Source organism: Phalangium opilio, unplaced genomic scaffold (genome assembly GCF_054372755.1).
Source record: "Phalangium opilio isolate 3A_F unplaced genomic scaffold, DU_Popi_V2 ptg000037l_1, whole genome shotgun sequence".
NCBI classification, from domain to species: Eukaryota; Metazoa; Arthropoda; class Arachnida; order Opiliones; family Phalangiidae; genus Phalangium; species Phalangium opilio.
In genome coordinates, this window is record NW_028324160.1 from 2,622,457 (window position 1) to 2,692,606 (window position 70,150).

The 70,150-nt window shown below is 41.0% G+C and overlaps 44 pseudogenes; all 44 read left to right on the top strand.

Annotated features, from left to right (window-relative positions):
- The first annotated feature begins 23,080 nt into the window (after positions 1-23,080).
- On the top strand, positions 23,081-23,199 carry LOC149682936 (5S ribosomal RNA; annotated as a pseudogene).
- Positions 23,200-23,560: 361 nt separating this feature from the next.
- Positions 23,561-23,679, top strand: LOC149682937 (5S ribosomal RNA; annotated as a pseudogene).
- A 361-nt stretch (positions 23,680-24,040) lies between these two features.
- Positions 24,041-24,159, top strand: LOC149682938 (5S ribosomal RNA; annotated as a pseudogene).
- Positions 24,160-24,520: 361 nt separating this feature from the next.
- On the top strand, positions 24,521-24,639 carry LOC149682939 (5S ribosomal RNA; annotated as a pseudogene).
- A 361-nt stretch (positions 24,640-25,000) lies between these two features.
- On the top strand, positions 25,001-25,119 carry LOC149682940 (5S ribosomal RNA; annotated as a pseudogene).
- Positions 25,120-25,480: 361 nt separating this feature from the next.
- Positions 25,481-25,599, top strand: LOC149682941 (5S ribosomal RNA; annotated as a pseudogene).
- A 363-nt stretch (positions 25,600-25,962) lies between these two features.
- Positions 25,963-26,065, top strand: LOC149682942 (5S ribosomal RNA; annotated as a pseudogene).
- Positions 26,066-26,187: 122 nt separating this feature from the next.
- LOC149682943 (5S ribosomal RNA) lies at positions 26,188-26,306 on the top strand (annotated as a pseudogene).
- Positions 26,307-26,908: 602 nt separating this feature from the next.
- Positions 26,909-27,027, top strand: LOC149682944 (5S ribosomal RNA; annotated as a pseudogene).
- A 137-nt stretch (positions 27,028-27,164) lies between these two features.
- On the top strand, positions 27,165-27,267 carry LOC149682945 (5S ribosomal RNA; annotated as a pseudogene).
- A 122-nt stretch (positions 27,268-27,389) lies between these two features.
- On the top strand, positions 27,390-27,508 carry LOC149682946 (5S ribosomal RNA; annotated as a pseudogene).
- A 361-nt stretch (positions 27,509-27,869) lies between these two features.
- On the top strand, positions 27,870-27,988 carry LOC149682947 (5S ribosomal RNA; annotated as a pseudogene).
- A 361-nt stretch (positions 27,989-28,349) lies between these two features.
- On the top strand, positions 28,350-28,468 carry LOC149682948 (5S ribosomal RNA; annotated as a pseudogene).
- Positions 28,469-28,828: 360 nt separating this feature from the next.
- On the top strand, positions 28,829-28,947 carry LOC149682949 (5S ribosomal RNA; annotated as a pseudogene).
- A 361-nt stretch (positions 28,948-29,308) lies between these two features.
- LOC149682950 (5S ribosomal RNA) lies at positions 29,309-29,427 on the top strand (annotated as a pseudogene).
- Positions 29,428-29,564: 137 nt separating this feature from the next.
- Positions 29,565-29,667, top strand: LOC149682951 (5S ribosomal RNA; annotated as a pseudogene).
- Positions 29,668-29,790: 123 nt separating this feature from the next.
- Positions 29,791-29,893, top strand: LOC149682952 (5S ribosomal RNA; annotated as a pseudogene).
- Positions 29,894-30,015: 122 nt separating this feature from the next.
- Positions 30,016-30,134, top strand: LOC149682953 (5S ribosomal RNA; annotated as a pseudogene).
- Positions 30,135-30,736: 602 nt separating this feature from the next.
- Positions 30,737-30,855, top strand: LOC149682954 (5S ribosomal RNA; annotated as a pseudogene).
- Positions 30,856-30,992: 137 nt separating this feature from the next.
- On the top strand, positions 30,993-31,095 carry LOC149682955 (5S ribosomal RNA; annotated as a pseudogene).
- A 122-nt stretch (positions 31,096-31,217) lies between these two features.
- LOC149682956 (5S ribosomal RNA) lies at positions 31,218-31,336 on the top strand (annotated as a pseudogene).
- A 361-nt stretch (positions 31,337-31,697) lies between these two features.
- LOC149682957 (5S ribosomal RNA) lies at positions 31,698-31,816 on the top strand (annotated as a pseudogene).
- A 362-nt stretch (positions 31,817-32,178) lies between these two features.
- On the top strand, positions 32,179-32,297 carry LOC149682958 (5S ribosomal RNA; annotated as a pseudogene).
- Positions 32,298-32,658: 361 nt separating this feature from the next.
- On the top strand, positions 32,659-32,777 carry LOC149682959 (5S ribosomal RNA; annotated as a pseudogene).
- A 361-nt stretch (positions 32,778-33,138) lies between these two features.
- Positions 33,139-33,257, top strand: LOC149682960 (5S ribosomal RNA; annotated as a pseudogene).
- Positions 33,258-33,619: 362 nt separating this feature from the next.
- On the top strand, positions 33,620-33,738 carry LOC149682961 (5S ribosomal RNA; annotated as a pseudogene).
- A 137-nt stretch (positions 33,739-33,875) lies between these two features.
- LOC149682962 (5S ribosomal RNA) lies at positions 33,876-33,994 on the top strand (annotated as a pseudogene).
- A 360-nt stretch (positions 33,995-34,354) lies between these two features.
- LOC149682963 (5S ribosomal RNA) lies at positions 34,355-34,473 on the top strand (annotated as a pseudogene).
- A 135-nt stretch (positions 34,474-34,608) lies between these two features.
- LOC149682964 (5S ribosomal RNA) lies at positions 34,609-34,711 on the top strand (annotated as a pseudogene).
- A 122-nt stretch (positions 34,712-34,833) lies between these two features.
- Positions 34,834-34,952, top strand: LOC149682965 (5S ribosomal RNA; annotated as a pseudogene).
- A 362-nt stretch (positions 34,953-35,314) lies between these two features.
- LOC149682966 (5S ribosomal RNA) lies at positions 35,315-35,433 on the top strand (annotated as a pseudogene).
- A 137-nt stretch (positions 35,434-35,570) lies between these two features.
- Positions 35,571-35,689, top strand: LOC149682967 (5S ribosomal RNA; annotated as a pseudogene).
- Positions 35,690-36,051: 362 nt separating this feature from the next.
- LOC149682968 (5S ribosomal RNA) lies at positions 36,052-36,170 on the top strand (annotated as a pseudogene).
- A 137-nt stretch (positions 36,171-36,307) lies between these two features.
- Positions 36,308-36,426, top strand: LOC149682969 (5S ribosomal RNA; annotated as a pseudogene).
- A 359-nt stretch (positions 36,427-36,785) lies between these two features.
- Positions 36,786-36,904, top strand: LOC149682970 (5S ribosomal RNA; annotated as a pseudogene).
- Positions 36,905-37,265: 361 nt separating this feature from the next.
- On the top strand, positions 37,266-37,384 carry LOC149682971 (5S ribosomal RNA; annotated as a pseudogene).
- Positions 37,385-37,522: 138 nt separating this feature from the next.
- On the top strand, positions 37,523-37,641 carry LOC149682972 (5S ribosomal RNA; annotated as a pseudogene).
- A 138-nt stretch (positions 37,642-37,779) lies between these two features.
- Positions 37,780-37,898, top strand: LOC149682973 (5S ribosomal RNA; annotated as a pseudogene).
- Positions 37,899-38,260: 362 nt separating this feature from the next.
- Positions 38,261-38,379, top strand: LOC149682974 (5S ribosomal RNA; annotated as a pseudogene).
- A 137-nt stretch (positions 38,380-38,516) lies between these two features.
- On the top strand, positions 38,517-38,635 carry LOC149682975 (5S ribosomal RNA; annotated as a pseudogene).
- Positions 38,636-38,997: 362 nt separating this feature from the next.
- LOC149682976 (5S ribosomal RNA) lies at positions 38,998-39,121 on the top strand (annotated as a pseudogene).
- A 362-nt stretch (positions 39,122-39,483) lies between these two features.
- On the top strand, positions 39,484-39,602 carry LOC149682977 (5S ribosomal RNA; annotated as a pseudogene).
- Positions 39,603-39,964: 362 nt separating this feature from the next.
- LOC149682978 (5S ribosomal RNA) lies at positions 39,965-40,083 on the top strand (annotated as a pseudogene).
- Positions 40,084-40,220: 137 nt separating this feature from the next.
- On the top strand, positions 40,221-40,339 carry LOC149682979 (5S ribosomal RNA; annotated as a pseudogene).
- The last annotated feature ends 29,811 nt before the right edge of the window (positions 40,340-70,150 follow it).

Below are 70,150 nucleotides of genomic sequence, written 5' to 3' on the forward strand. Positions count from 1 at the left end.
TGTAGCGTAGAAAGCCAAAGTTTTTCCACAAAACCTGACGATCATTTAATTTTTGGGCTTCCGTGGCGCAATGGTTAGGGCGTTCGGCTGTTAACCAATAGGTTGGTGGTTCGAGCCCACCCGGGCGCGGTGTTGTGGGATCTCAAACGTAACGTGGAAAGCCAAAGTTTTTCCACAATACCTGACGACCATTTAATTTTTGGGCTTCCGTGGCGCAATGATTAGCGCGTTCAGCTGTTAATCGAAAGGTTGAAGGTTCGAGCCCACCCGGAAGAGGTGTTGTTGGGTCTCAGATGTTGCGTAAAAAGTCAAAACTTTTCCACAATACGTGACAACCATTTAATTTCTGAGCTTCTGTGGCGCAATGGTTAGCGCGTTCAGCAGTTAACAAATAATTTAGTGGTTCGAGCCCACCCGGGAGCGGCGTTGTGGGATCTCAAACGTAACGTAGAAAGCCAAAGTTTTTCCACAATAACTGACGACCATTTAATTTTTGGGCTTCCGTGGCGCAATGGTTAACGCGTTCGGCTGTTAACCAATAGGTTGGTGGTTCGAGCCCACCCGGGAGCGGTGTTGTGGGATCTCAAATGTAGCGTAGAAAGCCAAAGTTTTTCCACAATACGTGACGACCATTTTATTTCTGAGCTTTCGTGGCTCAATGGTTAGCGCGTTCGGCTGTTAACCAATAGGTTGGTGGTTCGAGCCCATCCGGGAGCGGTGTTGTGAGGTCTCAGATGTGACGTAAAAAGTCAAAGTCTCTCCACAATACCTGACGACCATTTCATTACTGAGCTTTCTTGGCTCCATGGTTAGCTCGTTCGGATGTTAACCAAAAGTTTGGTGGTTCGAGCCCACCCGGGAGAGGTGTTGTGCGGTCTCAGATGTAGCGTAAAATGTCAAAACCTTTCCACAATACGTGACGACCATTTAATTTTTGGGCTTCCGTGGCGCAATGGTTAGCGCGTTCGGCTGTTAACCGAAAAGTTGGTGGTTCGAGCCCATCCGGGAGCGGTGATGTGAGGTCTTAGATGTAACGTAAAATTCAGAGTTTTTCCACAATACCTGACGAACATTGAATTTTTGGGCTTCCGTGGCGCAATGGTTAGCGCGTTCAGCTGTTAATCGAAAGGTTGGTGGTTCGAGCCCAACCGGGAGAGGTGTTGTGGGGTCTCAGATGTAGCGTAAAAAGTCAAAACTTTTCCACAATACGTGACAACCATTTAATTTCTGAGCTTCCGTGGCTGAATGGTTAGCGCGTTCGGCTGTTAACCAATAGGTTTGTGGTTAGAGCCCATCCGGGAGCGGTGTTGTGAGGTCTCAGATGTAACGTAAAATGTCAGAGTTTTTCCACAATACCTGACGAACATTAAATTTTTGGGCTTCCTTGGCGCAATGGTTAGCGCGTTCGGCTGTTAACCGAAAGGTTGGTGGTTCGAGCCCAACCGGAAGAGGTGTTGTAGGGTCACACATGTAACGTAAAAAGTCATAACTTATCCACAATACCTGACAACCATTTAATTTCTGAGCTTCCGTGGCTCAATGTTTAGCGTACTCGGCTGTTAACCAATAGGTTGGTGGTTCGGGCCCACCCGGGAGCGGTGTTGTGAGTTCTCAGATGTGACGTAAAATGTCAAAGTTTTTCCACAATACCGGACGAATATTTAATATTTGGGCTTCCTTGGCGCAATGGTTAGCGCGTTTGGCTGTTAACAGAAAGGTTGGTGGTTCGAGCACACCCGGGAGCGGTGCTATGAGGTCTCAGATGTTACGTAAAAAGTCAAAGTTTTTCCACAATACCGGACGACCATTTAATTTCAGAGCTTCCGTGGCTCAATGGCTAGCGCGTTCAGCTGCTATTCAAAAGACTGGTGGTTTGAGCCCTCCCGGGAGCGGTGTTGTGGGGTCTCAGATGTAGCGTAAAATGTCAAAACTTTTCCACAATACGTAACAACCTTTTAATTTCTGAGCTTCCGTGGCTCAATGCTTAGCGCGTTCGGCTGTTAGCCAATAGGTTGGTGGTTCGAGCCCACCCGGGAGCGGTGTTGTGGGATCTCAAATGTAACGTAGAAAGCCAAAGTTTTTCCACAATACCTGACGACCATTTTTTTTTGGGCTTCCTTGGCACAATATTTAGCGCGTTCGGCTGTTAACCGAAAGGTTGGTGGTTCGAGCCCAACCGAGAGAGGTGTTGTAGGGTCTCAGATGTAACGTAATAAGTCATAACTTATCCACAATACGTGACAACCATTTAATTTCTGAGCTTCCGTGGCTCAATGGTTAGCGCGTTCGGCTGTTAACCAATAGGTTGGTGGTTCGAGCCCACCCGGGAGCGGTGGTGTGGGATCTCAAATGTAACGTAGAAAGCCAAAGTTTTGCCACAATACCTGACGACCATTTAATTTTTGGGCTTCCGTGGCGCAATGACTAGCGCGTTCAGCTGTTAATCGAAAGGTTGAAGGTTTGAGCCCACCCGGGAGAGGTGTTGTGGGGTCTCAGATGTAGCGTAAAAAGTCAAGGTTTTTTCCACAACACCTGACGACCATTTAATTTTTGGGCTTCCGTGGCGCAATGGTTAGCGCGATCGGCTTTTAACCAATAGGTTGGTGGTTCGAGCCCATCCGGGAGCGGTGTAGTGAGGTCTCAGATGTAACGTAAAATGTCAGAGTTTTTCCACAATACCTGACGAACATTTAATTTTTGGGCTTCCGTGCCGCAATGACTAGCGCGTTCAGCTGTTAATCGAAAGGTTGAAGGTTCGAGCCCACCCGGGAGAGGTGTTGTGGGGTCTCAGATGTAGCGTAAAAAGTCAAAACTTTTCCACAATACGTGACAACCATTTAATTTCTGAGCGTCCGTGGCTCAATGGTTAGCGCGTTCGGCTGTTAACCAATAGGTTGGTGGTTCGAGCCCATCCGGGAGCGGTGTTGTGACGTCTCAGATGTGACGTAAAAAGTCAAGGTTTTTCCACAATACCGGACGACCATTTAAATTTTGGGCTTCCGTGGCGCAATAGTTAGCGCGTTCGGCTGTTAACAGAAAGGTTGGTGGTTCGAGCACACCCGGGAGCGGTGCTATGAGGTCTCAGATGTTACGTAAAAAGTCAAAGTTTTTTCACAATACCGGACGACCATTTTATTTTTGGGCTTCCGTGGCGCAATGGTTAGCGCGTTCAGCTGCTATTCAAAAGACTGGTGGTTTGAGCCCTCCCGGGAGCGGTGTTGTGACGTCTCAGATGTAACATAAAATGTCAGAGTTTTTCCACAATACCTGACGAACATTGAAATTTTGGGCTTCCGTGGCGCAATGGTTAGCGCGTTCAGCTGTTAATCGAAAGGTTGGTGGTTCGAGCCCACCCGGGAGAGGTGTTGTGGGGTCTCAGATGTAGCGTAGAAAGCCAAAGTTTTTCCACAAAACCTGACGATCATTTAATTTTTGGGCTTCCGTGGCGCAATGGTTAGGGCGTTCGGCTGTTAACCAATAGGTTGGTGGTTCGAGCCCACCCGGGCGCGGTGTTGTGGGATCTCAAACGTAACGTGGAAAGCCAAAGTTTTTCCACAATACCTGACGACCATTTAATTTTTGGGCTTCCGTGGCGCAATGATTAGCGCGTTCAGCTGTTAATCGAAAGGTTGAAGGTTCGAGCCCACCCGGAAGAGGTGTTGTTGGGTCTCAGATGTTGCGTAAAAAGTCAAAACTTTTCCACAATACGTGACAACCATTTAATTTCTGAGCTTCTGTGGCGCAATGGTTAGCGCGTTCAGCAGTTAACAAATAATTTAGTGGTTCGAGCCCACCCGGGAGCGGCGTTGTGGGATCTCAAACGTAACGTAGAAAGCCAAAGTTTTTCCACAATAACTGACGACCATTTAATTTTTGGGCTTCCGTGGCGCAATGGTTAACGCGTTCGGCTGTTAACCAATAGGTTGGTGGTTCGAGCCCACCCGGGAGCGGTGTTGTGGGATCTCAAATGTAGCGTAGAAAGCCAAAGTTTTTCCACAATACGTGACGACCATTTTATTTCTGAGCTTTCGTGGCTCAATGGTTAGCGCGTTCGGCTGTTAACCAATAGGTTGGTGGTTCGAGCCCATCCGGGAGCGGTGTTGTGAGGTCTCAGATGTGACGTAAAAAGTCAAAGTCTCTCCACAATACCTGACGACCATTTCATTACTGAGCTTTCTTGGCTCCATGGTTAGCTCGTTCGGATGTTAACCAAAAGTTTGGTGGTTCGAGCCCACCCGGGAGAGGTGTTGTGCGGTCTCAGATGTAGCGTAAAATGTCAAAACCTTTCCACAATACGTGACGACCATTTAATTTTTGGGCTTCCGTGGCGCAATGGTTAGCGCGTTCGGCTGTTAACCGAAAAGTTGGTGGTTCGAGCCCATCCGGGAGCGGTGATGTGAGGTCTTAGATGTAACGTAAAATTCAGAGTTTTTCCACAATACCTGACGAACATTGAATTTTTGGGCTTCCGTGGCGCAATGGTTAGCGCGTTCAGCTGTTAATCGAAAGGTTGGTGGTTCGAGCCCAACCGGGAGAGGTGTTGTGGGGTCTCAGATGTAGCGTAAAAAGTCAAAACATTTCCACAATACGTGACAACCATTTAATTTCTGAGCTTCCGTGGCTGAATGGTTAGCGCGTTCGGCTGTTAGCCAATAGGTTGGTGGTTAGAGCCCATCCGGGAGCGGTGTTGTGAGGTCTCAGATGTAACGTAAAATGTCAGAGTTTTTCCACAATACCTGACGAACATTAAATTTTTGGGCTTCCTTGGCGCAATGGTTAGCGCGTTCGGCTGTTAACCGAAAGGTTGGTGGTTCGAGCCCAACCGGAAGAGGTGTTGTAGGGTCACACATGTAACGTAAAAAGTCATAACTTATCCACAATACCTGACAACCATTTAATTTCTGAGCTTCCGTGGCTCAAAGGTTAGCGCGTTCGGCTGTTAACCAATAGGTGTGTGGTTCGAGCCCATCCGGGAGCGGTTTTGTGACGTCTCAGATGTGACGTAAAAAGTCAAGGTTTTTTCCACAACACCTGACGACCATTTAAATTTTGGTCTTCCGTGGCGCAATGGTTAGCGCGTTCGGCTGTTAACCAATAGGTTGGTGGTTCGAGCCCATCCGGGAGCGGTGTTGTGACGTCTCAGATGTAACGTAAAATGTCAAAACTTTTCCACAATATGTGACAACCGCTTAAATTCTGAGCTTCCGTGGCTCAATGGTTAGCGAATTCGGCTGTTAACCAATAGGTTGGTGGTTCGAGCCCACCCGGGAGCGGTATTTTGGGATCTCAAATGTAACGTTGAAAGCCAAAATTTTTCCACAATACCTGACGACCATTTAATTTTTGGGCTTCCGTGGCGCAATGGTCAGCGCGTTCAGCTGTTAACCGAAAGGTTGGTGGTTCGAGCCCATCCGGGAGCGGTGTTGTGACGTCTCAGATGTAACGTAAAATGTCAGAGTTTTTCCACAATACCTGACGAACATTTAATTTTTGGGCTTCCGTGGCGCAATTATTAGCGCGTCCAACTGTTAATCGAAAGGCTGGCGGTTCAAGCCCACCCGGAAGAGGTGTTGTGGGGTCTCAGATGTAGTGTAAAAAGTCAAAACCTATCCACAATACGTGACAACCATTTAATTTCTGAGCTTCCGTGGCTCAATGGTTAGCGCGTTCGGCTGTTAACCAATAGGTTGGTGGTTCGAGCCCACCCGGGACCGGTGGTGTGGGATCTCAAATGTAACGTAGAAAGCCAAAGTTTTGCCACAATACCTGACGACCATTAAATTTTTGGGCTTCCTTGGCTCAAAGGTTAGCGCGTTCGGCTGTTAACGAATAGGTGTGTGGTTCGAGCCCATCCGGAAGCGGTGTTGTGACGTCTCAGATGTGACGTAAAAAGTCAAGGTTTTTTCCACAGCACCTGACGACCATTTAATTTTTGGGCTTCCGTGGCGCAATGATTAGCGCGTTCAGCTGTTAATCGAAAGGTTGAAGGTTCGAGCCCACCCGAGAGAGGTGTTGTGGGGTCTCAGATGTAGCGTAAAAAGTCAAAACGTTTCCGCAATACGTGACAACCATTTAAATTCTGAGCTTCCGTGGCTCAATGGTTAGCGCGTTCGCCTGTTAACCAATAGGTTGGTGGTTCGAGCCCATCCGGGAGCGGTGCTATGAGGTCTCAGATGTTACGTAAAAAGTCAAAGTTTTTCCACAATACCGGACGACCATTTAATTTTTGGGCTTCCGTTGCGCAATGGTTAGCGCGTTCAGCTGCTGTTCAAAAGACTGGTGGTTTGAGCCCTCCCGGGAGCGGTGTTGTGACGTCTCAGATGTAACATAAAATGTCAGAGTTTTTCCACAATACCTGACGAACATTGAATTTTTGGGCTTCCGTGGCGCAATAGTTAGCGCGTTCAGCTGTTAATCGAAAGGTTGGAGGTTCGAGCCCACCCAGGAGAGGTGTTGTGGGGTCTCAGATGTAGCGTAAAAAGTCAAAACTTTTCCACAATACGTGACGAACATTGAATTCGAAAGAACAGGATCAAGTAATTAAGCAATACGTGAACAAACAAACCCCTCCATAGAAAATGCATTAGACTATACTTTGCAGGCTCGTAACTCTGTTTCTACTGGAGATACGGGGTTGTCCTTTGAGTATGTTATAGTCCAATTTGTCCCCCATCTAACCATACTAAAAACATTGAGCTACGACAAACAGTAGTCGAGTAATTAAGCTAATCGTAAACAAACAAACCCCTCCATAGGAAATGCATTAGACTATACTTTGCAGGCCCATAACTCTGTGTCTACTAGAGAAACGGGGATGTCCTTAGGATATGTTATAGTCCAAATTGTCCCCCATCTAACCATACTAAAAACTTTGGGCTACGACAAACAGGGGCCGAGTACTTAAGCAAAACGTAACGAAACAAACCCCCTCCATAGGAAATGCATTAGACTATACTTTGGAGGCTCGTAACTCTGTTTCTACTGGAGATACGGGGAAGTCCTTTGAGTATGTTATAGTCCAAATTGTCCCCCATCTAACCATACTAAAAACTTTGGGCTACGACAAACAGGGGCCGAGTACTTAAGCAAAACGTAACGAAACAAACCCCCTCCATAGGAAATGCATTAGACTATACTTTGCAGGCCCATTACTCTGTGTCTACTAGAGATACGGGGATGTCCTTACGATATGTTATAGTCCAAATTGTCCCCCATCTAACCATACTAAAAACATTGAGCTACGACAAACAGGGGCCGAGATATTAAGCAAAATGTTCGTCAACTTTGGTATCGTCTCACTTATTTTTATTATGTTACTTATGATTTTTGCACTAAAATTTGGAAGCTCATAACTCTTGTTCTACAAGAGATACTGGGATCTCCTTTGGATATGTTATAGTACTCTTTGCTCCCCATACAAGGATACTTTAAACCTGAGGCTACCTCAATATCGTCGTCAACTTACTTTTTGTCTCACTTATTGTTAGAAGGTTACTTTTGATTTTTGAAAATAAATTTTGCAGGCTCGTAACTCTGTTTCTACTGGAGATACGGGGATGTCCTTTGAGTATGTTATAGACCAATTTGTCCCCCATCTAGCCATACTAAGAATTAGGGCTTCGACAAACAGTAGTCGAGTAATTAAGCTAATCGTAAACAAACAAACCCCTCAATAGGAAATACATTAGACTAAATTCTGGAGGCTGGTAACTCTGGTTCTACCAGAGATACGGGGATGTAAATAATGTGACCTTGACACAAATGTTCGGATAATTATAAAAAAAAACTTCGCGGTTTCGAACTTGTGGCCTTCCGGGAGTGAGGCGGATGCGATAACCGCTACACCAAAGATATGTTATTATTTTTAATCGAAAGAACAGGGTCAAGTAATTAAGCAATACGTGAACAAACAAACCCCTCCATAGAAAATGCATTAGACTATACTTTGCAGGCCCATAACTCTGTGTCTACTAGAGATACCGGGATGTCCTTAGGATATGTTATAGTCCAATTTGTCCTTCATCTAACCATTTTAAAAACTTTGGGCTACGACAAACAGGGGCCGAGTACTTAAGCAAAACGTAATGAAACAAACCCTCCTCCATAGGAAATGAGTTAGACTATAATTTGCAGGCTCATAACTCTGTTTCTACTAGAGATACGGGGATGTCCTTTGAGTATGTTATAGTCCAATTTGTCCCCCATCTAGCCATACTAAAAACATTGAGCTACAACAAACAGGGGCCGAGTAATTAAGCTAAACGTAAACAAACAACCCCTCCATAGGAAATGCATTAGACTATACTTTTCCGGCTCGTAACTCTGTTACTACTGGAGATACGAGGATGTCCTTTGAGTATGGTATTGTCCAATTTGTCCCCCATCTAACCATACTAAAATATTTGGGTTACGACAAACAGGGGCCGAGTACTTAAGCAAAACGTAAAGAAACAAACCCCCTCCATAGGAAATGAGTTAGACTATACTTTGCAGGCTCGTAACTCTGTTTCTACTGGAGATACGAGGAAGTCCTTAGGATATGTTATAGTCCAAATTGTCCCCCATCTAACCATACTAAAAACGTTGGGCTACGACAAACAGGGGCCGAGTAATTAACTTAAACGTGAACAAACAAACCCCTCCATAGAAAATGCATTAGACTATACTTTGCAGGCTCGTAACTCTGTTTCTATTGGAGATACGGGGATATCCTTTGAATATGTTATAGTCCAATTTGTCCCCCATCTAATTATACTAAAAACATTGAGCTACGACAAAAAGGGGCCGAGATGTTAAGCAAAATGTTCGTCAACTTTGGTATCGTCTCACTTATTTTTATTATGTTACTTATGATTTTTGCACTAAACTTTGGAGGCTCATAACTCTCTTTCTACAAGAGATACTGGGATCTCCTTTGGATATGTTATAGTACTCTTTGCTCCCCATACAAGGATACTTTAAACTTGAGGCTACCTCAATATCGTCGTCAACTTACTTTTTGTCTCACTTATTGTTAGAAGGTTACTTTTGATTTTTGAAAATATACTTTGCAGGCTCGTAACTCTGTTTCTACTGGAGATACGGGGATGTCCTTTGCGTATGTTATAGACTAATTTGTCCTTCATCTAGCCATACTAAGAATTAGGGCTACGACAAACAGTAGTCGAGTAATTAAGCTAATCGTATACAAACAAACCCCTCCATAGGAAATACATTAGACTAAATTCTGGAGGCTCGTAACTCTGGTTCTACCAGAGATACGGGAATGTAAATAATGTGACCTTGACACAAATGTTCGGATAATTATAAAAAAACTTCGCGGTTTCGAACCTGTGGCGTTCCGGGAGTGAGGCGGATGCGATAACTGCTACACTAAAGATATGTTATTATTTTTAATCGAAAGAACAGGGTCAAGTAATTAAGCAATACGTGAACAAACAAACCCCTCCATAGAAAATGCATTAGACTATACTTTGCAGGCTCGTAACTCTGTTTCTACTGTAGATACGGGGATGTCCTTTGAGTATGTTACAGTCCAATTTGTCCCCCATCTAACCATACTGAAAATATTGGGCTACGACAAACAGGGGCCGAGTAATTAAGCTAAACGTAAACAAACAACCCCTCCATAGGAAATGCATTAGACTATACTTTGCAGGCTCTGTTTCTACTGGAGATACGGGGATGTCCTTTGAATATGTTTTAGTCCAATTTGTTCCCCATCTAACTATACTAAAAACATTGAGCTACGACAAGAGTTATGAGCCGCCAAAGTTTAGTGCAAAAATCATAAGTAACATAATAAAAATAAGTGAGACGATACCAAAGTTGACGAACATTTTGCTTAATATCTCGGCCCCTGTTTGTCGTAGACGGGTTGTTTGTTTACGTTTAGCTTAATTACTCGGCCCCTGTTTCTCGCAGCTCAATGTTTTTAGTATGGTTAGATGGGGGACAAATTGGACTAAAACATACTCAAAGGACATACCCGTATCTCCAGTAGAAACAGAGTTACGAGCCTGCAAAGTATAGTCTAATGCATTTCCTATGGAGGGGTTGTTTGTTTACGTTTAGCTTAATTACTCGGCCCCTGTTTGTCGTAGCCCAAAGTTTTTAGTATGGTTAGATGGGGGACAATTTGGACTATAACATATCCTAAGGACATCCCCGTATCTCTAGTAGACACAGAGTTATGGGCCTGCAAAATATAGTCTAATGCATTTCCTATGGACGGGTTGTTTGTTTACGTTTAGCTTAATTACTCGGCCCTTGTTTGTCGTAGCTCATTATTTGTAGTATGGTTAGATGGGGGACAAATTGGACTATAACATACTCAAAGGACATCCCCGTATCTCCAGTAGAAACAAATTTACGAGCCTGCAAAGTATAGTCTAATGCATTTCCTATGGAGGGGGTTTGTTTCGTTACGTTTTGCTTAAGTACTCGGCCCCTGTTTGTCGTAGCCCAAAGTTTTTAGTATGGTTAGATGGGGGACAATTTGGACTATAACATATCCTAAGGACATCCCCGTATCTCTAGTAGACACAGAGTTATGGGCCTGCAAAGTATAGTCTAATGCATTTCCTATGGAGGGGTTTGTTTGTTTACGATTAGCTTAATTACTCGACTGCTGTTTGTCGTAGCTCAATGTTTTTAGTATGGTTAGATGGGGGACAAATTGGACTATAACATACTCAAAGGACATCCCCGTATCTCCAGTAGAAACAGAGTTACGAGCCTGCAAAGTATAGTCTAATGCATTTTCTATGGAGGGGTTTGTTTGTTCAAGTATTGCTTAATTACTTGACCCTGTTCTTTCGATTAAGAATAATAACATATCTTTAGTGTAGCGGTTATCGCATCTGCCTCACTCTCGGAAGGCCACAGGTTCGAAACCGCGAAGTTTTTTTTTTGCTTGGAACATGCAAAGACCTTTATAATTATCCGAACATTTGTGTCAAGGTCACATTATTTACATCCCCGTATCTCTGGTAGAACCAGAGTTACGAGCCTGCAAAGTTTATTTTCAAAAAACAAAAGTAACCTTCTAACAATAAGTGAGACAAAAAATAAGTTGACGACGATATTGCGGTAGCCTCAAGTTTAAAGTATCCTTGTATGGGGAGCAAAGAGTACTATAACATATCCAAAGGAGATCCCAGTATCTCTTGTAGAACAAGAGTTATGAGCCTCCAAAGTTTAGTGCAAAAATCATAAGTAACATAATAAAAATAAGTGAGACGATACAAAAGTTGACGAACATTTTGCTTAATATCTCGGACCCTGTTTGTCCTAGCTCAATTTTTTAGTATGGTTAGATGGGGGACAATTTGGACTATAACATATCCTAAGGACATCCCCGTATCTCTAGTAGACACAGAGTTATGGGCCTGCAAAGTATAGTCTAATGCATTTGCTATGGACGGGTTGTTTGTTTACGTTTAGCTTAATTACTCGGCCCCTGTTTTTCGTAGCTCAATGTTTGTAGTATGGTTAGATGGGGGACAAATTGGACTATAACATACTCAAAGGACATCCCCGTATCTCCAATAGAAACAGAGTTACGAGCCTGCAAACTATAGTCTAATGCATTTCCTATGGAGGGGGTTTGTTTCGTTACGTTTTGCTTAAGTACTCGGCCCCTGTTTGTCGTAGCCCAAAGTTTTTAGTATGGTTAGATGGGGGACAATTTGGACTATAACATATCCTAAGGACATCCCCGTATCTCTAGTAGACACAGAGTTACGAGCCTGCAAAGTATAGTCTAACTCATTTCCTATGGAGGGGGTTTGTTTCTTTACGTTTTGCTTAAGTACTCGGCCCCTGTTTGTCGTAGCCCAAAGTTTTTAGTATGGTTAGATGAAGGACAAATTGGACCATAACATATCCTAAGGACATCCCGGTATCTCTAGTAGACACAGAGTTATGGGCCTTGCAAAGTATAGTCTAATGCATTTTCTATGGAGGGGTTTGTTTATTCACGTATTGCTTAATTACTTGACCCTGTTCTTTCGATTAAAAATAATAACATATCTTTAGTGTAGCGGTTATCGCATCCGCCTCACTCCCGAAAGGCCACAGGTTCGAAACCGCGAAGTTTTTTTTTTGCTTGGAACATGCAAAGACCTTTATAATTATCCGAACATTTGTGTCAAGGTCACATTATTTACATCCCCGTATCTCTGGTAGAACCAGAGTTACGAGCCTCCAGAATTTAGTCTAATGTATTTCCTATGGAGGGGGTTTGTTTGTTTACGATTAGCTTAATTACTCGACTACTGTTTGTCGTAGCCCTAATTCTTGGTATGGCTAGATGAAGGACAAATTGGTCTATAACATACTCAAAGGACATCCCCGTATCTCCAGTAGAATCAGAGTTACGAGCCTGCAAAGTTTATTTTCAAAAAACAAAAGTAACCTTCTAACAATAAGTGAGACAAAAAATAAGTTGACGACGATATTGCGGTAGCCTCAAGTCTAAAGTATCCTTGTATGGGGAGCAAAGAGTACTATAACATATCCAAAGGAGATCCCAGTATCTCTTGTAGAACAAGAGTTATGAGCCTCCAAAGTTTAGTGCAAAGATCATAAGTAACATAATAAAAATAAGTGAGACGATACAAAAGTTGACGAACATTTTGCTTAATATCTCGGACCCTGTTTGTCCTAGCTCAATGTTTTTAGTATGGTTAGATGGGGGACAATTTGGACTATAACATATCCTAAGGACATCCCCGTATCTCTAGTAGACACAGAGTTATGGGCCTGCAAAGTATAGTCTAATGCATTTGCTATGGAGGGGGTTTGTTTCTTTACGTTTTGCTTAAGTACTCGGCCCCTGTTTGTCGTAGCCCAAAGTCTTTAGTATGGTTAGATGAAGGACAAATTGGACTATAACATATCCTAAGGACATCCCGGTATCTCTAGTAGACACAGAGTTATGGGCCTGCAAAGTATAGTCTAATGCATTTTCTATGGAGGGGTTTGTTTGTTCACGTATTGCTTAATTACTTGACCCTGTTCTTTCGATTAAAAATAATAACATATCTTTAGTGTAGCGGTTATCGCATCCGCCTCACTCCCGGAAGGCCACAGGTTCGAAACCGCGAAGTTTTTTTTTATAATTATCCGAACATTTGTGTCAAGGTCACATTATTTACATCCCCGTATCTCTGGTAGAACCAGAGTTTCGAGCCTCCAGAATTCAGTCTAATGTATTTCCTATGGAGGGGTTTGTTTGTTTACGATTAGCTTAATTACACGACTACTGTTTGTCGTAGCTCAATGTTTTTAGTATGGTTAGATGGGGGACAAATTGGACTATAACATACTCAAAGGACATCCCCGTATCTCCAGTAGAAACAGAGTTACGAGCCTGCAAAGTATAGTCTAACTCATTTCCTATGGAGGGGGTTTGTTTCTTTACGTTTTGCTTAAGTACTCGGCCCCTGTTTGTCGTAGCCCAAAGTTTTTAGTATGGTTAGATGAAGGACAAATTGGACTATAACATATCCTAAGGACATCCCGGTATCTCTAGTAGACACAGAGTTATGGGCCTGCAAAGTATAGTCTAATGCATTTTCTATGGAGGGGTTTGTTTGTTCACGTATTGCTAAATTACTTGACCCTGTTCTTTCGATTAAAAATAATAACATATCTTTAGTGTAGCGGTTATCGCATCCGCCTCACTCCCGGAAGGCCACAGGTTCGAAACCGCGAAGTTTTTTTTTATAATTATCCGAACATTTGTGTCAAGGTCACATTATTTACATCCCCGTATCTCTGGTAGAACCAGAGTTACGAGCCTCCAGAATTTAGTCTAATGTATTTCCTATGGAGGGGTTTGTTTGTATACGACTAGCTTAATTACTCGACTACTGTTTGTCGTAGCCCTAATTCTTAGTATGGCTAGATGGGGGACAAATTGGTCTATAACATACTCAAAGGACATCCCCGTATCTCCAGTAGAAACAGAGTTACGAGCCTGCAAAATATATTTTCAAAAATCAAAAGTAACCTTATAACAATAAGTGAGACAAAAAGTAAGTTGACGACGATATTGAGGTAGCCTCAAGTTTAAAGTATCCTTGTATGGGGAGCAAAGAGTACTATAACATATCCAAAGGAGATCCCAGTATCTCTTGTAGAACAAGAGTTATGAGCCTCCAAAGTTTAGTGCAAAAATCATAAGTAACATAATAAAAATAAGTGAGACGATACCAAAGTTGACGAACCTTTTGCTTAATATCTCGGCTCCTGTTTGTCGTAGCTCAATGTTTTTAGTATGGTAAGATGGGGGACAATTTGAACTATATCATATCCTAAGGACATCCCCGTATCTCTTGTAGACACAGAGTTATGGGCCTGCAAAGTATAGTCTAATGCATTTCCTATGGACGGGTTGTTTGTTTACGTTTAGCTTAATTACTCGGCCCCTGTTTGTCATAGCTCAATGTTTTTAGTATGGTTAGATGGGGGACAAATTGGACTATAAAATACTCAAAGGACATCCCCGTATCTCCAGTAGAAACAGAGTTACGAGCCTGCAAAGTATAGTCTAACTCATTTCCTATGGAGGGGGTTTGTTTCTTTACGTTTTGCTTAAGTACTCGGCCCCTGTTTGTCGTAGCCCAAAGTCTTTAGTATGGTTAGATGAAGGACAAATTGGACTATAACGTATCCTAAGGACATCCCGGTATCTCTAGTAGACACAGAGTTATGGGCCTGCAAAGTATAGTCTAATGCATTTTCTATGGAGGGGTTTGTTTGTTCACGTATTGCTTAATTACTTGACCCTGTTCTTTCGATTAAAAATAATAACATATCTTTAGTGTAGCGGTTATCGCATCCGCCTCACTCCCGGAAGGCCACAGGTTCGAAACCGCGAAGTTTTTTTTTATAATTATCCGAACATTTGTGTCAAGGTCACATTATTTACATCCCCGTATCTCTGGTAGAACCAGAGTTTCGAGCCTCCAGAATTCAGTCTAATGTATTTCCTATGGAGGGGTTTGTTTGTTTACGATTAGCTTAATTACACGACTACTGTTTGTCGTAGCTCAATGTTTTTAGTATGGTTAGATGGGGGACAAATTGGACTATAACATACTCGAAGGACATCCCCGTATCTCCAGTAGAAACAGAGTTACGAGCCTGCAAAGTATAGTCTAACTCATTTCCTATGGAGGGGGTTTGTTTCTTTACGTTTTGCTTAAGTACTCGGCCCCTGTTTGTCGTAGCCCAAAGTTTTTAGTATGGTTAGATGGGGGACAATTTGGACTATAACATATCCTAAGACCATCCCCGTATCTCTAGTAGACACAGAGTTATGGGCCTGCAAAGTATAGTCTAATGCATTTTCTATGGAGGGGTTTGTTTGTTCACGTATTGCTAAATTACTTGACCCTGTTCTTTCGATTAAAAATAATAACATATCTTTAGTGTAGCGGTTATCGCATCCGCCTCACTCCCGGAAGGCCACAGGTTCGAAACCGCGAAGTTTTTTTTTATAATTATCCGAACATTTGTGTCAAGGTCACATTATTTACATCCCCGTATCTCTGGTAGAACCAGAGTTACGAGCCTCCAGAATTTAGTCTAATGTATTTCCTATGGAGGGGTTTGTTTGTATACGACTAGCTTAATTACTCGACTACTGTTTGTCGTAGCCCTAATTCTTAGTATGGCTAGATGGGGGACAAATTGGTCTATAACATACTCAAAGGACATCCCCGTATCTCCAGTAGAAACAGAGTTACGAGCCTGCAAAATATATTTTCAAAAATCAAAAGTAACCTTATAACAATAAGTGAGACAAAAAGTAAGTTGACGACGATATTGAGGTAGCCTCAAGTTTAAAGTATCCTTGTATGGGGAGCAAAGAGTACTATAACATATCCAAAGGAGATCCCAGTATCTCTTGTAGAACAAGAGTTATGAGCCTCCAAAGTTTAGTGCAAAAATCATAAGTAACATAATAAAAATAAGTGAGACGATACCAAAGTTGACGAACCTTTTGCTTAATATCTCGGCTCCTGTTTGTCGTAGCTCAATGTTTTTAGTATGGTAAGATGGGGGACAATTTGAACTATATCATATCCTAAGGACATCCCCGTATCTCTTGTAGACACAGAGTTATGGGCCTGCAAAGTATAGTCTAATGCATTTCCTATGGACGGGTTGTTTGTTTACGTTTAGCTTAATTACTCGGCCCCTGTTTGTCATAGCTCAATGTTTTTAGTATGGTTAGATGGGGGACAAATTGGACTATAAAATACTCAAAGGACATCCCCGTATCTCCAGTAGAAACAGAGTTACGAGCCTGCAAAGTATAGTCTAACTCATTTCCTATGGAGGGGGTTTGTTTCTTTACGTTTTGCTTAAGTACTCGGCCCCTGTTTGTCGTAGCCCAAAGTCTTTAGTATGGTTAGATGAAGGACAAATTGGACTATAACGTATCCTAAGGACATCCCGGTATCTCTAGTAGACACAGAGTTATGGGCCTGCAAAGTATAGTCTAATGCATTTTCTATGGAGGGGTTTGTTTGTTCACGTATTGCTTAATTACTTGACCCTGTTCTTTCGATTAAAAATAATAACATATCTTTAGTGTAGCGGTTATCGCATCCGCCTCACTCCCGGAAGGCCACAGGTTCGAAACCGCGAAGTTTTTTTTTATAATTATCCGAACATTTGTGTCAAGGTCACATTATTTACATCCCCGTATCTCTGGTAGAACCAGAGTTTCGAGCCTCCAGAATTCAGTCTAATGTATTTCCTATGGAGGGGTTTGTTTGTTTACGATTAGCTTAATTACACGACTACTGTTTGTCGTAGCTCAATGTTTTTAGTATGGTTAGATGGGGGACAAATTGGACTATAACATACTCAAAGGACATCCCCGTATCTCCAGTAGAAACAGAGTTACGAGCCTGCAAAGTATAGTCTAACTCATTTCCTATGGAGGGGGTTTGTTTCTTTACGTTTTGCTTAAGTACTCGGCCCCTGTTTGTCGTAGCCCAAAGTTTTTAGTATGGTTAGATGAAGGACAAATTGGACCATAACATATCCTAAGGACATCCCGGTATCTCTAGTAGACACAGAGTTATGGGCCTTGCAAAGTATAGTCTAATGCATTTTCTATGGAGGGGTTTGTTTATTCACGTATTGCTTAATTACTTGACCCTGTTCGTTCGATTAAAAATAATAACATATCTTTAGTGTAGCGGTTATCGCATCCGCCTCACTCCCGAAAGGCCACAGGTTCGAAACCGCGAAGTTATTTTTTTGCTTGGAACATGCAAAGACCTTTATAATTATCCGAACATTTGTGTCAAGGTCACATTATTTACATCCCCGTATCTCTGGTAGAACCAGAGTTAAGAGCCTCCAGAATTTAGTCTAATGTATTTCCTATGGAGGGGTTTGTTTGTTTACGATTAGCTTAATTACTCGACTACTGTTTGTCGTAGCCCTAATTCTTAGTATGGCTAGATGGGGGACAAATTGGTCTATAACATACTCAAAGGACATCCCCGTATCTCCAGTAGAAACAGAGTTACGAGCCTGCAAAGTTTATTTTCAAAAACAAAAGTAACCTTCTAACAATAAGTGAGACAAAAAATAAGTTGACGACGATATTGCGGTAGCCTCAAGTTTAAAGTATCCTTGTATGGGGAGCAAAGAGTACTATAACATATCCAAAGGAGATCCCAGTATCTCTTGTAGAACAAGAGTTATGAGCCTCCAAAGTTTAGTGCAAAAATCATAAGTAACATAATAAAAATAAGTGAGACGATACAAAAGTTGACGAACATTTTGCTTAATATCTCGGACCCTGTTTGTCCTAGCTCAATGTTTTTAGTATGGTTAGATGGGGGGCAATTTGGACTATAACATATCCTAAGGACATCCCCGTATCTCTAGTAGACACAGAGGTATGGGCCTGCAAAGTATATTCTAATGCATTTCCTATGGACGGGTTGTTTGTTTACGTTTAGCTTAATTACTCGGCCCCTGTTTGTCGTAGCTCAATATTTTTAGTATGGTTAGATGGGGGACAAATTGGACTATAACATACTCAAAGGACTTCCCCGTATCTCCAGTAGAAACAGAGTTACGAGCCTCCAAAGTATAGTCTAATGCATTTCCTATGGAGGGGGTTTGTTTCGTTACGTTTTGCTTAAGTACTCGGCCCCTGTTTGTCGTAGCCCAAAGTTTTTAGTATGGTTAGATGGGGGACAATTTGGTCTATAGCATATCCTAAGGACATCCCCGTTTCTCTAGTAGACACAGAGTTATGGGCCTGCAAAGTATAGTCTAATGCATTTCCTATGGAGGGGTTTGTTTGTTTACGATTAGCTTAATTACTCGACTACTGTTTGTCGTAGCTCAATGTTTTTAGTATGGTTAGATGGGGGACAAATTGGACTATAACATACTCAAAGGACATCCCCGTATCTCCAGTAGAAACAGAGTTACGAGCCTCCAAAGTATAGTCTAATGCATTTCCTATGGAGGGGTTTGTTTGTTCACGTATTGCTTAATTACTTGACCCTGTTCTTTCGATTAAAAATAATAACATATATTTAGTGTAGCGGTTATCGCATCCGCCTCACTCCCGGAAGGCCACAGGTTCGAAACCGCGAAGTTTTTTTTATAATTATCCGAACATTTGTGTCAAGGTCACATTATTTACATCCCCGTATGTCTGGTAGAACCAGAGTTACGAGCCTCCAGAATTTAGTCTAATGTATTTCCTATGGAGGGGTTTGTTTGTTTACGATTAGCTTAATTACGCGACTACTGTTTGTCGTAGCCCAAAGTTTTTAGTATGGTTAGATGAAGGACAAATTGGACTATAACATATCCTAAGGACATCCCGGTATCTCCAGTAGAAACAGAGTTACGAGCCTGCAAAGTTTATTTTCAAAAATCAAAAGTAACCTTCTAACAATAAGTGAGACAAAAAATAAGTTGACGACGATATTGAGGTAGCCTCAAGTTTAAAGTATGCTTGTATGGGGAGCAAAGAGTACTATAACATATCCAAAGGAGATCCCAGTATCTCTTGTAGAACAAGAGTTATGAGCCTCCAAAGTTTAGTGCAAAAATCATAAGTAACATAATAAAAATAAGTGAGACGATACCAAAGTTGACGAACATTTTGCTTAATATCTCGGTCCCTGTTTGTCGTAGCTCAATATTTTTAGTATGGTTAGATGGGGGACAAATTGGACTATAACATACTCAAAGGACATCCCCGTATCTCCAGTAGAAACAGAGTTACGAGCCTGCAAAGTATAGTCTAATGCATTTTCTATGGAGGGGTTTGTTTGTTCACGTATTGCTTAATTACTTGACCCTGTTCTTTCGATTAAAAATAATAACATATCTTTAGTGTAGCGGTTATCGCATCCGCCTCACTCCCGGAAGGCCACAGGTTCGAAACCGCGAAGTTTTTTTTTATAATTATCCGAACATTTGTGTCAAGGTCACATTATTTACATCCCCGTATCTCTGGTAGAACCAGAGTTACGAGCCTCCAGAATTCAGTCTAATGTATTTCCTATGGAGGGGTTTGTTTGTTTACGATTAGCTTAATTACTCGACTACTGTTTGTCGTAGCTCAATGTTTTTAGTATGGTTAGATGAAGGACAAATTGGACTATAACATATCCTAAGGACATCCCGGTATCTCCAGTAGAAACAGAGTTACGAGCCTGCAAAGTCTATTTTCAAAAATCAAAAGTAACCTTCTAACAATAAGTGAGACAAAAAATAAGTTGACGACGATATTGAGGTAGCCTCAAGTTTAAAGTATGCTTGTATGGGGAGCAAAGAGTACTATAACATATCCAAAGGAGATCCCAGTATCTCTTGTAGAACAAGAGTTATGAGCCTCCAAAGTTTAGTGCAAAAATCATAAGTAACATAATAAAAATAAGTGAGACGATTCCAAAGTTGACGAACATTTTGCTTAATATCTCGGCCCTTGTTTGTCGTAGCTCAATGTTTTTAGTATGGTTAGATGGGGGACAAATTGTTCTATAACATACTCAAAGGACATCCCCGTATCTCCTGTAGAAACAGAGTTACGAGCCTGCAAAGTATAGTCTAGCTCATTTTCTATGGAGGAGTTTGTTTGTTCACGTATTGCTTAATTACTTGACCCTGTTCTTTCGATTATAAATAATAACATATCTTTAGTGTAGCGGTTATCGCATCCGCCTCACTCCCGGAAGGCCACAGGTTCGAAACCGCGAAGTTTTTTTTTATAATTATCCGAACATTTGTGTCAAAGTCACATTATTTACATCCCCGTATCTCTGGTAGAACCAGAGTTACGAGCCTCGAGAATTCAGTCTAATGTATTTCCTATGGAGGGGTTTGTTTGTTTACGATTAGCTTAATTACGCGACTACTGTTTGTCGTAGCCCAAAGTTTTTAGTATGGTTAGATGAAGGACAAATTGGACTATAACATATCCTAAGGACATCCCGGTATCTCCAGTAGAAACAGAGTTACGAGCCTGCAAAGTTTATTTTCAAAAATCAAAAGTAACCTTCTAACAATAAGTGAGACAAAAAATAAGTTGACGACGATATTGAGGTAGCCTCAAGTTTAAAGTATGCTTGTATGGGGAGCAAAGAGTACTATAACATATCCAAAGGAGATCCCAGTATCTCTTGTAGAACAAGAGTTATGAGCCTCCAAAGTTTAGTGCAAAAATCATAAGTAACATAATAAAAATAAGTGAGACGATACCAAAGTTGACGAACATTTTGCTTAATATCTCGGTCCCTGTTTGTCGTAGCTCAATATTTTTAGTATGGTTAGATGGGGGACAAATTGGACTATAACATACTCAAAGGACATCCCCGTATCTCCAGTAGAAACAGAGTTACGAGCCTGCAAAGTATAGTCTAATGCATTTTCTATGGAGGGGTTTGTTTGTTCACGTATTGCTTAATTACTTGACCCTGTTCTTTCGATTAAAAATAATAACATATCTTTAGTGTAGCGGTTATCGCATCCGCCTCACTCCCGGAAGGCCACAGGTTCGAAACCGCGAAGTTTTTTTTTATAATTATCCGAACATTTGTGTCAAGGTCACATTATTTACATCCCCGTATCTCTGGTAGAACCAGAGTTACGAGCCTCCAGAATTCAGTCTAATGTATTTCCTATGGAGGGGTTTGTTTGTTTACGATTAGCTTAATTACTCGACTACTGTTTGTCGTAGCTCAATGTTTTTAGTATGGTTAGATGGGGGACAAATTGGACTATAACATACTCAAAGGACATCCCCGTATCTCCAGTAGAAACAGAGTTACGAGCCTGCAAAGTATAGTCTAATGCATTTTCTATGGAGGGGTTTGTTTGTTCACGTATTGCTTAATAACTTGACCCTGTTCTTTCGATTAAAAATAATAACATATATTTAGTGTAGCGGTTATCGCATCCGCCTCACTCCCGGAAGGCCACAGGTTCGAAACCGCGAAGTTTTTTTTATAATTATCCGAACATTTGTGTCAAGGTCACATTATTTACATCCCCGTATCTCTGGTAGAACCAGAGTTTCGAGCCTCCAGAATTTAGTCTAATGTATTTCCTATTATTTGTTTGTTTACGATTAGCTTAATTACGCGACTACTGTTTGTCGTAGCCCTAATTCTTAGTATGGCTAGATGTTGGACAAATTGGTCTATAACATACTCAAAGGACATCCCCGTATCTCCAGTAGAAACAGAGTTACGAGCCTGCAAAGTTTATTTTCAAAAATCAAAAGTAACCTTCTAACAATAAGTGAGACAAAAAGTAAGTTGACGACGATATTGCGGTAGCCTCAAGTTTAAAGTATCCTTGTATGGGGAGCAAAGAGTACTATCACATATCCAAAGGAGATCCCAGTATCTCTTGTAGAACAAGAGTTATGAGCCTCCAAAGTTTAGAGCAAAAATCATAAGTAACATAATAAAAATAAGTGAGACGATACCAAAGTTGACGAACATTTTGCTTAAAATCTCGGCCCTTGTTTGTCGTAGCTCAATGTTTTTAGTATGGTTAGATGGGGGACAATTTGGACTATAACATATCCTAAGGACATCCCCGTATCTCTAGTAAACACAGAGTTATGGGCCTGCAAAGTATAGTCTAATGCATTTCCTAAGGACGGGTTGTTTGTTTACGTTTAGCTTAATTACTCGGCCCCTTTTTGTCGTAGCTCAATGTTTTTAGTATGGTTAGATGGAAGACAAATTGGACTATAACATACTCAAAGGACATCCCCGTATCTCCAGTGGAAACAGAGTTACGAGCCTGCAAAGTATAGTCTAACTCATTTCCTATGGAGGGGGTTTGTTTCTTTACGTTTCGCTTAAGTACTCGGCCCCTGTTTGTCGTAGCCCAAAGTTTTTAGTATGGTTAGATGAATGACAAATTGGACTATAACATATCCTAAGGACATCCCGGTATCTCTAGTAGACACAGAGTTATGGGCCTTGCAAAGTATAGTCTAATGCATTTTCTATGGAGGGGTTTGTTTGTTCACGTATTGCTTAATTACTTGACCCTGTTCCTTCGATTAAAAATAATAACATATCTTTAGTGTAGCGGTTATCGCATCCGCCTCACTCCCGGAAGGCCACAGGTTCGAAACCGCGAAGTTTTTTTTTTTTGCTTGGAACATGCAAAGACCTTTATAATTATCCGAACATTTGTGTCAAGGTCACATTATTTACATCCCCGTATCTCTGGTAGAACCAGAGTTACGAGCCTGCAAAGTTTATTTTCAAAAATCAAAAGTAACCTTCTAACAATAAGTGAGACAAAAAATAAGTTGACGACGATATTGAGGTAGCCTCAAGTTTAAAGTATCCTTGTATGGGGAGCAAAGAGTACTATAACATTTCCAAAGGAGATCCCAGTATCTCTTGTAGAACAAGAGTTATGAGCCTCCAAAGTTTAGTGCAAAAATCATAAGTAACATAATAAAAATAAGTGAGACGATACCAAAGTTGACGAACATTTTGCTTAATATCTCGGCCCTTGTTTGTCGTAGCTCAATGTCGTAGCTCTCGGCAACGGCCATATCACGCTGAATTCACCGGTTCTCGTCCGATAACCAAAGTTAAGCAGCGTCGAGCGCAGTCAGTACTTGGGAGGGCGACCACTTAGGAACACTGCGTGCCGTTAGCTTTTTCACTTTTTTTTCCTCTTTTAAATTCCAATAGATATGAAAAAAGCAAACATATTTTCTTTTTGTTATTGTTTGAAAAAGATGAAGGTTAATTTGTCTCACTTAATTTAAATTCGAATTATTATCTAGCACTCTCGGCAACGGCCATATCACGCTGAGAACACCGGTTCTCGTCCGATCGCCGACGTTAGCAGCGTCGAGCGCAGTCAGTACTTGGGAATACTGCGTGCCGTTTGCTTTTTCACTTTTGTTTCCTCTTTCAAATTCCACCAGATATGAAAAAAGCAAACATATCTTCTTTTTGTTATTGTTTTATAAAGATGAAGGTTAATTAAATTCAAATTATTAACTAGCACTCTCGGCAACGGCCATATCACGCTGAATACACCGGTTCTCGTCCGATAACCGAAGTTAAGCAGCGTCGAGCGCAGTCACTACTTGGGAGGGAGACCACTTAGGAACACTGCGTGCCGTTGGCTTTTTCACTTTTTTTCCCTATTTAAATTTTAATAGATATGAAAAAAGCAAACATGTTTTCTTTTTGTTATTGTTTTAAAATGATGAAGGTTAATTTGTCTCACTTAATTTAAATTCGAATTATTAACTAGCACTCTCGACAACGGCCATATCACGCAGAAAACACCGGTTCACGTCCGATCACCGAAGTTAAGCAGCGTCGAGCGCATACAGTACTTGGGAATACTGCGTGCCGTTTGTTTTTTCACTTTTGTTTCCTCTTTTAAATTCCACCAGATATGAAAAAAGCAAACATATCTTCTTTTTGTTATTGTTTTATAAAGATGAAGGTTAATTAAATTCAAATTATTAACTAGCACTCTCGGCAACGGCCATATTACGCTGAGTACACCGGTTCTCGTCCGATAACCGAAGTTAAGCAGCGTCGAGCGCAGTCACTACTTGGGAGGGAGACAACTTAGGAACACTGCGTGCCGTTGGCTTTTTCACTTTTTTTTCCTCTTTTAAATTTTAATAGATATGAAAAAAGCAAACATGTTTTCTTTTTGTTATTGTTTTAAAATGATGAAGGTTAATTTGTCTCACTTAATTTAAATTCGAATTATTAACTAGCACTCTCGGCAACGGCCATATCACGCTGAAAAGACCGGTTCACGTCCGATCACCGAAGTTAATTAGCGTCGAGCGCAAACAGTACTTGGGAATACTGCGTGCCCTTTGTTTTTTCACTTTTGTTTCCTCTTTTAAATTCCACCAGATATGAAAAAAGCAAACATATTTTTTTTTGTTATTGTTTTATAAAGATGAAGGTTAATTAAATTCAAATTATTAACTAGCACTCTCGGCAACGGCCAAATCACGCTGAATACACCAGTTCTCGTCCGATAACCAAAGTTAAGCAGCGTCGAGCGCAGTCAGTACTTGGGAGGGCGACCACTTAGGAACACTGCGTGCCGTTAGCTTTTTCACTATTTTTTCCTCTTTTAAATTCCAATAGATATGAAAAAAGCAAACATATTTTCTTTTTGTTATTGTTTGAAAAAGATGAAGGTTAATTTGTCTCACTTAATTTAAATTCGAATTATTATCTAGCACTCTCGGCAACGGCCATATCACGCTGAGAACACCGGTTCTCGTCCGATCGCCGACGTTAGCAGCGTCGAGCGCAGTCAGTACTTGGGAATACTGCGTGCCGATAGCTTCTTCACTTTTGTTTCCTCTTTCAAATTCCACCAGATATGAAAAGAGCAAACACATCTTCTTTTTGTAATTGTTTTATAAAGATGAAAGTTAATTAAATTCAAATTATTAACTAGCACTCTCGGCAACGGCCATATCACGCTGTATACACCGATTCTCGTCCGAATACCGAAGTTAAGCAGCGTCGAGCGCAGTCACTACTTGGGAGGGAGACCACTTAGGAACACTGCGTGCCGTTGGCTTTTTCACTTTTTTTTCCTCTTTTAAATTTTAATAGATATGAATAAAGCAAACATGTTTTCTTTTTGTTATTGTTTTAAAATGATGAAGGTTAATTTGTCTCACTTAATTTAAATTCGAATTATTAACTAGCACTCTCGACAACGGCCATATCACGCTGAGAACACAGGTTCTCGTCCGATCGCCGACGTTAGCAGCGTCGAGCGCAGTCAGTACTTGGGAATACTGCGTGCCGTTGGCTTTTTCACTTTTGTTTCCTCTTTTAAATTCCACCCGATATGAAAAAAGCAAACATATCTTCTTTTTGTTATTGTTTTATAAAGATGAAAGTTAATTAAATTAAAATTATTAACTAGCACTCTCGGCAACGGCCATATTACGCTGAATACACCGGTTCTCGTCCGATAACCGAAGTTAAGCAGCGTCGAGCGCAGTCACTACTTGGGAGGGAGACCACTTAGGAACACTGCGTGCAGTTGGCTTTTTCACATTTTTTTCCTCTTTTAAATTTTAATAGATAAGAAAAAAGCAAACATGTTTTCTTTTTGTTATTGTTTTAAAATGATGAAGGTTAATTTGTCTCACTTAATTTAAATTCGAATTATTAACTAGCACTCTCGGCAACGGACATATCACGCTGAAAAGACCGGTTCACGTCCGATCACCGAAGTTAAGCAGCGTCGAGCGCATAGAGTACTTGGGAATACTGCGTGCCGTTGGCTTTTTCACTTTTGTTTCCTCTTTCAAATTCCACCAGATATGAAAAAAGCAAACATATCTTCTTTTTTGTTATTGTTTTATAAAGATGAAAGTTAATTAAATTTAAATTATTAACTAGCACTCTCGGCAACGGCCATATCACGCTGAATACACCGGTTCTCGTCCGATCACCGAAGTTAAGCTGCGTCGAGCGCATAGAGTACTTGGGAATACTGCGTGCCGTTGGCTTTTTCACTTTTGTTTCCTCTTTCAATTTCACCAGATATGAAAAAAGCAAACATATCTTCTTTTTTGTTATTGTTTTATAAAGATGAAAGTTAATTAAATTAAAATTATTAACTAGCACTCTCGGCAACGGCCATATCACGCTGAATACACCGGTTCTCGTCCGATAACCGAAGTTAAGCAGCGTCGAGCGCAGTTACTACTTGGGAGGGAGACCACTTAGGAACACTGCGTGCCGTTGGCTTTTTCACTTTTTTTTCATCTTTTAAATTTTAATAGATATGAAAAAAGCAAACACGTTTTCTTTTTGTTATTGTTTTAAAATGATTAAGGTTAATTTGTCTCACTTAATTTAAATTCGAATTATTAACTAGCACTCTCGGCAACGGCCATATCACGCTGAAAACACCGGTTCACGTCCGATCACCGAAGTAAAGCAGCGTCGAGCGCATACAGTACTTGGGAATACTGCGTGCCGTTTGCTTTTTCACTTTTGTTTCCTCTTTTAAATTCCACCAGATATGAAAAAAGCAAACATATCTTCTTTTTGTTATTGTTTTATAAAGATGAAGGTTAATTTGTCTCACTTAATTTAAATTCGAATTATTATCTAGCACTCTCGGCAACGGCCATATCACGCTGAGATCACCGGTTCTCGTCCGATCACCGACGTTAGCAGCGTCGAGCGCAGTCAGTACTTGGGAATACTGCGTGCCGTTTGCTTTTTTCACTTTAGTTTCCTCTTTCAAATTCCACCAGATATGAAAAAAGCAAACAAATCTTCTTTTAGTTATTGTTTTATAAAGATGAAAGTTAATTAAATTCAAATTATTAACTAGCACTCTCGGCAACGGCCATATCACGCTGAATACACCGGTTCTCGTCAGATAACCGAAGTTAAGCAGCGTCGAGCGCAGTCACTACTTGGAAGGGAGACCACTTAGGAACACTGCGTGCCGTTGGCTTTTTCACTTTTTTTTCCTCTTTTAAATTTTAATAGATATGAAAAAAGCAAACACGTTTTCTTTTTGTTATTGTTTTAAAATGATGAAGGTTAATTTGTCTCACTTAATTTAAATTCGAATTATTAACTAGGACTCTCGGCAACGGCCATATCACGCTGAAAACACCGGTTCACGTCCGATCACCGAAGTAAAGCAGCGTCGAGCGCAGTCAGTACTTGGGAATACTGCGTGCCGTTTGCTTTTTCACTTTTGTTTCCTCTTTCAAATTCCACCAGATATGAAAAAAGCAAACATTTCTTCTTTTTGTTATTGTTTTATAATGATGAAAGTTAATTAAATTCAAATTATTAACTAGCACTCTCGGCAACGGCCATATCACGCTGAATACACCGGTTCTCGTCCGATAACCGAAGTTAAGCAGCGTCGAGCGCAGTCACTACTTGGGAGGGAGACCACTTAGGAACACTGCGTGCCGTTGGCTTTTTCACTTTTTTTCCCCATTTAAATTTTAATAGATATGAAAAAAGCAAACATGTTTTCTTTTTGTTATTGTTTTAAAATGATGAAGGTTAATTTGTCTCACTTAATTTAAATTCGAATTATTAACTAGCACTCTCGACAACGGCCATATCACGCAGAAAACACCGGTTCACGTCCGATCACCGAAGTTAAGCAGCGTCGAGCGCATACAGTACTTGGGAATACTGCGTGCCGTTTGTTTTTTCACTTTTGTTTCCTCATTTAAATTCCACCAGTTATGAAAAAAGCAAACATGTCTTCTTTTTGTTATTGTTTTATAAAGATGAAGGTTAATTAAATTCAAATTATTAACTAGCCCTCTCGGCAACGGCCATATCACGCTGAATACACCGGTTCTCGTCCGATAACCGAAGTTAAGCAGCGTCGAGCGCAGTCACTACTTGGGAGGGAGACAACTTAGGAACACTGCGTGCCGTTGGCTTTTTCACTTTTTTTTCCTCTTTTAAATTTTAATAGATATGAAAAAAGCAAACATGTTTTCTTTTTGTTATTGTTTTAAAATGATGAAGGTTAATTTGTCTCACTTAATTTAAATTCGAATTATTAACTAGCACTCTCGGCAACGGCCATATCACGCTGAAAAGACCGGTTCACGTCCGATCACCGAAGTTAAGCAGCGTCGAGCGCAAACAGTACTTGGGAATACTGCGTGCCGTTTGTTTTTTCACTTTTGTTTCCTCTTTTAAATTCCACCAGATATGAAAAAAGCAAACATATTTTTTTTTGTTATTGTTTTATAAAGATGAAGGTTAATTAAATTCAAATTATTAACTAGCACTCTCGGCAACGGCCAAATCACGCTGAATACACCAGTTCTCGTCCGATAACCAAAGTTAAGCAGCGTCGAGCGCAGTCAGTACTTGGGAGGGCGACCACTTAGGAACACTGCGTGCCGTTAGCTTTTTCACTATTTTTTCCTCTTTTAAATTCCAATAGATATGAAAAAAGCAAACATATTTTCTTCTTGTTATTGTTTGAAAAGATGAAGGTTAATTTGTCTCACTTAATTTAAATTCGAATTATTATCTAGCACTCTCGGCAACGGCCATATCACGCTGAGAACACCGGTTCTCGTCCGATCGCCGACGTTAGCAGCGTCGAGCGCAGTCAGTACTTGGGAATACTGCGTGCCGATAGCTTCTTCACTTTTGTTTCCTCTTTCAAATTCCACCAGATATGAAAAGAGCAAACACATCTTCTTTTTGTAATTGTTTTATAAAGATGAAAGTTAATTAAATTCAAATTATTAACTAGCACTCTCGGCAACGGCCATATCACGCTGTATACACCGATTCTCGTCCGAATACCGAAGTTAAGCAGCGTCGAGCGCAGTCACTACTTGGGAGGGAGACCACTTAGGAACACTGCGTGCCGTTGGCTTTTTCACTTTTTTTTCCTCTTTTAAATTTTAATAGATATGAATAAAGCAAACATGTTTTCTTTTTGTTATTGTTTTAAAATGATGAAGGTTAATTTGTCTCACTTAATTTAAATTCGAATTATTAACTAGCACTCTCGACAACGGCCATATCACGCTGAGAACACAGGTTCTCGTCCGATCGCCGACGTTAGCAGCGTCGAGCGCAGTCAGTACTTGGGAATACTGCGTGCCGTTGGCTTTTTCACTTTTGTTTCCTCTTTTAAATTCCACCCGATATGAAAAAAGCAAACATATCTTCTTTTTGTTATTGTTTTATAAAGATGAAAGTTAATTAAATTAAAATTATTAACTAGCACTCTCGGCAACGGCCATATTACGCTGAATACACCGGTTCTCGTCCGATAACCGAAGTTAAGCAGCGTCGAGCGCAGTCACTACTTGGGAGGGAGACCACTTAGGAACACTGCGTGCAGTTGGCTTTTTCACATTTTTTTCCTCTTTTAAATTTTAATAGATAAGAAAAAAGCAAACATGTTTTCTTTTTGTTATTGTTTTAAAATGATGAAGGTTAATTTGTCTCACTTAATTTAAATTCGAATTATTAACTAGCACTCTCGGCAACGGCCATATCACGCTGAAAAGACCGGTTCACGTCCGATCACCGAAGTTAAGCAGCGTCGAGCGCATAGAGTACTTGGGAATACTGCGTGCCGTTGGCTTTTTCACTTTTGTTTCCTCTTTCAAATTCCACCAGATATGAAAAAAGCAAACATATCTTCTTTTTTGTTATTGTTTTATAAAGATGAAAGTTAATTAAATTTAAATTATTAACTAGCACTCTCGGCAACGGCCATATCACGCTGAATACACCGGTTCTCGTCCGATCACCGAAGTTAAGCTGCGTCGAGCGCATAGAGTACTTGGGAATACTGCGTGCCGTTGGCTTTTTCACTTTTGTTTCCTCTTTCAATTTCACCAGATATGAAAAAAGCAAACATATCTTCTTTTTTGTTATTGTTTTATAAAGATGAAAGTTAATTAAATTAAAATTATTAACTAGCACTCTCGGCAACGGCCATATCACGCTGAATACACCGGTTCTCGTCCGATAGCCGAAGTTAAGCAGCGTCGAGCGCAGTTACTACTTGGGAGGGAGACCACTTAGGAACACTGCGTGCCGTTGGCTTTTTCACTTTTTTTTCATCTTTTAAATTTTAATAGATATGAAAAAAGCAAACACGTTTTCTTTTTGTTATTGTTTTAAAATGATTAAGGTTAATTTGTCTCACTTAATTTAAATTCGAATTATTAACTAGCACTCTCGGCAACGGCCATATCACGCTGAAAACACCGGTTCACGTCCGATCACCGAAGTAAAGCAGCGTCGAGCGCATACAGTACTTGGGAATACTGCGTGCCGTTTGCTTTTTCACTTTTGTTTCCTCTTTTAAATTCCACCAGATATGAAAAAAGCAAACATATCTTCTTTTTGTTATTGTTTTATAAAGATGAAGGTTAATTTGTCTCACTTAATTTAAATTCGAATTATTATCTAGCACTCTCGGCAACGGCCATATCACGCTGAGATCACCGGTTCTCGTCCGATCGCCGACGTTAGCAGCGTCGAGCGCAGTCAGTACTTGGGAATACTGCGTGCCGTTTGCTTTTTTCACTTTAGTTTCCTCTTTCAAATTCCACCAGATATGAAAAAAGCAAACAAATCTTCTTTTAGTTATTGTTTTATAAAGATGAAAGTTAATTAAATTCAAATTATTAACTAGCACTCTCGGCAACGACCATATCACGCTGAATACACCGGTTCTCGTCAGATAACCAAAGTTAAGCAGCGTCGAGCGCAGTCACTACTTGGAAGGGAGACCACTTAGGAACACTGCGTGCCGTTGGCTTTTTCACTTTTTTTTCCTCTTTTAAATTTTAATAGATATGAAAAAAGCAAACACGTTTTCTTTTTGTTATTGTTTTAAAATGATGAAGGTTAATTTGTCTCACTTAATTTAAATTCGAATTATTAACTAGGACTCTCGGCAACGGCCATATCACGCTGAAAACACCGGTTCACGTCCGATCACCGAAGTAAAGCAGCGTCGAGCGCAGTCAGTACTTGGGAATACTGCGTGCCGTTTGCTTTTTCACTTTTGTTTCCTCTTTCAAATTCCACCAGATATGAAAAAAGCAAACATTTCTTCTTTTTGTTATTGTTTTATAATGATGAAAGTTAATTAAATTCAAATTATTAACTAGCACTCTCGGCAACGGCCATATCACGCTGAATACACCGGTTCTCGTCCGATAACCGAAGTTAAGCAGCGTCGAGCGCAGTCACTACTTGGGAGGGAGACCACTTAGGAACACTGCGTGCCGTTGGCTTTTTCACTTTTTTTCCCCATTTAAATTTTAATAGATATGAAAAAAGCAAACATGTTTTCTTTTTGTTATTGTTTTAAAATGATGAAGGTTAATTTGTCTCACTTAATTTAAATTCGAATTATTAACTAGCACTCTCGACAACGGCCATATCACGCAGAAAACACCGGTTCACGTCCGATCACCGAAGTTAAGCAGCGTCGAGCGCATACAGTACTTGGGAATACTGCGTGCCGTTTGTTTTTTCACTTTTGTTTCCTCTTTTAAATTCCACCAGATATGAAAAAAGCAAACATATCTTCTTTTTGTTATTGTTTTATAAAGATGAAGGTTAATTAAATTCAAATTATTAACTAGCACTCTCGGCAACGGCCATATCACGCTGAGTACACCGGTTCTCGTCCGATAACCGAAGTTAAGCAGCGTCGAGCGCAGTCACTACTTGGGAGGGAGACCACTTAGGAACACTGCGTGCCGTTGGCTTTTTCACTTTTTTTTCCTCTTTTAAATTTTAATAGATATGAAAAAAGCAAACATGTTTTCTTTTTGTTATTGTTTTAAAATGATGAAGGTTAATTTGTCTCACTTAATTTAAATTCGAATTATTAACTAGCACTCTCGGCAACGGCCATATCACGCTGAAAAGACCGGTTCACGTCCGATCACCGAAGTTAAGCAGCGTCGAGCGCAAACAGTACTTGGGAATACTGCGTGCCGTTTGTTTTTTCACTTTTGTTTCCTCTTTTAAATTCCACCAGATATGAAAAAAGCAAACATATCTGCTTTTTGTTATTGTTTTATAAAGATGAAGGTTAATTAAATTCAAATTATTAACTAGCACTCTCGGCAACGGCCATATCACGCTGAATACACCAGTTCTCGTCCGATAACCAAAGTTAAGCAGCGTCGAGCGCAGTCAGTACTTGGGAGGGCGACCACTTAGGAACACTGCGTGCCGTTAGCTTTTTCACTATTTTTTCCTCTTTTAAATTCCAATAGATATGAAAAAAGCAAACATATTTTCTTTTTGTTATTGTTTGAAAAAGATGAAGGTTAATTTGTCTCACTTAATTTAAATTCGAATTATTATCTAGCACTCTCGGCAACGGCCATATCACGCTGAGAACACCGGTTCTCGTCCGATCGCCGACGTTAGCAGCGTCGAGCGCAGTCAGTACTTGGGAATACTGCGTGCCGTTTGCTTTTTCACTTTTGTTTCCTCTTTCAAATTCTACCAGATATGAAAAAAGCAAACAAATCTTCTTTTAGTTATTGTTTTATAAAGATGAAAGTTAATTAAATTCAAATTATTAACTAGCACTCTCGGCAACGGCCATATCACGCTGAATACACCGATTCTCGTCCGATAACCGAAGTTAAGCAGCGTCGAGCGCAGTCATTACTTGGGAGGGAGACCACTTAGGAACACTGCGTGCCGTTGGCTTTTTCACTTTTTTTTCCTCTTTTAAATTTTAATAGATATGTAAAAAGCAACAGGTTTTCTTTTTGTTATTGTTTTAAAATGATGAAGGTTAATTTGTCTCACTTAATTTAAATTCGAATTATTAACTAGCACTCTCGGCAACGGCCATATCACGCTGAAAACACCGGATCCCGTCCGATCACCGAAGTTAAGCAGCGTCGAGCGCATACAGTACTTGGGAATACTGCGTGCCGTTTGTTTTTTCACTTTTGTTTCCTCTTTTAAATTCCACCAGATATGAAAAAAGCAAACATATCTTCTTTTTGTTATTGTTTTATAAAGATGAAGGTTAATTAAATTCAAATTATTAACTTGCACTCTCGGCAACGGCCATATCACGCTAAATACACCGGTTCTCGTCCGATAACCGAAGTTAAGCAGCGTCGAGCGCAGTCAGTACTTGGGAGGGCGACCACTTAGGAACACTGCTTGCCGTTAGCTTTTTCACTTTTTTTTCCTCTTTTAAATTCCAATAGATATGAAAAAAGCAAACATATTTTCTTTTTTTTATTGTTTGAAAAAGATGAAGGTTAATTTGTCTCACTTAATTTAAATTCGAATTATTATCTAGCACTCTCGGCAACGGCCATATCACGCTGAGAACACCGGATCTCGTCCGATCGCCGACGTTAGCAGCGTCGAGCGCAGTCAGTACTTGGGAATACTGCGTGCCGTTTGCTTTTTTCACTTTTGTTTCCTCTTTCAAATTCCACCAGATATGAAAAAAGCAAACAAATCTTCTTTTAGTTATTGTTTTATAAAGATGAAAGTTAATTAAATTCAAATTATTAACTAGCACTCTCGGCAACGGCCATATCACGCTGAATACACCGGTTCTCGTCAGATAACCGAAGTTAAGCAGCGTCGAGCGCAGTCACTACTTGGGAGGGAGACCACTTAGGAACACTGCGTGCCGTTGGCTTTTTCACTTTTTTTTCCTCTTTTAAATTTTAATAGATATGAAAAAAGCAAACATGTTTTCTTTTTGTTATTGTTTTAAAATGATGAAGGTTAATTTGTCTCACTTAATTTAAATTCGAATTATTAACTAGCACTCTCGGCAACGGCCATATCACGCTGAATACACCGGTTCTCGTCCGATAACCGAAGTTAAGCAGCGTCGAGCGCAGTCAGTACTTGGGAGGGCGACCACTTAGGAACACTGCGTGCCGTTAGCTTTTTCACTTTTTTTTTCTCTTTTAAATTCCAATAGATATGAGAAAAGCAAACATATTTTCTTTTTGTTATTGTTTGAAAAAGATGAAGGTTAATTTGTCTCACTTAATTTAAATTCGAATTATTATCTAGCACTCTCGGCAACGGCCATATCACGCTGAGAACACCGGTTCTCGTCCGATCGCCGACGTTAGCAGCGTCGAGCGCAGTCAGTACTTGGGAATACTGCGTGCCATTTGCTTTTTCACTTTTGTTTCCTCTTTCAAATTCCACCAGATATGAAAAAAGCAAACATATCTTCTTTTTGTTATTGTTTTATAAAGATGAAAGTTAATTAAATTCAATTATTAACTAGCACTCTCGGCAACGGCCATATCACGCTGAATACACCGATTCTCGTCCGATAACCGAAGTTAAGCAGCGTCGAGCGCAGTCATTACTTGGGAGGGAGACCACTTAGGAACACTGCGTGCCGTTGGCTTATTCACTTTTTTCCTCTTTTAAATTTTAATAGATATGAAAAAAGCAAACACGTTTTCTTTTTGTTATTGTTTTAAAATGATGAAGGTTAATTTGTCTCACTTAATTTAAATTCGAATTATTAACTAGCACTCTTGGCAACGGCCATATCACGCTGAAAACACCGGTTCACGTCCGATCACCGAAGTAAAGCAGCGTCGAGCGCATACAGTACTTGGGAATACTGCGTGCCGTTGGCGTTTTCACTTTTGTTTCCTCTTTCAAATTCCACCAGATATGAAAAAAGCAAACTTATCTTCTTTTTGTTATTGTTTTACAAAGAAGAAAGTTAATTAAATTCAAATTATTAATTAGCATTCTCGGCAACGGCCATATCACGCTGAATACACCGGTTCTCGTCCGATAACCGAAGTTAAGCAGCGTCGAGCGCAGTCATTACTTGGGAGGGAGACCACTTAGGAACACTGCGTGCCGTTGGCTTTTTCACTTTTTTTTCCTCTTTTAAATTTTAATAGATATGTAAAAAGCAAACAGGTTTTCTTTTTGTTATTGTTTTAAAATGATGAAGGTTAATTTGTCTCACTTAATTTAAATCCGAATTATTAACTAGCACTCTCGGCAACGGACATATCACGCTGAAAACACCTGTTCACGTCCGATCACCGAAGTTAAGCAGCGTCGAGCGCATACAGTACTTGGGAATACTGCGTGCCGTTGGCTTTTCACTTTTGTTTCCTCTTTCAAATTCCACCAGATATGAAAAAAGCAAACATATCTTCTTTTTTGTTATTGTTTTATAGTGATGAAAGTTAATTAAATTCAAATTATTAACTAGCACTCTCGGCAACGGCCATATCACGCTGAATACACCGTTTCTCGTTCGATAACCGTAGTTAAGCAGCGTCGAGCGCAGTCACTACTTGGGAGGGAGACCACTTAGGAACACTGCGTGCCGTTGGCTTTTTCACTTATTTTTCCTCTTTTAAATTTTAATAGATATGAAAAAAGCAAACATGTTTTCTTTTTGTTATTGTTTTAAAATGATGAAGGTTAATTTGTCTCACTTAATTTAAATTCGAATTATTAACTAGCACTCTCGGTAACGGCCATATCACGCTGAATACACCGGTTCTCGTCCGATAACCGAAGTTAAGCAGCGTCGAGCGCAGTCAGTACTTGGGAGGGCGACCACTTAGGAACACTGCTTGCCGTTAGCTTTTTCACTTTTTTTTCCTCTTTTAAATTCCAATAGATATGAAAAAAGCAAACATATTTTCTTTTTGTTATTGTTTGAAAAAGATGCAGGTTAATTTGTCTCACTTAATTTAAATTCGAATTATTATCTAGCACTCTCGGCAACGGCCATATCACGCTGAGAACACCGGATCTCGTCCGATCGCCGACGTTAGCAGCGTCGAGCGCAGTCAGTACTTGGGAATACTGCGTGCCGTTTGCTTTTTTCACTTTTGTTTCCTCTTTCAAATTCCACCAGATATGAAAAAAGCAAACAAATCTTCTTTTAGTTATTGTTTTATAAAGATGAAAGTTAATTAAATTCAAATTATTAACTAGCACTCTCGGCAACGGCCATATCACGCTGAATACACCGGTTCTCGTCAGATAACCGAAGTTAAGCAGCGTCGAGCGCAGTCACTACTTGGGAGGGAGACCACTTAGGAACACTGCGTGCCGTTGGCTTTTTTACTTTTTTTTCCTCTTTTAAATTTTAATAGATATGAAAAAAGCAAACATGTTTTCTTTTTGTTATTGTTTTAAAATGATGAAGGTTAATTTGTCTCACTTAATTTAAATTCGAATTATTAACTAGCACTCTCGGCAACGGCCATATCACGCTGAATACACCGGTTCTCGTCCGATAACCGAAGTTAAGCAGCGTCGAGCGCAGTCAGTACTTGGGAGGGCGACCACTTAGGAACACTGCGTGCCGTTAGCTTTTTCACTTTTTTTTCTCTTTTAAATTCCAATAGATATGAAAAAAGCAAACATATTTTCTTTTTGTTATTGTTTGAAAAAGATGAAGGTTAATTTGTCTCACTTAATTTAAATTCGAATTATGATCTAGCACTCTCGGCAACGGCCATATCACGCTGAGAACACCGGTTCTCGTCCGATCGCCGACGTTAGCAGCGTCGAGCGCAGTCAGTACTTGGGAATACTGCGTGCCGTTTGCTTTTTCACTTTTGTTTCCTCTTTCAAATTCCACCAGATATGAAAAAAGCAAACATATCTTCTTTTTGTTATTGTTTTATAAAGATGAAAGTTAATTAAATTCAATTATTAACTAGCACTCTCGGCAACGGCCATATCACGCTGAATACACCGATTCTCGTCCGATAACCGAAGTTAAGCAGCGTCGAGCGCAGTTATTACTTGGGAGGGAGACCACTTAGGAACACTGCGTGCCGTTGGCTTTTTCACTTTTTTTCCTCTTTTAAATTTAAATAGATATGAAAAAAGCAAACACGTTTTCTTTTTGTTATTGTTTTAAAATGATGAAGGTTAATTTGTCTCACTTAATTTAAATTCGAATTATTAACTAGCACTCTCGGCAACGGCCATATCACGCTGAAAACACCGGTTCACGTCCGATCACCGAAGTAAAGCAGCGTCGAGCGCATACAGTACTTGGGAATACTGCGTGCCGTTTGCTTTTTCACTTTTGTTTCCTCATTTAAATTCCACCAGTTATGAAAAAAGCAAACATGTCTTCTTTTTGTTATTGTTTTATAAAGATGAAGGTTAATTAAATTCAAATTATTAACTAGCCCTCTCGGCAACGGCCATATCACGCTGAATACACCGGTTCTCGTCCGATAACCGAAGTTAAGCAGCGTCGAGCGCAGTCAGTACTTGGGAGGGCGACCACTTAGGAACACTGCGTGCCGTTAACTTTTTCACTTTTTTTTCCTTTTTTAAATTCCAATAGATATGAAAAAAGCAAACATATTTTCTTTTTTGTTATTGTTTGAAAAAGATGAAGGTAAATTTGTCTCACTTAATTTAAATTCGAAATATTATCTAGCACTCTCGGCAACGGCCATATCACGCTGAATACACCGGTTCTCGTCCGATAACCGAAGTTAAGCAGCGTCGAGCGCAGTCATTACTTGGGAGGGAGACCACTTAGGAACACTGCGTGCCGTTGGCTTTTTCACTTTTTTTTCCTCTTTTAAATTTTAATAGATATGAAAAAAGCAAATATATTTTCTTTTTTGTTATTGTTTGAAAAAGATGAAGGTTAATTTGTCTCACTTAATTTAAATTCGAATTATTATCTAGCACTCTCGGCAACGGCCATATCACGCTGAATACACCGGTTCTCGTCCGATAACCGAAGTTAAGCAGCGTCGAGCGTAGTCATTACTTGGGAGGGAGACCACTTAGGAACACTGCGTGCCGTTGGCTTTTTCACTTTTTTTTCCTCTTTTAAATTTTAATAGATATGTAAAAAGCAAACAGGTTTTCTTTTTGTTATTGTTTTAAAATGATGAAGGTTAATTTGTCTCACTTAATTTAAATCCGAATTATTAAATAGCACTCTCGGCAACGGCCATATCACGCTGAGAACACCGGTTCTCGTCCGATCGCCGACGTTAGCAGCGTCGAGCGCAGTCAGTACTTGGGAATACTGCGTGCCGTTTGCTTTTTCACTTTGGTTTCCTCTTTCAAATTCCACCAGATATGAAAAAAGCAAACATATCTTCTTTTTTGTTATTGTTTTATAGTGATGAAAGTTAATTAAATTCAAATTATTAACTAGCACTCTCGGCAACGGCCATATCACGCTGAATACACCGTTTCTCGTTCGATAACCGAAGTTAAGCAGCGTCGAGCGCAGTCACTACTTGGGAGGGAGACCACTTAGGAACACTGCGTGCCGTTGGCTTTTTCACTTATTTTTCCTCTTTTAAATTTTAATAGATATGAAAAAAGCAAACATGTTTTCTTTTTGTTATTGTTTTAAAATGATGAAGGTTAATTTGTCTCACTTAATTTATATTCGAATTATTAACTAGCACTCTCGGTAACGGCCATATCACGCTGAATACACCGATTCCCGTCCGATAACCGAAGTTAAGCAGCGTCGAGCGCAGTCACTACTTGGGAGAGAGACCACTTAGGAACACTGCGTGCCGTTGGCTTTTTCACTTTTTTTTCCTCTTTTAAATTTTAATAGATATGAAAAAAGCAAACATGTTTTCTTTTTGTTATAGTTTTAAAATGATGAAGGTTAATTTGTCTCACTTAATTTAAATTCGAATTATTAACTAGCACTCTCGGCAACGGCCATATCACGCTGAAAACACCGGTTCACGTCCGATCACCGAAGTTAAGTAGCGTCGAGCGCATACAGTACTTGGGAATACTGCGTGCCGTTTGTTTTTTCACTTTTGTTTGCTCTTTCAAATTCCACCAGATATGAAAAAAGCAAACATATCTTCTTTTTGTTATTGTTTTATAAAGATGAAAGTTAATTAAATTCAAATTATTAACTAGCACTCTCGGCAACGGCCATATCACGCTGAATACACCGGTTCTCGTCCGATAACCGAAGTTAAGCAGCGTCAAGCGCAGTCACTACTTGGGAGGGAGACCACTTAGGATAGGAACACTGCGTGCCGTTGACTTTTTCACTTTTTTTTCCTCTTTTAAATTTTAATAGATATGAAAAAAGCAAACATGTTTTCTTTTTGTTATTGTTTTAAAATGATGAAGGTTAATTTGTCTCACTTAATTTAAATTCGAATTATTAAATAGCACTCTCGGCAACGGCCATATCACGCTGAGAACACCGGTTCTCGTCCGATCGCCGACGTTAGCAGCGTCGAGCGCAGTCAGTACTTGGGAATACTGCGTGCCGTTTGCTTTTTCACTTTGGTTTCCTCTTTCAAATTCCACCAGATATGAAAAAAGCAAACATATCTTCTTTTTTGTTATTGTTTTATAGTGATGAAAGTTAATTAAATTCAAATTATTAACTAGCACTCTCGGCAACGGCCATATCACGCTGAATACACCGTTTCTCGTTCGATAACCGAAGTTAAGCAGCGTCGAGCGCAGTCACTACTTGGGAGGGAGACCACTTAGGAACACTGCGTGCCGTTGGCTTTTTCACTTATTTTTCCTCTTTTAAATTTTAATAGATATGAAAAAAGCAAACATGTTTTCTTTTTGTTATTGTTTTAAAATGATGAAGGTTAATTTGTCTCACTTAATTTAAATCCGAATTATTAAATAGCACTCTCGGCAACGGCCATATCACGCTGAGAACACCGGTTCTCGTCCGATCGCCGACGTTAGCAGCGTCGAGCGCAGTCAGTACTTGGGAATACTGCGTGCCGTTTGCTTTTTCACTTTGGTTTCCTCTTTCAAATTCCACCAGATATGAAAAAAGCAAACATATCTTCTTTTTTGTTATTGTTTTATAGTGATGAAAGTTAATTAAATTCAAATTATTAACTAGCACTCTCGGCAACGGCCATATCACGCTGAATACACCGTTTCTCGTTCGATAACCGAAGTTAAGCAGCGTCGAGCGCAGTCACTACTTGGGAGGGAGACCACTTAGGAACACTGCGTGCCGTTGGCTTTTTCACTTATTTTTCCTCTTTTAAATTTTAATAGATATGAAAAAAGCAAACATGTTTTCTTTTTGTTATTGTTTTAAAATGATGAAGGTTAATTTGTCTCACTTAATTTATATTCGAATTATTAACTAGCACTCTCGGTAACGGCCATATCACGCTGAATACACCGATTCCCGTCCGATAACCGAAGTTAAGCAGCGTCGAGCGCAGTCACTACTTGGGAGAGAGACCACTTAGGAACACTGCGTGCCGTTGGCTTTTTCACTTTTTTTTCCTCTTTTAAATTTTAATAGATATGAAAAAAGCAAACATGTTTTCTTTTTGTTATAGTTTTAAAATGATGAAGGTTAATTTGTCTCACTTAATTTAAATTCGAATTATTAACTAGCACTCTCGGCAACGGCCATATCACGCTGAAAACACCGGTTCACGTCCGATCACCGAAGTTAAGTAGCGTCGAGCGCATACAGTACTTGGGAATACTGCGTGCCGTTTGTTTTTTCACTTTTGTTTGCTCTTTCAAATTCCACCAGATATGAAAAAAGCAAACATATCTTCTTTTTGTTATTGTTTTATAAAGATGAAAGTTAATTAAATTCAAATTATTAACTAGCACTCTCGGCAACGGCCTTATCACGCTGAATACACCGGTTCTCGTCCGATAACCGAAGTTAAGCAGCGTCAAGCGCAGTCACTACTTGGGAGGGAGACCACTTAGGATAGGAACACTGCGTGCCGTTGACTTTTTCACTTTTTTTTCCTCTTTTAAATTTTAATACATATGAAAAAAGCAAACATGTTTTCTTTTTGTTATTGTTTTAAAATGATGAAGGTTAATTTGTCTCACTTAATTTAAATTCGAATTATTAACTAGCACTCTCGGCAACGGCCATATCACGCTGAATACACCGGTTCACGTCCGATCACCGAAGTTAAGCAATACGTGAACAAACAAACCCCTCCATAGAAAATGCCTTAGACTATACTTTGCAGGCTCGTAACTCTGTTTTTACTGGAGATACGGCGATGTCCTTTGAGTATGTTATAGTCCAATTTTTCCCCCATCTAATCATACTAAAAACAATGAGCTACGACAAACAGGGGCCGAGTAATTAAGCTAAACGTAAACAAACAACCCGTCCATAGGAAATGCATTAGACTATACTTTGTAGGCCCATAACTCTGTGTCTACTAGAGATACGGGGATGTCCTTAGGATATGTTATAGTCCAAATTGTCCCTCATCTAACCATACTAAAAACATTAAGCTACGACAAACAGGGGCCGAGATATTAAGCAAAATGTTCGTCAACTTTGGTATCGTCTCACTTATTTTTATTATGTTACTTATGATTTTTGCACTAAACTTTGGAGGCTCATAACTCTTGTTCTACAAGAGATACTGGGATCTCCTTTGGATATATTATAGTACTCTTCGCTCCCCATACAAGGATACTTTAAACTTGAGGCTACCTCAATATCGTCGTCAACTTATTTTTTGTCTCACTTATTGTTAGAAGGTTACTTTTGATTTTTGAAAATAAAGTTTGCATGGTCGTAACTCTGGTTCTACCAGAGATAAGGGGATGTAAATAATGTGACCTTGACGCAAATGTTCGGATAATTATAAAGGTCTTTGCATGTTCCAAGCAAAAAAAAAACTTCGCGGTTTCGAACCTGTGGCCTTCCGGGAGTGAGGCGGATGCGATAACCGCTACACTAAAGATATGTTATTATTCTAATCGAAAGAACAGGGTCAAGTAATTAAGCAATACGTGAACAAACAAACCCCTCCATAGAAAATGCATTAGACTATACTTTGCAGGCCCATAACTCTGTGTCTACTAGAGATACCGGGATGTCCTTAGGATATGTTATAGTCCAATTTGTCCTTCATCTAACCATACTAAAAACTTTGGGCTACGACAAACAGGGGCCGAGTACTTAAGCAAAACGTAAAGAAACAAACCCCCTCCATAGGAAATGAGTTAGACTATTTTTTGCAGGCTCGTAACTCTGTTTCTACTGGAGATACGGGGATGTCCTTTGAGTATTTTATAGTCCAATTTGTCCCCCATCTAACCATACTAAAAACATTGAGCTACGACAAACAGGGGCCGAGTAATTAAGCTAAACGTAAACAAACAACCCGTCCATAGGAAATGCATTAGACTATACTTTGCAGGCCCATAACTCTGTGTCTACAAGAGATACGGGGATGTCCTTAGGATATGATATAGTCCAAATTGTCCCCCATCTAACCATACTAAAAACATTGAGCTACGACAAACAGGGGCCGAGATATTAAGCAAAATGTTCGTCAACTTTGGTATCGTCTCACTTATTTTTATTATGTTACTTATGATTTTTGCACTAAACTTTGGAGGCTCATAACTCTTGTTCTACAAGAGATACTGGGATCTCCTTTGGATATGTTATAGTACTCTTTGCTCCCCATACAAGGATACTTTAAACTTGAGGCTACCTCAATATCGTCGTCAACTTATTTTTTGTTTCACTTATTGTTAGAAGGTTACTTTTGATTTTTGAAAATAAACTTTGCAGGCTCGTAACTCTGGTTCTACCAGAGATACGGGGATGTAAATAATGTGACCTTGACACAAATGTTCGGATAATTATAAAGGTCTTTGCATGTTCCAAGCAAAAAAAAACTTCGCGGTTTCGAACCTGTGGCCCTCCGGGAGTGAGGCGGATGCGATAACCGCTACACTAAAGATATGTTATTATTTTTAATCGAACGAACAGGGTCAAGTAATTAAGCAATACGTGAACAAACAAACGCCTCCATAGGAAATGCATTAGACTATGCTTTGCAGGCCCATAACTCTGTGTCTACTAGAGATACCGGGATGTCCTTAGGATATAATATAGTCCAATTTGTCCTTCATCTAACCATACTAAAAACATTGAGCTAGGACAAACAGGGGCCGAGATATTAAGCAAAATGTTCGTCAACTTTGGTATCGTCTCACTTATTTTTATTATGTTACTTATAATTTTTGCACTAAACTTTGGAGGCTCATAACTTTGGAGGCTCATAACTCTTGTTCTACAAGAGATACTGGGATCTCCTTTGCATATGTTATAGTACTCTTTGCTCCCCGTACAAGGATACTTTAAACTTGAGGCTACCTCAATATCGTCGTCAACTTACTTTTTGTCTCACTTATTGTTAGAAGGTTACTTTTGATTTTTGAAAATAAAAATTTGCAGGCTCGTAACTCTGTTTCTACTGGAGATACGGGGATGTCCTTTGAGTATGTTATAGACCAATTTGTCCCCCATCTAGCCATACTAAGAATTAGGGCTACGACAAACAGTAGTCGAGTAATTAAGCTAATCGTAAACAAACAAACCCCTCCATAGGAAATACATTAGACTAAATTCTGGAGGCTGGTAACTCTGGTTCTACCAGAGATACGGGGATGTAAATAATGTGACCTTGACACAAATGTTCGGATAATTATAAAAAAAAACTTCGCGGTTTCGAACCTGTGGCCTTCCGGGAGTGAGGCGGATGCGATAACCGCTACACTAAAGATATGTCATTATTTTTAATCGAAAGAACAGGGTCAAGTAATTAATTAATACGTGAACAAACAAACCCCTCCATAGAAAATGCATTAGACTATACTTTGCAGGCTCGTAGCTCTGTTTCTACTGGAGATACGGAGATGTCCTTTGAGTATGTTATAGTCCAATTTGTCCCCCATCTAACCATACTAAAAACATTGAGCTACGACAAACAGTAGTCGAGTAATTAAGCTAATCGTAAACAAACAAACCCCTCCATAGGAAATGCATTAGACTATACTTTGCAGGCCCATAACTCTGTGTCTACTAAAGATAAGGGGATGTCCTTAGGATATGCTATAGTCCAAATTGTCCCCCATCTAACCATACTAAAAATATTGAGCTACGACAAACAAGGGCCGAGATATTAAGCAAAATGTTCGTCAACTTTGGTATCGTCTCACTTATTTTTATTATGTTACTTATGATTTTTGCACTAAACTTTGGAGGCTCATAACTCTCTTTCTACAAGAGATACTGGGATCTCCTTTGGATATATTATAGTACTCTTTGCTCCCCATACAAGGATACTTTAAACTTGAGGCTACCTCAATATCGTCGTAAACTTATTTTTTGTCTCACTTATTGTTAGAAGGTTACTTTTGATTTTTGAAAATAAAGTTTGCAGGGTCGTAACTCTGGTTCTACCAGAGATACGGGGATGTAAATAATGTGACCTTGACACAAATGTTCGGATAATTATAAAGGTCTTTGCATGTTCCAAGCAAAAAAAAGACTTCGCGGTTTCGAACCTGTGGCCTTCCGGGAGTGAGGCGGATGCGATAACCGCTACACTAAAGATATGTTATTATTCTAATCGAAAGAACAGGGTCAAGTAATTAAGCAATACGTGAACAAACAAACCCCTCCATAGAAAATGCATTAGACTATACTTTGCAGGCCCATAACTCTGTGTCTACTAGAGATACCGGGATGTCCTTAGGATATGTTATAGTCCAATTTGTCCTTCATCTAACCATACTAAAAACTTTGGGCTACGACAAACAGGGGCCGAGTACTTAAGCAAAACGTAAAGAAACAAACCCCCTCCATAGGAAATGAGTTAGACTATACTTTGCAGGCTCGTAACTCTGTTTCTACTGGAGATACGGGGATGTCCTTTGAGTATTTTATAGTCCAATTTGTCCCCCATCTAACCATACTAAAAACATTGACCTACGACAAACAGGGGCCGAGTAATTAAGCTAAACGTAAACAAACAACCCGTCCATAGGAAATGCATTAGACTATACTTTGCAGGCCCATAACTCTGTGTCTACAAGAGATACGGGGATGTCCTTAGGATATGATATAGTACAAATTGTCCCCCATCTAACCATACTAAAAACATTGAGCTATGACAAACAGGAGCCGAGATATTAAGCAAAATGTTCGTCAACTTTGGTATCGTCTCACTTATTTTTATTATGTTACTTATGATTTTTGCACTAAACTTTGGAGGCTCATAATTAACTCTTGTTCTACAAGAGATACTGGGATCTCCTTTGGATATGTTATAGTACTCTTTGCTCCCCATACAAGGATACTTTAAACTTGAGGCTACCTCAATATCGTCGTCAACTTACTTTTTGTCTCACTTATTGTTAGAAGGTTACTTTTGATTTTTGAAAATATAATTTGCAGGCTCGTAACTCTGTTTCTACTGGAGAAACGGGGATGTCCTTTGAGTATGTTATAGACCAATTTGTCCTTCATCTAGCCATACTAAGAATTAGGGCTACGACAAACAGTGGTCGAGTAATTAAGCTAATCGTATACAAACAAACCCCTCCATAGGAAATACATTAGACTAAATTCTGGAGGCTCGTAACTCTGGTTCTACCAGAGATACGGGGATGTAAATAATGTGACCTTGACACAAATGTTCGGATAATTATAAAGGTCTTTGCATGTTCCAAGAAAAAAAAAACTTCGTGGTTTCGAACCTGTGGCCTTCCGAGAGTGAGGCGGATGCGATTACCGCTACACTAAAGATATGTTATTATTTTAAATCGAAAGAACAGGGTCAAGTAATTAAGCAATACGTGAACAAACAAACCCCTCCATAGAAAATGCATTAGACTATACTTTGCAGGCTCGTAGCTCTGTTTCTACTGGAGATACGGGGATGTCCTTTGAGTATGTTATAGTCCAATTTGTCCCCCATCTAACCATACTAAAAACATTGAGCTACGGCAAACAGTAGTCGAGTAATTAAGCTAATCGTAAACAAACAAACCCCTCCATAGGAAATGCATTAGACTATACTTTGCAGGCCCATAACTCTGTGTCTACTAGAGATACCGGGATGTCCTTAGGATATGTTATAGTCCAATTTGTCCTTCATCTAACCATACTAAAAACTTTGGGCTACGACAAACAGGGGCCGAGTACTTAAGCAACACGTAAAGAAACAAACCCCCTCCATAGGAAATGAGTTAGACTATACTTTGCAGGCTCGTAACTCTGTTTCTACTGTAGATACGGGGATGTCCTTTGAGTATGTTACAGTCCAATTTGTCCCCCATCTAACCATACTAAAAACATTGAGCTACGACAAACAGGGGCCGAGTAATTAAGCTAAACGTAAACAAACAACTCGTCCATAGGAAATGCATTAGACTATACTTTGCAGGCCCATAACTCTGTGTCTACTAGAGATACGGGGATGTCCTTAGGGTATGATATAGTCCAAATTGTCCCCCATCTAACCATACTAAAAACTTTGGGCTACGACAAACAGGGGCCGAGGAATTAAGCTAAACGTAAACAAACAACCCCTCCATAGGAAATGCATTAGACTATACTTTGCAGGCTCGTAACTCTGTTTCTACTGGAGATACGGGGATGTCCTTTGAATATGTTTTAGTCCAATTTGTCCCCCATCTAACCATACTAAAAACATTGAGCTACGACAAGAGTTATGAGCCGCCAAAGTTTAGTGCAAAAATCATAAGTAACATAATAAAAATAAGTGAGACGATACCAAAGTTGACGATGTTTTTAGTATGGTTAGATGGGGGACAAATTGGACTATAACATACTCAAAGGACATCCCCGTATCTCCAGTAGAAACAGAGTTACGAGCCTGCAAAGTATAGTCTAATGCATTTTCTATGGAGGGGTTTGTTTGTTCACGTATTGCTTAATTACTTGACCCTGTTCTTTCGATTAAAAATAATAACATATCTTTAGTGTAGCGGTTATCGCATCCGCCTCACTCCCGGAAGGCCACAGGTTCGAAACCGCGAAGTTTTTTTTATAATTATCCGAACATTTGTGTCAAGGTCACATTATTTACATCCCCGTATCTCTGGTAGAACCAGAGTTACCAGCCTCCAGAATTTAGTCTAATGTATTTCCTATGGAGGGGTTTGTTTGTTTACGATTAGCTTAATTACTCGACTACTGTTTGTCGAAGCCCTAATTCTTAGTATGGCTAGTAGGCCAGGACAGATAGGCCAAAAAAGGGCTTGACCTAGAACATTTGAACATAAAGATGAAAATTGGTACATGTGTTGTTTTTGACCCAACAAAAAATATACTAAAAGTCCCCTGCTGTAGAGCGCGAGCTTTCGCCGCCATCTTGGAAAATGGCCGCCGTGAATTACAGCTACAATGTATTCCACTTTCTTCTTCAAAAATTATGAAAATTGGTACACATTATGCTTGGTCCCACATGAACATCATGGCCAAATTTTACAGCTCTGTGTTTAATAGTTTGGTTGCCATATTGGAAAATGGCCGCCGTGAATGCTAAGTACAGTATATTTCACCATGTTGTTGGAAAATCATGAAAATTAATAGGTATTATAACCAGAGCTGTGTGAATCTCACAGTAAAATATTGAAGCCATTAGTCAGATAGTTTGGCCGCCATGTTGGAAAATGGCCGCCATCAATGCCATTTAGATACAGTATATGGTTCAAAAATTATGAAAATTGGTATTAATTATGTTAAAGACCGTCTAAACATCGTACTTGAATATTAAAGACGTGCTACTGATAGTTTGGGCGCCATCTTCGAAAATTACTGCTCGAAGTACCAAATATATTACCGATATATAAATTTTTTCGATATTTTTTTATTGAGTAGATGATTTTTATGAACGTATAAAACGCCATAAAAATAACTATTTTAGAGTCTAAATTATCGACCCATCTTCAAAAATGGTCCCAGAAATATTACTTTCCTAAAATCTGGAAAAAAGAAAATAAAAGCCATATTACTCGGATTTTGATTAGGAAAAACCAATTTAAATGGGGTATATACATTCTAGTGTCGTTAAGGATTAGATTTAAGACACATTTTTATTACGGCTAATACCTTGACAAGGACCACACATTGCCCAGCAAGCTAATCCAGATCATTCACAGTTCTTTATACAAGATGTTCTGCAGACTGCAGGTACAAATAATGAGTGATATAAGTTCATCTCATGCCAGAAGGAGAATGGTGTGAATGGGTCTTCGACTTTCGCGATCGCGAACCAATCCCCACTGTTCGGGATTAAATCGTTTCCTAGCTATTGTTGAACTTGAAGATACGCTCGGAAAAAATGTAGTTTTGCGGTGTCGGTTGTTATGAAGCTTAGCGAGATAAAATGTGGACTTGACATTATACGTGTAATATCTACATAGTTGAAGCTTGGACATGTCAATTATCACCCTAAAAAAAGCGAAAAGAAATCTCTCTTCGGCAGCAGCTATGGCTTCCTTAGATGCAACCTGGTCATTAAAAAAGCGCAACAAATTTGTAAGATGTTGATTATCTGACATTACTTTAAACCACACCTTGTCATAACCACACCCAGTTACAGCACGTAATGAAAGAAGTGTTCTCTTAACCTTTTTAACTCAAAGACTTGTCGTGGCGGAGGGGGCCTGAGTTCGGTGTGACGGTTCGGGAGTTCTTTGGGTTCGCCCTTGATTCAGACCGTTCCTTGCCCCGTTCCGTGAAGGTTTTTTTCCCGGCCGCTTCGCCCCACCCAGGTGTTGCCTTGGCTTGCCCCCGCTATTGGCAACCCTCTAGGGGTCGCGGATACACTATTTGCTTGGTCCCTATGGCATTGTTGTGCTTGGAGAGAAGTTCTCCGTCCCTTCGAGTCTTCTGCTGCCTTAATCCTTCCCTGTCACCTGCTCAAGTGGCGATTGTCGGGCCCACTGGCCGATCCCGTGTGCCATGACGGCGGTTCTAGGTGTAGCGCCTAATCAAGGGTTCTAACATGCAATTATTATGAAAAATCTTCAGGGTGACGGTGAGTATGAATGAAATGTTAAAGGTCTGTCTAAAATCTAATTTTAGACAACACTAGAATGTATAAACCCCATATTAAGCCATATTCTCTAATCAACATGTTGAGAATAACAGCTTTGAATAACTTTTCTTTCTTTCAGAATTTAGGGCAATGATTTTCGTGTGGCCAATTTTAAAGATGGAGTCGATAATTTCAACTTCGAGATATCCATTTTTTGTTGTTTATTACGTTAATGAAAATCATCTATTCAAAATAGGAATTTCAAAAAGATTTACATATTTGAAATATATTTAGCATTTCCAGCAGTCATTTTCGAAGATGGCGCCCAAACTATCAGTAGCACGTCTTCAATATTCAAGTATGATGTTTAGATGGTCTTCAACATAATTATTACCAATTTTTATAATTTTTGAACCATATACTGTATCTAAATGGCATTGATGGCGGCCATTTTCCAACATGGCGGCCAAACTATCTGACTAATGGTTTCAATATTTTACTGTGAGATTCACACAGCTCTGGTTATAATACCTATTAATTTTCATGATTTTCCAACAACATGGTGAAATATACTGTACTTAGCATTCACGGCGGCCATTTTCCAATATGGCGACCAAACTATTGAACTCAGAGCTGTAAAATTTATCCATGATGTTCATATTGTTCCAATCATTATGTGTACCAATTTTCATAATTTTTGAAGAAGAACGTGGAATACATTGTAGCTGTAATTCTCGGCGGCCATTTTCCAAGATGGCGGCGAAAGCTCGCGCTCTACAGCAGGGGACTTTTAGTATATTTTTTGTTGGGTCAAAAACAACACATGTACCAATTTTCATCTTTATGTTCAAATGTTCTAGGTCAAACCCTCAAAGTCCTGGGCTATAGATGGGGGACAAATTGGTCTATAACATACTCAAAGGACATCCCCGTATCTCCAGTAGAAACAGAGTTACGAGCCTGCAAAGTTTATTTTCAAAAATCAAAAGTAACCTTCTAACAATAAGTGAGACAAAAAATAAGTTGACGACGATATTGAGGTAGCCTCAAGTTTAAAGTATCCTTGTATGGGGAGCAAAGAGTACTATAACATATCCAAAGGAGATCCCAGTATCTCTTGTAGAACAAGAGTTATGAGCCTCCAAAGTTTAGTGCAAAAATCATAAGTAACATAATAAAAATAAGTGAGACGATACCAAAGTTGACGAACATTTTGCTTAATATCTCGGCCCCTGTTTGTCGTAGCTCAATGTTTTTAGTATGGTTAGATGGGGGACAATTTGGACTATAACATATCCTAAGGACATCCCCGTATCTCTAGTAGACACAGAGTTATGTGCCTGCAAAATATAGTCTAATGCATTTCCTATGGACGGGTTGTTTGTTTACGTTTAGCTTAATTACTCGGCCCTTGTTTGTCGTAGCTCATTATTTGTAGCATGGTTAGATGGGGGACAAATTGGACTATAACATACTCAAAGGACATCCCCGTATCTCCAGTAGAAACAGATTTACGAGCCTGCAAAGTATAGTCTAATGCATTTCCTATGGAGGGGGTTTGTTTCGTTACGTTTTGCTTAAGTACTCGGCCCCTGTTTGTCGTAGCCCAAAGGTTTTAGTATGGTTAGATGGGGGACAATTTGGACTATAACATATCCTAAGGACATCCCCGTATCTCTAGTAGACACAGAGTTATGGGCCTGCAAAGTATAGTCTAATGCATTTCCTATGGAGGGGTTTGTTTGTTTACGATTAGCTTAATTACTCGACTGCTGTTTGTCGTAGCTCAATGTTTTTAGTATGGTTAGATGGGGGACAAATTGGACTATAACATACTCAAAGGACATCCCCGTATCTCCAGTAGAAACAGAGTTACGAGCCTGCAAAGTATAGTCTTATGCATTTTCTATGGAGGGGTTTGTTTGTTCACGTATTGCTTAATTACTTGACCCTGTTCTTTCGATTAAAAATAGTAACATATCTTTAGTGTAGCGGTTATCGCATCCGCCTCACTCTCGGAAGGCCACAGGTTCGAAACCGCGAAGTTTTTTTTTTGCTTGGAACATGCAAAGACCTTTATAATTATCCGAACATTTGTGTCAAGGTCACATTATTTACATCCCCGTATCTCTGGTAGAACCAGAGTTACGAGCCTGCAAAGTTTATTTTCAAAAATCAAAAGTAACCTTCTAACAATAAGTGAGACAAAAAATAAGTTGACGACGATATTGAGGTAGCCTCAAGTTTAAAGTATCCTTGTATGGGGAGCAAAGAGTACTATAACATATCCAAAGGAGATACCAGTATCTCTTGTAGAACAAGAGTTATGAGCCTCCAAAGTTTAGTGCAAAAATCATAAGTAACATAATAAAAATAAGTGAGACGATACCAAAGTTGACGAACATTTTGCTTAATATCTCGGCCAATGTTTGTCGTAGCTCAATGTTTTTAGTATGGTTAGATGGGGGACAATTTGGACTATAACATATCCTAAGGACATCCCCGTATCTCTAGTAGACACAGAGTTATGGGCCTGCAAAATATAGTCTACTGCATTTCCTATGGACGGGTTGTTTGTTTACGTTTAGCTTAATTACTCGGCCCCTGTTGGCCGTAGCTCAATGTTTTTAGTATGGTTAGATGGGGGACAAATTGGACTATAACATACTCAAAGGACATCCCCGTATCTCCAGTAGAAACAGAGTTAGGAGCCTGCAAAGTATAGTCTAATGCATTTTCTATGGAGGGGTTTGTTTCTTCACGTATTGCTTAATTACTTGACCCTGTTCTTTCGATTAAAAATAATAACATATCTTTAGTGTAGCGGTTATCGCATCCGCCTCACTCCGAGAAGGCCACAGGTTCGAAACCGCGAAGTTTTTTTTTTTAAATATCCGAACATTTGTGTCAAGGTCACATTATTTACATCCCCGTATCTCTGGTAGAACCAGAGTTACGAGCCTCCAGAATTTAGTCTAATGTATTTCCTATGGAGGGGGTTTGTTTGTTTACGATTAGCTTAATTACTCGACTACTGTTTGTCGTAGCCCTAATTCTTGGTATGGCTAGATGAAGGAGAAATTGGTCTATAACATACTCAAAGGACATCCCCGTATCTCCAGTAGAAACAGAGTTACGAGCCTGCAAAGTTTATTTTCAAAAATCAAAAGTAACCTTCTAACAATAAGTGAGACAAAAAATAAGTTGACGACGATATTGCGGTAGCCTCAAGTTTAAAGTATCCTTGTATGGGGAGCAAAGAGTACTATAACATATCCAAAGGAGATCCCAGTATCTCTTGTAGAACAAGAGTTATGAGCCTCCAAAGTTTAGTGCAAAAATCATAAGTAACATAATAAATATAAGTGAGACGATACAAAAGTTGACGAACATTTTGCTTAATATCTCGGACCCTGTTTGTCCTAGCTCAATGTTTTTAGTATGGTTAGATGGGGGACAATTTGGACTATACCATATCCTAAGGACATCCCCGTATCTCTAGTAGACACAGAGTTATGGGCCTGCAAAGTATAGTCTAATGCATTTGCTATGGACGGGTTGTTTGTTTACGTTTAGCTTAATTACTCGGCCCCTGTTTGTCGTAGCTCAATGTTTTTAGTATGGTTAGATGGGGGACAAATTGGACTATAACATACTCAAAGGACATCCCCGTATCTCCAATAGAAACAGAGTTACGAGCCTGCAAACTATAGTCTAATGCATTTCCAATGGAGGGGGTTTGTTTCGTTACGTTTTGCTTAAGTACTCGGCCCCTGTTTGTCGTAGCCCAAAGTTTTTAGTATGGTTAGATGGGGGACAATTTGGACTATAACATATCCTAAGGACATCCCCGTATCTCTAGTAGACACAGAGTTATGGGCCTGCAAAGTATAGTCTAATGCATTTCCTATGGAGGGGTTTGTTTGTTTACGATTAGCTTAATTACTCGACTACTGTTTGTCGTAGCTCAATGTTTTTAGTATGGTTAGATGGGGGACAAATTGGACTATAACTTACTCAAAGGACATCCCCGTATCTCCAGTAGAAACAGAGTTAGGAGCCTGCAAAGTATAGTCTAATGCATTTTCTATGGAGGGGTTTGTTTCTTCACGTATTGCTTAATTACTTGACCCTGTTCTTTCGATTAAAAATAATAACATATCTTTAGTGTAGCGGTTATCGCATCCGCCTCACTCCGAGAAGGCCACAGGTTCGAAACCGCGAAGTTTTTTTTTTTTAAATATCCGAACATTTGTGTCAAGGTCACATTATTTACATCCCCGTATCTCTGGTAGAACCAGAGTTACGAGCCTCCAGAATTTAGTCTAATGTATTTCCTATGGAGGGGGTTTGTTTGTTTACGATTAGCTTAATTACTCGACTACTGTTTGTCGTAGCCCTAATTCTTGGTATGGCTAGAAAGGACAAATTGGTCTATAACATACTCAAAGGACATCCCCGTATCTCCAGTAGAAACAGAGTTACGAGCCTGCAAAGTTTATTTTCAAAAATCAAAAGTAACCTTCTAACAATAAGTGAGACAAAAAATAAGTTGACGACGATATTGCGGTAGCCTCAAGTTTAAAGTATCCTTGTATGGGGAGCAAAGAGTACTATAACATATCCAAAGGAGATACCAGTATCTCTTGTAGAACAAGAGTTATGAGCCTCCAAAGTTTAGTGCAAAAATCATAAGTAACATAATAAAAATAAGTGAGACGATACCAAAGTTGACGAACATTTTGCTTAATATCTCGGCCAATGTTTGTCGTAGCTCAATGTTTTTAGTATGGTTAGATGGGGGACAATTTGGACTATAACATATCCTAAGGACATCCCCGTATCTCTAGTAGACACAGAGTTATGGGCCTGCAAAATATAGTCTACTGCATTTCCTATGGACGGGTTGTTTGTTTACGTTTAGCTTAATTACTCGGCCCCTGTTGGCCGTAGCTCAATGTTTTTAGTATGGTTAGATGGGGGACAAATTGGACTATAACATACTCAAAGGACATCCCCGTATCTCCAGTAGAAACAGAGTTAGGAGCCTGCAAAGTATAGTCTAATGCATTTTTTATGGAGGGGTTTGTTTTTTCACGTATTGCTTAATTACTTGACCCTGTTCTTTCGATTAAAAATAATAACATATCTTTAGTGTAGCGGTTATCGCATCCGCCTCACTCCCGGAAGGCCACATGTTCGAAACCGCGAAGTTTTTTTTTATAATTATCCGAACATTTGTGTCAAGGTCACATTATTTACATCCCCGTATCTCTGGTAGAACCAGAGTTACGAGCCTCCAGAATTTAGTCTAATGTATTTCCTATGGAGGGGGTTTGTTTGTTTACGATTAGCTTAATTACTCGACTACTGTTTGTCGTAGCCCTAATTCTTGGTATGGCTAGATGAAGGAGAAATTGGTCTATAACATACTCAAAGGACATCCCCGTATCTCCAGTAGAAACAGAGTTACGAGCCTGCAAAGTTTATTTTCAAAAATCAAAAGTAACCTTCTAACAATAAGTGAGACAAAAAATAAGTTGACGACGATATTGCGGTAGCCTCAAGTTTAAAGTATCCTTGTATGGGGAGCAAAGAGTACTATAACATATCCAAAGGAGATCCCAGTATCTCTTGTAGAACAAGAGTTATGAGCCTCCAAAGTTTAGTGCAAAAATCATAAGTAACATAATAAAAATAAGTGAGACGATACAAAAGTTGACGAACATTTTGCTTAATATCTCGGACCCTGTTTGTCCTAGCTCAATGTTTTTAAAATGGTTAGATGGGGGACAATTTGGACTATAACATATCCTAAGGACATCCCCGTATCTTTAGTAGACACAGAGTTATGGGCCTGCAAAGTATAGTCTAATGCATTTGCTATGGACGGGTTGTTTGTTTACGTTTAGCTTAATTACTCGGCCCCTGTTTGTCGTAGCTCAATGTTTTTAGTATGGTTAGATGGGGGACAAATTGGACTATAACATACTCAAAGGACATCCCCGTATCTCGAATAGAAACAGAGTTACGAGCCTGCAAACTATAGTCTAATGCATTTCCTATGGAGGGGGTTTGTTTCGTTACGTTTTGCTTAAGTACTCGGCCCCTGTTTGTCGTAGCCCAAAGTTTTTAGTATGGTTAGATGGGGGACAATTTGGACTATAACATATCCTAAGGACATCCCCGTATCTCTAGTAGACACAGAGTTATGGGCCTGCAAAGTATAGTCTAATGCATTTCCTATGGAGGGGTTTGTTTGTTTACGATTAGCTTAATTACTCGACTACTGTTTGTCGTAGCTCAATGTTTTTAGTATGGTTAGATGGGGGACAAATTGGACTATAACATACTCAAAGGACATCCCCGTATCTCCAGTAGAAACAGAGTTAGGAGCCTGCAAAGTATAGTCTAATGCATTTTCTATGGAGGGGTTTGTTTCTTCACGTATTGCTTAATTACTTGACCCTGTTCTTTCGATTAAAAATAATAACATATCTTTAGTGTAGCGGTTATCGCATCCGCCTCACTCCGAGAAGGCCACAGGTTCGAAACCGCGAAGTTTTTTTTTTTAAATATCCGAACATTTGTGTCAAGGTCACATTATTTACATCCCCGTATCTCTGGTAGAACCAGAGTTACGAGCCTCCAGAATTTAGTCTAATGTATTTCCTATGGAGGGGGTTTGTTTGTTTACGATTAGCTTAATTACTCGACTACTGTTTGTCGTAGCCCTAATTCTTGGTATGGCTAGATGAAGGACAAATTGGTCTATAACATACTCAAAGGACATCCCCGTATCTCCAGTAGAAACAGAGTTACGAGCCTGCAAAGTTTATTTTCAAAAATCAAAAGTAACCTTCTAACAATAAGTGAGACAAAAAATAAGTTGACGACGATATTGCGGTAGCCTCAAGTTTAAAGTATCCTTGTATGGGGAGCAAAGAGTACTATAACATATCCAAAGGAGATCCCAGTATCTCTTGTAGAACAAGAGTTATGAGCCTCCAAAGTTTAGTGCAAAAATCATAAGTAACATAATAAAAATAAGTGAGACGATACAAAAGTTGACGAACATTTTGCTTAATATCTCGGACCCTGTTTGTCCTAGCTCAATGTTTTTAAAATGGTTAGATGGGGGACAATTTGGACTATAACATATCCTAAGGACATCCCCGTATCTTTAGTAGACACAGAGTTATGGGCCTGCAAAGTATAGTCTAATGCATTTGCTATGGAGGGGTTTGTTTGTTTACGTTTAGCTTAATTACTCGGCCCCTGTTTGTCGTAGCTCAATGTTTTTAGTATGGTTAGATGGGGGACAAATTGGACTATAACATACTCAAAGGACATCCCCGTATCTCCAGTAGAAACAGAGTTACGAGCCTGCAAACTATAGTCTAATGCATTTCCAATGGAGGGGGTTTGTTTCGTTACGTTTTGCTTAAGTACTCGGCCCCTGTTTGTCGTAGCCCAAAGTTTTTAGTATGGTTAGATGGGGGACAATTTGGACTATAACATATCCTAAGGACATCCCCGTATCTCTAGTAGACACAGAGTTATGGGCCTGCAAAGTATAGTCTAATGCATTTCCTATGGAGGGGTTTGTTTGTTTACGATTAGCTTAATTACTCGACTACTGTTTGTCGTAGCTCAATGTTTTTAGTATGGTTAGATGGGGGACAAATTGGACTATAACATACTCAAAGGACATCCCCGTATCTCCAGTAGAAACAGAGTTAGGAGCCTGCAAAGTATAGTCTAATGCATTTTCTATGGAGGGGTTTGTTTCTTCACGTATTGCTTAATTACTTGACCCTGTTCTTTCGATTAAAAATAATAACATATCTTTAGTGTAGCGGTTATCGCATCCGCCTCACTCCGAGAAGGCCACAGGTTCGAAACCGCGAAGTTTTTTTTTTTAAATATCCGAACATTTGTGTCAAGGTCACATTATTTACATCCCCGTATCTCTGGTAGAACCAGAGTTACGAGCCTCCAGAATTTAGTCTAATGTATTTCCTATGGAGGGGGTTTGTTTGTTTACGATTAGCTTAATTACTCGACTACTGTTTGTCGTAGCCCTAATTCTTGGTATGGCTAGATGAAGGACAAATTGGTCTATAACATACTCAAAGGACATCCCCGTATCTCCAGTAGAAACAGAGTTACGAGCCTGCAAAGTTTATTTTCAAAAATCAAAAGTAACCTTCTAACAATAAGTGAGACAAAAAATAAGTTGACGACGATATTGCGGTAGCCTCAAGTTTAAAGTATCCTTGTATGGGGAGCAAAGAGTACTATAACATATCCAAAGGAGATCCCAGTATCTCTTGTAGAACAAGAGTTATGAGCCTCCAAAGTTTAGTGCAAAAATCATAAGTAACATAATAAAAATAAGTGAGACGATACAAAAAATGACGAACATTTTGCTTAATATCTCGGACCCTGTTTGTCCTAGCTCAATGTTTTTAGTATGGTTAGATGGGGGACAATTTGGACTATAACATATCCTAAGGACATCCCCGTATCTCTAGTAGACACAGAGTTATGGGCCTGCAAAGTATAGTCTAATGCATTTGCTATGGACGGGTTGTTTGTTTACGTTTAGCTTAATTACTCGGCCCCTGTTTGTCGTAGCTCAATGTTTTTAATATGGTTAGATGGGGGACAAATTGGACTATAACATACTCAAAGGACATCCCCGTATCTCCAATAGAAACAGAGTTACGAGCCTGCAAACTATAGTCTAATGCATTTCCTATGGAGGGGGTTTGTTTCGTTACGTTTTGCTTAAGTACTCGGCCCCTGTTTGTCGTAGCCCAAAGTTTTTAGTATGGTTAGATGGGGGACAATTTGGACTATAACATATCCTAAGGACATCCCCGTATCTCTAGTAGACACAGAGTTATGGGCCTGCAAAGTATAGTCTAATGCATTTCCTATGGAGGGGTTTGTTTGTTTACGATTAGCTTAATTACTCGACTGCTGTTTGTCGTAGCTCAATGTTTTTCGTATGGTTAGATGGGGGACAAATTGGACTATAACATACTCAAAGGACATCCCCGTATCTCCAGTAGAAACAGAGTTAGGAGCCTGCAAAGTATAGTCTAATGCATTTTCTATGGAGGGGTTTGTTTTTTCACGTATTGCTTAATTACTTGACCCTGTTCTTTCGATGAAAAATAATAACATATCTTTAGTGTAGCGGTTAACGCATCCGCCTCACTCTCGGAAGGCCACAGGTTCGAAACCACGAAGTTTTTTTTTTTTGTTTGGAACATGCAAAGACCTTTATAATTATCCGAACATTTGTGTCAAGGTCACATTATTTACATCCCCGTATCTCTGGTAGAACCAGAGTTTCGAGCCTCCAGAATTTAGTCCAATGTATTTCCTATGGAGGGGTTTGTTTGTATACGATTAGCTTAATTACTCGACTACTGTTTGTCGTAGCCCTAATTCTTAGTATGGCTAGATGGGGGACAAATTGGTCTATAACATACTCAAAAGACATCCCCGTATCTCCAGTAGAAACAGAGTTACGAGCCTGCAAAGTATAGTCTAACTCATTTCCTATGGAGGGGGTTTGTTTCTTTACGTTTTGCTTAAGTACTCGGCCCCTGTTTGTCGTAGCCAAAAGTTTTTAGTATGGTTAGATGAAGGACAAATTTTTACTATAACATATCCTAAGGACATCCCGGTATCTCTAGTAGACACAGAGTTATGGGCCTGCAAAGTATAGTCTAATGCATTTTCTATGGAGGGGTTTGTTTGTTCACGTATTGCTTAATTACTTGACCCTGTTCTTTCGATTAAAAATAATAACATATCTTTAGTGTAGCGGTTATCGCATCCGCCTCACTCCCGGAAGGCCACAGGTTCGAAACCGCGAAGTTTTTTTTTATAATTATCCGAACATTTGTGTCAAGGTCACATTATTTACATCCCCGTATCTCTGGTAGAACCAGAGTTACGAGCCTCCAGAATTTAGTCTAATGTATTTCCTATGGAGGGGTTTGTTTGTATACGATTAGCTTAATTACTCGACTACTGTTTGTCGTAGCCCAAAGTTTTTAGTATGGTTAGCTGAAGGACAATTTGGACTATAACATATCCTAAGGACATCTCCGTATCTCCAGTAGAAACAGAGTTACGAGCCTGCAAAGTATGTTTTCAAAAATCAAAAGTAACCTTATAACAATAAGTGAGACAAAAAGTAAGTTGACGACGATATTGAGGTAGCCTCAAGTTTAAAGTATCCTTGTATGGGGAGCAAAGAGTACTATAACATATCCAAAGGAGATCCCAGTATGTCTTGTAGAACAAGAGTTATGAGCCTCCAAAGTTTAGTGCAAAAATCATAAGTAACATAATAAAAATAAGTGAGACGATACCAAAGTTGACGAACATTTTGCTTAATATCTCGGCTCTACGACAAACAGGGGCCGAACCACCAACCTATTGGTTAACAGCCGAACGCGCTAACTATTGCGCCACGGAAGCCCAAAAATTAAATGCTCGTCAGGTATTGTGTAAAAACCTTGACTTTTTACGTCACATCTGAGACCTCACAACACCGTTCCCGGATGGGCTCGAACTACTAACCTATTGGTTAACAGCCGAACGCGCTAACCATTGAGCCACGGAAGCTCAGAAATTAATTGGTTGTCACGTATTGTGGAAAAGTTATGACCTTTTACGCTACATCTGAGACCCCACAACACCTCTCCCGGGTGGGCTCGTACCACCAACCTTTCGATTAACAGCTGATCGCGCTAACCATTGCGCCACGGAAGCCCAAAAATTCAATGTTCGACAGGTATTGTGGAAAAACTCTGACATTTTATGTTACATTTGAGACGTCACAACACCGCTCCCGGGAGGGCTCAAACCACCATTCTTTTGAATAGCAGCTGAACGCGCCAACCATTGCGCCACGGAAGCCCAAAAATTAAATGGTCGTCAGGTATTTTGGAAAAACCTTGACTTTTAACGTCACATCTGAGACGTCACAATACCGCTCCCGTATGGGCTCGAACCACCAACCTATTGGTTAACAGCCGAACGCGCTAACCATTGAGCCACGGAAGCTCAGAAATTAAATGGTTGTCACGTATTGTGGAAAAGTTTTGACTTTTTACGCTACATCTGAGACCCCACAACACCTCTCCCGGGTGGGCTCGAACCTTCAACCTTTCGATTAACAGCTGAACGCGCTAATCATTGCGTCACGGAAACCCAAAAATTAAATGTTCGTCAGGTATTGTGGAAAAACTCTGACATTTTACGTTACTTCTGAGACCTCACAACACCGCTCCCGGATGGGCTCGAACCACCAACCTATTGGTTAACAGCCGAACGCGCTAACCATTGAGCCACGGAAGCCCAAAGTTAAATGCTCGTCAGGTATTGTGTAAAAACCTTGACTTTTTACGTCACATCTGAGACCTCACAACACCGCTCCCGGATGGGCTCGAACCACCAACCTATTGGTTAACAGCCGAACGCGCTAACCATTGAGCCACGGAAGCTCAGAAATTAAATTGTTGTCAGGTATTGTGGAAAAACTTTGGCTTTCTACGTTACATTTGAGACAACACAACACCTCTCCCGGGTGGGCTCGAACCACCAACCTTTCGATTAACAGCTGAACGCGCTAACCATTGTGCCACGGAAGCCCAAAAGTTAAATGCTCGTTAGGTATTGTGTAAAAACCTTGACTTTTTACGTCACATCTGAGACCTCACAACACCGCTCCCGGATGGGCTCGAACCACCAACCTATTGGTTAACAGCCGAACGCGCTAACCATTGCGACACGGAAGCCCAAAAGTTAAATGCTCGTCAGGTATTATGTAAAAACCTTGACTTTTTACGTCACATCTGAGACCTCACAACACCGCTCCCGGATGGGGTCGAACCACCAACCTATTGGTTAACAGCCGAACGCGCTAACCATTGCGCCACGGAAGCCCAAAAATTAAATGGTCGTCAGGTATTGTGGAAAAACTTTCGCTTTCTACGTTACATTTGAGATCACACAACACCGCTCCCGGGTGGGCTCGAACCACCAACCTATTGGTTAACAGCTGAACGCGCTAACCATTGAGCCACGGAAGCTCAGAAATTAAACGGTTGTCAGGTATTGTGGAAAACCTTTGGCTTTCTACCTTACATTTGAGACCCCACAACACCTCTCCCGGGTGGGCTCGAACCACCAACCTTTCGATTAACAGCTGAACGCGCTAACCATTGCGCCACGGAAGCCCAAAAATTAGATGCTCGTCAGATATTGTGTAAAAACCTTGACTTTTTACGTCACATCTGAGATCTCACAACACCGCTCCCGGATGGGCTCGAACCACCAACCTATTGGTTAACAGCCGAACGCGCAAACCATTGCGCCACGGAAGCCCAAAAGTTAAATGCTCGTCAGGTATTGTGTAAAAACCTTGACTTTTTACGTCACATCTGAGACCTCACAACACCGCTCCCGGATGGGCTCGAACCACCAACCTATTGGTTAACAGCCGAACGCGCTAACCATTGCACCACGGAAGCCCAAAAGTTAAATGCTTGTTAGGTATTGTGTAAAAACCTTGACTTTTTACGTCACATCCGAGACCTCACAACACCGCTCCCGGATGGGCTCGAACCACCAACCTATTGGTTAACAGCCGAACGCGCAAACCATTGCGCCACGGAAGCCCAAAAGTTAAATGCTCGTCAGGTATTATGTAAAAACCTTGACTTTTTACGTCACATCTGAGACCTCACAACACCGCTCCCGGATGGGGTCGAACCACCAACCTATTGGTTAACAGCCGAACGCGCTAACCATTGCGCCACGGAAGCCCAAAAATTAAATGGTCGTCATTTATTGTGCAAAAACTTTGGCTTTCTACGTTACATTTCAGATCCCACAACACCGCTCCCGGGTGGGCTCGAACCACCAACCTATTGGTTAACAGCCGAACGCGCTAACCATTGAGCCACGGAAGCTCAGAAATTAAATGGTTGTCAGGTATTGTGGAAAACCTTGACTTTTTACGTCACATCTGAGACCTCACAACACCGCTCCCGGATGGGCTCGAACCACCAACCTATTGGTTAACAGCCGAACGCGCTAACCATTGCGCCACGGAAGCCCAAAAGTTAAATGCTCGTCAGGTATTGTGTAAAAACCTTGACTTTTTACGTCACATCTGAGACCTCACGACACCGCTCCCGGATGGGCTCGAACCACCAACCTATTGGTTAACAGCCGAACGCGCTAACAATTGAGCCACGGAAGCTCAGAAATTAAATTGTTGTCAGGTATTGTGGAAAAACTTTGGCTTTCTACGTTACATTTGAGACCCCACAACACCTCTCCCGGGTGGGCTCGAACCACCAACCTATTGGTTAACAGGCGAACGCGCTAACCATTGAGCCACGGAAGCTCAGAATTTAAATGGTTGTCACGTATTGCGGAAAAGTTTTGACTTTTTACGCTACATCTGAGACCCCACAACACCTCTCTCGGGTGGGATCGAACCTTCAACCTTTCGATTAACAGCTGAACGCGCTAATCATTGCGCCACGGAAGCCCAAAAATTAAATGGTCGTCAGGTGCTGTGGAAAAAACCTTGACTTTTTACGTCACATCTGAGACGTCACAACACCGCTCCCGGATGGGCTCGAACCACACACCTATTCGTTAACAGCCGAACGCGCTAACCTTTGAGCCAAGGAAGCCCAAAAATTTAATGGTCGTCAGGTATTGTGGCAAAACTTTGGCTTTCTACGTTACATTTGAGATCCCACACCACCGGTCCCGGGTGGGCTCGAACCACCAACCTATTGGTTAACAGCCGAACGCGCTAACCATTGAGCCACGGAAGCTCAGAAATTAAATGGTTGTCACGTATTGTGGATAGGTTTTGACTTTTTACACTACATCTGAGACCCCACAACACCTCTTCCGGGTGGGCTTGAACCGCCAGCCTTTCGATTAACAGTTGAACGCGCTAATAATTGCGCCACGGAAGCCCAAAAATTAAATGTTCGTCAGGTATTGTGGAAAAACTCTGACATTTTACGTTACATCTGAGACGTCACAACACCGCTCCCGGATGGGCTCGAACCACCAACCTTTCGGTTAACAGCTGAACGCGCTGACCATTGCGCCACGGAAGCCCAAAAACTAAATGGTCGTCAGGTATTGTGGAAAAATTTTGGCTTTCAACGTTACATTTGAGATCCCAAAATACCGCTCCCGGGTGGGCTCGAACCACCAACCTATTGGTTAACAGCCGAATTCGCTAACCATTGAGCCATGGAAGCTCAGAATTTAAGTGGTTGTCACATATTGTGGAAAAGTTTTGACATTTTACGTTACATCTGAGACGTCACAACACCGCTCCCGGATGGGCTCGAACCACCAACCTTTCGGTTAACAGCTGAACGCGCTAATCATTGCGCCACGGAAGCCCAAAAGTTAAATGTTCGTCAGGTATTGTGGAAAAACTCTGACATTTTACGTTACATCTGAGACCTCACAACACCTCTCCCGGATGGGCTCGAACCACCAACCTATTGGTTAACAGCCGAACGCGCTAACCATTGCGCCACGGAAGACCAAAAATTAAATGGTCGTCAGGTGTTGTGGAAAAAACCTTGACTTTTTACGTCACATCTGAGACGCCACAAAACCGCTCCCGGATGGGCTCGAACCACACACCTATTGGTTAACAGCCGAACGCGCTAACCTTTGAGCCACGGAAGCTCAGAAATTAAATGGTTGTCAGGTATTGTGGATAAGTTATAACTTTTTACGTTACATGTGTGACCCTACAACACCTCTTCCGGTTTGGCTCGAACCACCAACCTTTCGGTTAACAGCCGAACGCGCTAACCATTGCGCCAAGGAAGCCCAAAAATTTAATGGTCGTCAGGTATTGTGGCAAAACTTTGGCTTTCTACGTTACATTTGAGATCCCACACCACCGCTCCCGGGTGGGCTCGAACCACCAACCTATTGGTTAACAGCCGAACGCGCTAACCATTGAGCCACGGAAGCTCAGAAATTAAATGTTTGTCACGTATTGTGGATAAGTTTTGACTTTTTACGCTACATCTGAGACCCCACAACACCTCTTCCGGGTGGGCCTGAACCACCAGCCTTTCGATTAACAGTTGAACGCGCTAATAATTGCGCCACGCAAGCCCATAAATTAAATGTTCGTCAGGTATTGTGGAAAAACTCTGACATTTTACGTTCCATCTGAGACCTCACAACACCGCTCCCGGATGGGCTCTAACCACCAACCTATTGGTTAACAGCCGAACGCGCTAACCATTCAACCACGGAAGCTCAGAAATTAAATGGTTGTCACGTATTGTGGAAAAGTTTTGACTTTTTACGCTACATCTGAGACCCCACAACACCTCTCCCGGTTGGGCTCGAACCACCAACCTTTCGATTAACAGCTGAACGCGCTAACCATTGCGCCACGGAAGCCCAAAAATTCAACGTTCGTCAGGAATTGTGGAAAAACCTTGACTTTTTACGTCACATCTGAGACCTCACAACACCGCTCCCGGATGGGCTCGAACCACCAACCTATTGGTTAACAGCCGAACGCGCTAACCATTGAGCCACGGAAGCTCAGAAATTAAATGGTTGTCACGTATTGTGGATAAGTTTTGACTTTTTACGCTACATCTGAGACCCCACAACACCTCTTCCGGGTGGGCCTGAACCACCAGCCTTTCGATTAACAGTTGAACGCGCTAATAATTGCGCCACGGAAGCCCAAAAATTAAATGTTCGTCAGGTATTGTGGAAAAACTCTGACATTTTACGTTACATCTGAGACCTCACAACACCGCTCCCGGATGGGCTCTAACCACCAACCTATTGGTTAACAGCCGAACGCGCTAACCATTCAGCCACGGAAGCTCAGAAATTAAATGGTTGTCACGTATTGTGGAAAAGTTTTGACTTTTTACGCTACATCTGAGACCCCACAACACCTCTCCCGGTTGGGCTCGAACCACCAACCTTTCGATTAACAGCTGAACGCGCTAACCATTGCGCCACGGAAGCCCAAAAATTCAATGTTCGTCAGGTATTGTGGAAAAACCTTGACTTTTTACGTCACATCTGAGACCTCACAACACCGCTCCCGGATGGGCTCTAACCACCAACCTATTGGTTAACAGCCGAACGCGCTAACCATTGAGCCACGAAAGCTCAGAAATTAAATGGTCGTCACGTATTGTGGAAAAACTTTGGCTTTCTACGTTACATTTGAGATCCCACAACACCGCTCCCGGGTGGGCTCGAACCACCAACCTATTAGTTAACAGCCGAACGCGTTAACCATTGCGCCAAAGAAGCCCAAAAATTAAATGGTCGTCAGGTATTGTGGAAAAACTTTGGCTTTCTACGTTACGTTTGAGATCCCACAACGCCGCTCCCGGGTGGGCTCGAACCACTAAATTATTTGTTAACTGCTGAACGCGCTAACCATTGCGCCACGGAAGCTCAGAAATTAAATGGTTGTCACGTATTGTGGAAAAGTTTTGACTTTTTACGCTACATCTGAGACCCCACAACACCTCTCCCGGGTGGGCTCGAACCTTCAACCTTTCGATTAACAGCTGAACGCGCTAATCATTGCGCCACGGAAGCCCAAAAATTAAATGGTCGTCAGGTATTGTGGAAAAACTTTGGCTTTCCACGTTACGTTTGAGATCCCACAACACCGCGCCCGGGTGGGCTCGAACCACCAACCTATTGGTTAACAGCCGAACGCCCTAACCATTGCGCCACGGAAGCCCAAAAATTCAATGATCGTCAGGTATTGTGGAAAAACTTTGGCTTTCTACGTTACATTTGAGATCCCACAACGCCGCTCCCGGGTGGGCTCGAACCACTAACCTATTAGTTAACAGCCGAACGCGCTAACCATTGAGCCACGGAAGCTCATAAATTAAATGGTTGTCACGTATTGTGGAAAAGTTTTGACTTTTTACGCTACATCTGAGACCCCACAACACCTCTCCCGGGTGGGCTCGAACCACCAACCTTTCGATTAACAGCTGAACGCGCTAACCATTGCGCCACGGAAGCCCAAAATTTCAATGTTCGTCAGGTATTGTGGAAAAACTCTGACATTTTATGTTACATCTGAGACGTCACAACACCGCTCCCGGGAGGGCTCAAACCACCAGTCTTTTGAATAGCAGCTGAACGCGCTAACCATTGCGCCACGGAAGCCCAAAAATTAAATGGTCGTCCCGTATTGTGGAAAAACTTTGACTTTTTACGTAACATCTGAGACCTCATAGCACCGCTCCCGGGTGTGCTCGAACCACCAACCTTTCTGTTAACAGCCGAACGCGCTAACGATTGCGCCACGGAAGCCCAAAATTTAAATGGTCGTCCGGTATTGTGGAAAAAATTTGACTTTTTACGTCACATCTGAGACGTCACAACACCGCTCCCGGATGGGCTCGAACCACCAACCTATTGGTTAACAGCCGAACGCGCTAACCATTGAGCCACGGAAGCTCAGAAATTAAATGGTTGTCACGTATTGTGGAAAAGTTTTGACTTTTTACGCTACATCTGAGACCCCACAACACCTCTCCCGGGTGGGCTCGAACCTTCAACCTTTCGATTAACAGCTGAACGCGCTAGTCATTGCGGCACGGAAGCCCAAAAATTAAATGTTCGTCAGGTATTGTGGAAAAACCTTGACTTTTTACGTCACATCTGAGACCTCACAACACCGCTCCCGGATGGGCTCGAACCACCAACCTATTGGTTAACAGCCGAACGCGCTAACCATTGAGCCACGGAAGCTCAGAAATTAAATGGTTGTCACGTATTGTGGATAAGTTTTGACTTTTTACGCTACATCTGAGACCCCACAACACCTCTTCCGGGTGGGCCTGAACCACCAGCCTTTCGATTAACAGTTGAACGCGCTAATAATTGCGCCACGGAAGCCCAAAAATTAAATGTTCGTCAGGTATTGTGGAAAAACTCTGACATTTTACGTTACATCTGAGACCTCACAACACCGCTCCTGGATGGGCTCTAACCACCAACCTATTGGTTAACAGCCGAACGCGCTAACCATTCAGCCACGGAAGCTCAGAAATTAAATGGTTGTCACGTATTGTGGAAAAGTTTTGACTTTTTACGCTACATCTGAGACCCCACAACACCTCTCCCGGTTGGGCTCGAACCACCAACCTTTCGATTAACAGCTGAACGCGCTAACCATTGCGCCACGGAAGCCCAAAAATTCAATGTTCGTCAGGTATTGTGGAAAAACCTTGACTTTTTACGTCACATCTGAGACCTCACAACACCGCTCCCGGATGGGCTCTAACCACCAACCTATTGGTTAACAGCCGAACGCGCTAACCATTGAGCCACGAAAGCTCAGAAATTAAATGGTCGTCACGTATTGTGGAAAAACTTTGGCTTTCTACGTTACATTTGAGATCCCACAACACCGCTCCCGGGTGGGCTCGAACCACCAACCTATTAGTTAACAGCCGAACGCGTTAACCATTGCGCCACGGAAGCCCAAAAATTAAATGGTCGTCAGGTATTGTGGAAAAACTTTGGCTTTCTACGTTACGTTTGAGATCCCACAACGCCGCTCCCGGGTGGGCTCGAACCACTAAATTATTTGTTAACTGCTGAACGCGCTAACCATTGCGCCACGGAAGCTCAGAAATTAAATGGTTGTCACGTATTGTGGAAAAGTTTTGACTTTTTACGCTACATCTGAGACCCCACAACACCTCTCCCGGGTGGGCTCGAACCTTCAACCTTTCGATTAACAGCTGAACGCGCTAATCATTGCGCCACGGAAGCCCAAAAATTAAATGGTCGTCAGGTATTGTGGAAAAACTTTGGCTTTCCACGTTACGTTTGAGATCCCACAACACCGCGCCCGGGTGGGCTCGAACCACCAACCTATTGGTTAACAGCCGAACGCCCTAACCATTGCGCCACGGAAGCCCAAAAATTCAATGATCGTCAGGTATTGTGGAAAAACTTTGGCTTTCTACGTTACATTTGAGATCCCACAACGCCGCTCCCGGGTGGGCTCGAACCACTAACCTATTAGTTAACAGCCGAACGCGCTAACCATTGAGCCACGGAAGCTCAGAAATTAAATGGTTGTCACGTATTGTGGAAAAGTTTTGACTTTTTACGCTACATCTGAGACCCCACAACACCTCTCCCGGGTGGGCTCGAACCACCAACCTTTCGATTAACAGCTGAACGCGCTAACCATTGCGCCACGGAAGCCCAAAATTTCAATGTTCGTCAGGTATTGTGGAAAAACTCTGACATTTTATGTTACATCTGAGACGTCACAACACCGCTCCCGGGAGGGCTCAAACCACCAGTCTTTTGAATAGCAGCTGAACGCGCTAACCATTGCGCCACGGAAGCCCAAAAATTAAATGGTCGTCCCGTATTGTGGAAAAACTTTGACTTTTTACGTAACATCTGAGACCTCATAGCACCGCTCCCGGGTGTGCTCGAACCACCAACCTTTCTGTTAACAGCCGAACGCGCTAACGATTGCGCCACGGAAGCCCAAAATTTAAATGGTCGTCCGGTATTGTGGAAAAAATTTGACTTTTTACGTCACATCTGAGACGTCACAACACCGCTCCCGGATGGGCTCGAACCACCAACCTATTGGTTAACAGCCGAACGCGCTAACCATTGAGCCACGGAAGCTCAGAAATTAAATGGTTGTCACGTATTGTGGAAAAGTTTTGACTTTTTACGCTACATCTGAGACCCCACAACACCTCTCCCGGGTGGGCTCGAACCTTCAACCTTTCGATTAAGAGCTGAACGCGCTAGTCATTGCGGCACGGAAGCCCAAAAATTAAATGTTCGTCAGGTATTGTGGAAAAACTCTGACATTTTACGTTACATCTGAGACCTCACTACACCGCTCCCGGATGGGCTCGAACCACCAACCTATTGGTTAAAAGCCGAACGCGCTAACCATTGCGCCACGGAAGCCCAAAAATTAAATGGTCGTCAGGTGTTGTGGAAAAAACCTTGGCTTTTTACGTCACATCTGAGACGTCACAACACCTATTCCGGTTGGGCTCGAACCACCAACCTTTCGGTTAACAGCCGAACGCGCTAACCATTGCGCCAAGGAAGCCCAAAAATTTAATGGTCGTCAGGTATTGTGGCAAAACTTTGGCTTTCTACGTTACATTTGAGACCCCACAACCACCAACCTTTCGATTAACAGCTGAACGCGCTAACCATTGAGCCACGGAAGCTCAGAAATTAAATGGTCGTCAGGTATTGTGGAAAAACTTTGGCTTTCTACGTTACATTTGAGATCCCACAACACCGCTCCCGGGTGGGCTCGAACCACCAACCTATGGGTCAACAGCAGAACGCGCTAACCATTGCGCCACGGAAGCCCAAAAATTAAATGCTCGTCAGGTTTTGTATAAAAACCTAGACTTCTTACGTCACATCTGAGACCTCACAACACCGCTCCCGGATGGGCTCGAACTACCAAACTATTGGTTAACAGCCGAACGCGCTAACCATTGAGCCACGGAAGCTCAGAAATTAAATGGTCGTCAGGTATTGTGGAAAAACTTTGGCTTTCTACGTTACATTTGAGACCCCACAACCACCAACCTTTCGATTAACAGCTGAACGCGCTAACCATTGAGCCACGGAAGCTCAGAAATTGAATGGTCGTCAGGTATTGTGGAAAAACTTTGGCTTTCTACGTTACATATGAGACCCCACAACACCTCTCCCGGGTGGGCTCGAACCTTCAACCTTTCGATTAACAGCTGAACGCGCTAATCATTGCGCCACGGAAGCCCAAAAATTAAATGGTCGTCACGTATTGTGGAAAAGTTTTGACTTTTTACGCTACATCTGAGACCCCACAACACCTCTCCCGGGTGGGCTCGTACCACCAACCTTTCGATTAACAGCTGAACGCGCTAGTCATTGCGGCACGGAAGCCCAAAAATTAAATGTTCGTCAGGTATTGTGGAAAAACTCTGACATTTTACGTTACATCTGAGACCTCACTACACCGCTCCCGGATGGGCTCGAACTACCAAACTATTGGTTAACAGCCGAACGCGCTAACCATTGAGCCACGGAAGCTCAGAAATTAAATGGTCGTCAGGTATT